The 67041-nt window shown below is 34.5% G+C and overlaps 3 protein-coding genes across 4 annotated transcripts; 2 read left to right on the forward strand and 1 right to left on the reverse strand.

Annotated features, from left to right (window-relative positions):
- The first annotated feature begins 5528 nt into the window (after positions 1 to 5528).
- Positions 5529 to 26260, forward strand: LOC126745003 (putative inorganic phosphate cotransporter). Its single transcript, XM_050452639.1, has 9 exons — positions 5529 to 5694; positions 5745 to 5887; positions 5943 to 6159; positions 10752 to 10850; positions 10909 to 11126; positions 11186 to 11335; positions 25573 to 25705; positions 25761 to 26005; positions 26060 to 26260. Exons 1-9 carry the CDS (start codon positions 5637 to 5639, stop codon positions 26198 to 26200), a joined length of 1404 nt encoding a protein of 467 aa, XP_050308596.1. The 5' UTR covers positions 5529 to 5636; the 3' UTR covers positions 26201 to 26260.
- An 11-nt stretch (positions 26261 to 26271) lies between these two features.
- LOC126745005 (putative inorganic phosphate cotransporter) lies at positions 26272 to 33764 on the forward strand. Of its 2 annotated transcripts, none has more exons than XM_050452642.1 (8): positions 26272 to 26581; positions 26645 to 26858; positions 26910 to 27008; positions 27066 to 27286; positions 27363 to 27512; positions 27570 to 27702; positions 27773 to 28014; positions 33606 to 33764. In XM_050452642.1, the coding sequence occupies exons 1-8, from the start codon at positions 26411 to 26413 to the stop codon at positions 33738 to 33740; spliced, it is 1365 nt and encodes a 454-aa protein (XP_050308599.1). In that variant the 5' UTR covers positions 26272 to 26410; the 3' UTR covers positions 33741 to 33764. The 2 variants fall into 2 exon arrangements, with proteins under 2 accessions (XP_050308599.1, XP_050308600.1); XM_050452643.1 differs by having other exon boundaries at positions 26366 to 26581; positions 26679 to 26858.
- Positions 33765 to 38396: 4632 nt separating this feature from the next.
- On the reverse strand, positions 38397 to 57751 carry LOC126745004 (putative inorganic phosphate cotransporter). Its single transcript, XM_050452640.1, has 9 exons — positions 57530 to 57751; positions 50444 to 50583; positions 40915 to 41053; positions 40682 to 40855; positions 40358 to 40578; positions 40141 to 40290; positions 38965 to 39097; positions 38667 to 38911; positions 38397 to 38612 (listed from the first exon to the last, which is right to left on the reverse strand). Exons 1-9 carry the CDS (start codon positions 57537 to 57539, stop codon positions 38430 to 38432), a joined length of 1395 nt encoding a protein of 464 aa, XP_050308597.1. The 5' UTR covers positions 57540 to 57751; the 3' UTR covers positions 38397 to 38429.
- Positions 57752 to 67041: the final 9290 nt, after the last annotated feature.

Consider the following 67041-nt stretch of genomic DNA (forward strand, 5'->3'; position numbering starts at 1 on the left):
CTTACTCCAGGCAACAACAAAAAGATAAAGTATAAAAATTTTAAAAATAAGAAAAACATATAAAAATCCAATGGAGGTAAATAATTCTCTATTGAACCTTCTATACACTAAATTAAAGCTTACCGGATTCATCTTTATACACAACCTATACCACAAAAAGAAAATTGCCCAAAAATTTTAAGAAATAGGTTAAAATTTATATTTTGCACGTGGCTGAAAAAGAAAGACGGTAGTAACCGACCGCACCTTGCTTCTTAAAGGCGATTTAGCCGTACTGATTTGCATGGCAACGGAACTCCGCGCCCTACTATTTTCGTAAAGATATATGACATGCGCACACTTTCCCACTGCGCACACTTACCCTTAATGACTCTACGTCTATTTACAAATTAAGATAAAATGGAGGATAAAATATTATAAACTGTGAAAACTCTTATTAATGTATCAAGTGTTTAAACTGATCCCCATTTACTTCTTGGCAGAAAGTAAGACGGTTTACAAACTCATGTAAAACACTATCACTATATCGGGTGATATACGTCTAATTTCATATCTAATTCTATTTTTCAAATCTTCTACGTTGTTTGGTTTCTCAATAAATAAACTTTACTTTTCAGGAACCCAGGAATAGAAAATAGTCGCAGGGATTTAGGTCTGGTGACCTGGCCGGCCACTCTATTGGCCCTCTTCGTCCTATCCATCTTCCTGGGAAAGAAATGTGGCGGACAGCCGGATCTTGTTCGTCTGGGTATAGGGCAGCCAAAGCAGGGATAAGATCTTCTTGAAGAAAATTGAAATTGCGTTGTCCTGTTAAGTTTTCTTTGAAAAAGTATGGCCCTATTACTTTATTTTCCACGATACCAGCCCAAACATTAATAGATTTACGGTACTGTGTATGAGCCTCAGTTATCCAGTGTGGATTTGACACTGACCAGTACCGACAATTTTTCCGATTTACGACACCGTTTAAACAAAAAGTTGCTTCATCCGAAAACAAAACTCGTAATACAAACTGACTTATGGTTATTATTGCAAATATTTATCATTTGCTCGTAAAATTGGTTTCTTCGATCAGGATCGTCCTCATTTAATTCGTGTATTAGTCTAATTTTATAAGGGTGATATTCATTTGCTTTTAAGATGCGTCTTACTGACGTTCCGGATATATTATTATCAACTGAAAACTTGTGAAGCTGCATTGTTTGGATTTTCTTCGACGGAGAGCAGAACGTTTAATTTTGTATCTTCAGACATTTTTGGACGACCTGATCTTGGCAAATCCCTAACATGACCTGAAGTTATGAATTTGTGCTCTATTCTACTAACTGTTAACTGAGAAATAGGATGGTTTGGGTATTTGGCATTAAACAGTTCACTTACTTCTTTTTGCGTACGCACTCCATCCCCGTACCCTAGCATCATCAAAATTTCAATTCGTTGGGTTTCCGTTAAATTAGCCATAATTTATTCTGATAAAAACTATTAATTTTCGAACTGACAGTGACATTCGAAAATGGAGATTCTTTACAAGTGCAACCATGAAAATAGAGACAATTGGCAGTGTTTATAACATTATTTTTATCCTCGATTTTACCTTAATTTATAAATAGACGTATTTATAAATTTTATTGTTATTTAAATGTAAATATTTCGGAAACAGAGTTTTAATAATAATAATAATAATAATAATAATAATTCGTTTATTAGGACCAACAATATTAACCAAAATTACAGAAATTTCAATGCAATATGTCCTAAAAGGCTCCTCAGACACCTTACAATAGAAGTGTTGTAAGGCACTGCTTAAGCCCAAACACAAATAAATTAAAACTTTTACATTTTTAAATATTTAGAATCTAAGGTAATCATTACAAAATAAGGTAGTAGGAGTAACAAAATTGAAATAAACATAATTAAAAATAAATGCAAAATACAAAAATACATAATGGCCAAAGCAAACACATAATTTAAAATCATAGAACCATAAAATACATAGAATAAATTTAAAATGTAAAACAGAAATACAGAGATATAAATAGAAACACAAAGCAAAAACAGCAAACAAAAACACAAGAAATCGAAAAAAAAAAAAAAAAAAACAATAACTCAACACGTAATTTAAAAACTGTTTTTCAAGAAATCACAGCTATCCCATAATTCAGAGCCTATTTGTTCAACAATCAGAATTTGTTTAAGTCGTTTTTTAAAGTTCAACAGCGAAGTGTTTGAAAATTACGGTGAAAATAGGTTTATAGTTTTAGCCGCACAATATGAAAATGATCTTTTAAATATTTCTTTTCGATGTCTAGGTATGGACACTTTATCATTAAAACGCAAAGGTCGATTACAAGCATCAACTCTAAATTCAAGTTTCTCAAAAAGATATCCTGGTTTTTTTGTTTTAAGAATTTTAAAGGAAAATGTATTTATGTGTAGTTTTCTACGATTGTACATGTTAAGCCATTTTGATTTACGTAAAAACGGTGAAAAGTGTTCGTGTCTACGGACGCCATAAATTAAACGTAAACATGAATTTTGTACTTTTTGAATCCTTCTAGATTCAAAACTATCAAGACAAGGCCCATAAATAACATCACAGTGATTGAAATGGCTTAGCACTAACGAATCACATAGCAATAATTTAATATCTTTTTGTAAAAAATGACGACTAGAATAAATAAGACGGAGAGTTGAATAAGCTTTTTTCAATTTTGAAGTTATATGTTCCCGAAACCGCAAATCACTATCTATTTCCAATCCCAAACTCTTGGCATGTTTTACACAAGGTATATTCACATTGTCAATTTTAAGACTTAGGCGCTCCTGGGCAACTTTTTTTGACACTTGACACCAAAAATAATAAAATTTGATTTGGCAGGATTAATTTTTAAATTATGATCAGCGGAGGTTTGCCAAACTCTCTGAAGGTCAAGGTTTATATTCTCGTTAGCAATGTCGACTTCACGTATATTAAAAGAATAGTAGAGCTAAGTATCATCAGCGTAAAGATGGTAATTGCAAAACTGAAGACTGTCAATAAAATTACAAGTATAAATTGTATAAAGGAGAGGACCCAATATGCTTCCTTGTGGTACCCCAGCAATAACTTGAAGACAGTCAGAAAGCTTGTCCCGATACATAACCTGCTGTGATCTATTTGCAAGGTATGATTTAATAAGCCGTGCAGGTGACATACTAAAACCAATGTAATGCAAAATTGCTATGAGAATATGATGATTTACCATATCAAAAGCTTTACTATAGTCCAATAGGATTAAAGCACTTGTTTTCCCGTCATCAACCGACTTAATCAGATCATCTGTAACAGCTGCCATTGCGGAGGAGCAGCCAAATCCTGGGCGAAAACCAGATTGCTTTGAAGGAATGATATCAAACTCACCAATAAATGCTCTCACTTGACCTGCAAGTACCTTTTCGAAGATCTTCGACAGGGCCGGAAGAATGCGTATAGAACGCAAATGATTAAATTCAGTTGGTTCATTAACTTTAGGTAAGGGAATTACATATGCATGCTTCCAACGCTGTGGAAAATAGCCAATTTCAATGCAGACATTAATAATATGCGTGATGTAAGGAATAATACGAGGGCAACAAAGTTGAATTAGGTGGGCATTTATTTGATCAGACCCAAAAGCTTTGCTTTTAATGTCATATATAATTTTAGTGACTTCTGCCTCTACTACCGGTTCAAAAGTTAATATATTTGTTATACCTTCCTTAATGTGAGTACTATAAAAGTGAATTAGATCATTATTTAACGGATGAGTAACCTGTGTTGGATTAGCAAAAAACGAATTTATATTGTTTAGGTTTTCAGTTAAATGTTTAGGAATTTTATTATTATTCTTTGATCCTGTTAAATTAAGTTTCTGCAGCTCTGCCCATTTTTCCTTCACAGTTGAAATTAAAAATTTATCCCTCAAATAAGCCCTCTTCTCAGCTCTTATAGCCCATGTTGTCTAATTTCTCAATTCTTTGTAATGAGAAAAATGTGCTGGTAATTTTGATTTTTATAACGTCTTAAGGCAGTGTTACGTAGGTTCTGTAGGAGTTTAATATTCTCAGTTATCCATGGCGCATAATTTTGTTTATTGCTAGTTTTAAAGGTTTTTATGGGAGCATGAATATCAAAAAGGTTTAAAATAAGAGAATTCAGACATTCTAACTTATCATCCACGTTTGGCATATATAAAATTTCATCCCAAGGACATATAGACAAATCATGACTAAAATCATTTAAATTAATATTCTTTAAAGGTCTATACTTAATAGTTCTTGACTCACATGCTACTTTTGGAGTATTAATTTCTAAATAGGTGGCAAAATGATCAGCAATCTGAACTGTACTAACGCCAGAAGATTTAACAATTTTTGAATTACAAAATATAAGATCAATTAGAGATGCAGAGCAGTTAGTAATTCTAGTAGGTTCGTTTATAACTTGCGTTAATTCAAACACTTCTGCAATATTTTCCAGCTTTTTTGTATTATTAGAAGCCTGAAGCAAATTAATATTAAAGAGATAAGGTGTGTTATACAAAACTTGCTTGGAATTTCACCTATATTTCATAAATGCAATAAAAAATATAGCATTCCATTTAAAAAAATATCCGATGACGTCATATCTTTTTTTTGATCCACCCTGTATACAAAAATTTATGTGAAATAATGCGCAACTTAAAATAAAAATCGATGGGTCCGAGCGTTTTTTCAAAAAATCATGTCTCTAATTTTTATCAAATTTATGCGGAGCTTTAGGCGGTCACTGTATAATTATTACGTATACGATCTAAAATCCAATTGCTTTTCATTGATGTTTCTTTTTCTGCATTGTCAAAGGTACACACATATATGTTGATTTTGGTAAAAATATTGAGTTTTCACAAGTGCAACCTGATGATACGCATTCAAAATACTAATTGGATTTTTTCTTATATACGTTACGTAATTAATTTAACATTTTGCAGTAGCTGATCTTTCAGCTCTTATTTTGAATCTTGGGAGTTCCAGATATTCTTCTCGCTGGTAAGATGTTGCTTCTAATAAGTCCGAAGTTGTACCTCAATCGGGTGTGGAGGTCGTATATCCAGGATACAACATATGCACTGTGGCTGTTTCCGAGTTCACTTTCATCTCTGTTAGACCTAAAAATTATCGGGGTATAAAATTTTAACAAAAAATACATACAAGAACAACATTTGTTCGTAAAAAAAATGACGTTATGATAAAAAACACGTATTTTATTTCGGTTAATTTGAACCAATGAAATTAAAGCTCATAACTTATTTTTTGCGATAAAACGTCAACAGCTTTAAGCGACTTTTCAAACACTCGTTAATTCTCTAATAACAAACTCATTTAGTTATTATTAAATTTAAGTATTACTTCTGGGACATACTATATAATGACATTTTTATCTAAGAAATGTGGGAACATTAGCCTGCTGACAGCCCATTATTCATAATAATTAAAAGAAACAATAAAATACAATAATAAAGAGTCTTGATAAAAAAAAACAAATGCCTTGGTACTTACACATTTATTTTACTATTTTTATGTGTCGATTAAAATAAAAGATGTGCTAAGCTAAACATATTGTGTGTGTGTGTATCGCAATGGTGAATTTCGATGTAAAACAGTTTGAACAAGAAGGAAAAAAGGACGAAAATAAAGGTAGGTTTATAATAAATTATTAAAGTAGTAGTTAACCGGTATTTATATAGGTCCTTGGTTTGGAGCAAGGCATGTCCAGATCATACTATTACTTTATTGCCTCGTGGTTGGAATGGCCACCAAGGCCAGTTTCGCAATTCAAATCGTTGCCATGACAAAAGAAAAATCCAATTCACCGAACCCAAATATACCAGTAAATTTATATGAATTATTTTTCCAAATAAAATATTAGCATTCTCTTTATTTAGACCTACCCTGAATGGACCAATACAGGAGTGATTCTCTCCTCCTTTTTTTGGACCTATGTGATATCAAATGTAGTGGCGGCACCCATAGAAAAAAAGTATGGCCCAAAATGGTTCCTTTTGGGGGCCATTTTTATAAACTGTGTAGCATTCTCTCTTATTCCATTGGTAGCTGAACTGTTTGGGGCCAATGGGGTACTTGTTTGTAGGATGCTTCAAGGTATGACTAAACAAATATTTTTAAATCCTCTAAAAGTAGTTAATGTTATTTCGTTAGAATATTTGACTTAATGTTGTTACATGTTATATTTAGCATTCATATCAGTAAAAGCTAACGCTGATTGTATTATAGATATAGTTTATAACTAATAAACTTCGATGTACGTCACGTTTGACGTAATTTAATTACTAACCTAACATATTTTTGGACCAACCGGTTATATATATTTAAATTTAATTGCCGCCCATTTTTTGGTAATATATGACATATTGCTTTGCTTTTGCCAAGTAAGATTCATCAAATTTTGTGTTTTTTTTTAGGTTTTAAACTCTTGTAATCGAAAAATGTTACACTACATTTCAGAAAAAATACAACAATGGATTCTTAATCTATACGTAGCTTGCTTGTACAAAATACAAAATTTTAAATAGAATTATTATGCTATCAACTAAATTTGAAATTAAAGAAAAGGAGCAAACACTACAGAAAAGAAAGTTCCGAAAATACAAACTGAAGATATACTAAATTAATTTAAAAGTAAAAAAAAATAATTTATAACTAATATCCAATATCAATTCCCTTCAATATCGCAACATTGGGCAACTTAAGAATATTTGCTGACTATGATCTTTTTATCCAGTTATATGTAAATAACTAAAACTTGGTCTAGGAAGCTTTCTAGTCTTAGAACATTGAAAGGGAATATTGAGTAAGAGGTTGTTAATTCTTGGCCCAATGAATATTTTATGTCTTTATGAGGCTATGAGCTATGCTAGTGGCACCACAAAATTACCCACATTAACCGATCTTGTCGAAACTGCATCTAAAATTAAGTGTTTATTTTTTTTTCTCTTTTTTATGTATTGCTAAACACTTTTTATACAGATCGTGTTATCGTGAGGTACGTATTACCCAAAATAATGGCAACACCGCTTGGTTGCGGCTTGCAGGCGGCGGAATTTTTTGTTTTTAATAAAAACAAAATAAAAACTTTTTATTTTTCGAACCGGGAGTCATCAGACCTCAGTTTGCTGTGTTACTGCACGTTGCATTAATAATTTTTGAGCGTTATTTTCGTGTTTTTTTCACTATGGCTGTTTATACCCCTTCCGAAAGAGTTCAACTAATTAAATGATTTTATGGAGGCAATTCGGCAGTACAATGTAGAGATTTGTTTTCAGTGACATTTGAGAATAGACCGATTCCTTGTGCAAAAACGATTTTAAATGTGGTTACAAATTTTGAGACTTTTTTTTTGTCTTCAAAATTGTAAAAAATGCCACACAAAACCACCTGTCACTCAAAAACCACCTGTTGAAGTGGTCCAGGATATAAAACGGCGGGAAGAAATGGTTTGCAGTACCCTAGAACTTGATTCGACACGGTCCACTAGAAGTGTTGGAGAGGAACTGGGAATGAGCAATAAAACTGTTGTCGTATCTGGAAAAAATACGGGTACAAATGTTTCAAGTATTCAAAAACTCAGGAAATATTTCCGAAAGACCAGTGGCGAAGAATGGAATTTTCTGAAACCATGATGGCAAATTAAAACGAATACTTTTTTAAAAATATTTTGTTTTCTGATGAATCTTCTTTTCCATTACATGGCAAACACAATCCTTCCATTGTTCGTTATTGGTCTCAGGAAAACGAGCACAGAAGTTTTCAGTTTCGTACCCAGTATCCTCAGAATGTTTGGGCAGGTATTTTGGGCGACAATGTTATAGGGCCATTTTTTATTGATGGCACTTTAAACGCCCAAAAGTACCTTGAGTTGCTGCAAAACCAAGTTCTTCCTGCCTGAATTTTTAACAAATACTTTTCCTAACTGCCTTATTAGTGGGATTGGCGATATTAAATGGCCTTCTAGATCTCCAGATTTGTCTCCAAATGACTTTTATCTGTGGGGTTACCTTAAGCAGACCATTTACAAGCATGAATTTAGTAGGCCAACAAATTTAGAGGAGTTGCGAAATAAAATTATCGAAGGTGCCAATTCCATTTTACCTGAAACTCTTTTAGATGTGCGAAATAGCTTTTACGATAGGTTAAGTTTTTGTTTAGCGAAAGAAGGCCTTTTATTTAAAAAATAATATGTTGTTAAGTTTGTTTATTAGAATTTTATTTCTGATTTTTTATTACATTTTTATCAGAGTTGATATTTTATTTTTTATTAGAATAACGCTTTAATTTTCATTATGCAAAACACAGCCTATTAAACATTTTAAGATTACAATTCTATGCGGGTTTTACACATTGTCAAGTCTGTAAAACCCGCATTAGAATAAATATTTTAAAAATGCCTGAATTTTCGCGTAATATTTTGGGACATTTTGTCGCCAAACGACGCAGCTCCCACGAAAGTCAGATGTTTACCAATCCCGTCCTCGGGCCGGCCACGATAGGTGCTCTGTCGCAGGCACTTGTAGACGCGCGACGTTGCAAAATTTCGCCTCTATGCGGTTTCCTATAAGTAACGAACGAAAACACGACCTGTATATAGTAGTTATCTTATTGTTATAAGGCTTGTTTGTTTATAAGGTAGGTCTGATGGAAATCTTTTTAGTAAAAAATTTAATTATATATTTATAATAATAATAATAATAATAATAAATCATTTTATTGTTCCATAACATTTACATAGTTTATAATATTTACATACATATAATACTGGAACAAAAGGCTTTTTATTCAGCATCCCTCCCAAGGAAGGGGCTGTTAAAGCCCATGCATTGCTATACACTTTTCATTATAGCACTCAAATAACCTTCACAATAATTCCTCAATTTTTGCCAGTAACCCAATTATATATAAAGTAGGCAAAAAGACTTACATTAAACCAAACTAACAATGTGGACGAATAATAATATTATTATCTACATCTACCTTAGATCTGCTAAACTCAATGATAAAAATCTAAATTTGCTAAAGGAGTTGCTGCCTGATTTTATTTTTTAAATACACAACAGAAAAATTAAATGTATTAATTTTGAATTTATTAAGGGTGGAGGCTATGTTATATGAAAATCCCTTTTTGAAAGACTCTTTATTGTGTCTTGGGATTGTAAAAATATGTTTTCTTCGTATATTAAGATTATGGATATCCGTACGGTATACTACTTTCTTATTAAGATAAATAGGACACTTATATTTAACAATGTTATAAAAAAAGCAAGCCGAGTGCAATATTCTTCTATTGTACATAGAAAGCCAATTAAGTTCTCTGAGCTTATGTGATACACGCTGCCTTCATCTAATGCCGCATATAAATCGTATACAAGAGTTTTGTACTTTCTGCACTCTTTTAGCCTGAGTTGTGTCCAAATAGGGCCCATAAACGCTATCAGCAAAATTAAAATGTGACAACACAAGTGCTTCACACAATTCTATTTTTGTTTTCCTTTCTAAAGAATGTCGGTGGGGAAAAAGGGATTTCAGGGCTGAGTAAGATTTTTTAATACATGAAGTTATATGTTCATCAAATTTAAGTTTATTATCAATTATTAAACCTAGGTTCCTTGAAGAGTTTTTAAAAGAGATATTACACTGCCCAATAGTGAGTCTTAATTTATTATAAATTATTTCTCGAAGTCTCTCACTGCAGAAAAGTAAAGCCACTGACTTTTGTGGATTTAATTTTAATAAATGATCTTTCGATAGTGCGTTAAGAGTTTTAAGATCTATGTTTAGTCTAAAATTTGCCTCTACAGCATCCTCCGGCTTAAACGAGTATATTAATTGTGTGTCATCGGCGTAAAAATGATATTTACAAAACTTTAAGGATGCTATAAAATTAGACGTATAAATGGTAAAAAGAAGAGGGCCCAAGACACTTCCCTGAGGAACACCAGCAAAAATAGACATAAGTTTGAAAAATGTACTATCAAGCGTTACTCTTTGCATCCTTTTACTTAAAAACGACTTAACCAAAGCTTGGGCATTAACACCAAAACCACAATAAGGTAATATGGCTAGTAAAATATCATAATTTAGCATATCAAAAGCACGAGAATAATCCAGGAGCACTAATACGCTTGCCTTACTCTCGTCTTGTGCACCAGTAAGTTGATCCGTAACATCCGCAAGTGCTGTCGTACAGCTGTGACCACGGCGAATTTGTGTGTGATTTTTAACAGTATTTAACAGTTTCAAAGATTCAACTTCAGTAAATATAAATAAATAAGCTTGCTGAAAGTTTAGGTGAATATTAAGATTTACCAAAGAATTTTGACAAAATGCAACTCATTATTTACTTGATCGAGGGTCTGTCTTCGGAATCTGGTTATTTCTTCACTCATAATAAGTCTTAAATCCATAAATAATATTTTTTAGAAGCACTTCATCTTATTGTATTAGTAGTTGGTAAATATTTATATAACTCTTTATTTCATCAGATACATTACGCGAAAATCACTAATATTCAAATAAAGAAATAATAACCAAGAAGAGAATGGACTTTTTTTCACTAGGACGAAAGCCCTTGAGTTTGACAAATATACGGGTTTCAAAATCTAATTCAGAAAATAACGCATGCTAAAATCATTCATAATCGTTAGTCTAAAAAGCACATGAAAGCATATTAAGTTTCTTAGGAATGGGCCAGGGATTTTTATTTCCGACTCAGCAAGTGATTTTGGGACTTTGGGCACCAACTGAAGAAAGATCTAGAGCTACAGTGGCTGTAAATGCTGGTAACCCATTTTTTAATTTAATACATAGTCATTTTAATAATAAGTCCCGGCTTCCTAGGTACAACAATAGGAGTGATGATATCAACTATAGTCCCAGGGTACCTTTCAGCTTCGTGGTGGGGCTGGCCCTTCTCATTTTACACTATTGGCTTGTTTGGATTTCTTTGGTGTTTATTATATCTGATTTTTGGCCATGGTAGCCCTGCTACTCACCCAACGATTACACCCGAGGAAAGGCGGTACATACAGAGGTCCTTAAATCAAGAGGAGGAAAAGGTAATTAGAGTCAAAAACAAACTATTTTTAATCATTATATTTTAATTATAATGTTTAAGGATGTTCCAGTCCCATTTAAAGATATGGCATTATCGTATAGCGTATGGGCAGTATTGGTGGCACAAATTGGTATTGCTTGGTCTAATAATATGGCGTACACAGAATATCCTTCTTATCTCGATAAAGTGATGGGGTTTGATATTCAATCGGTAAGAACGTGATTTTCGACTTTATAAACGTCATAAATTAAAAAAATAAGTATTGATAAGGTTTTTTCCAGTACTTGAAAGGTTTTTGACTGTTTTAAAAAGTATTATTGACCTTTTAATTAAAAAAACCGTTTTTTTTAGAAAGCATTATTTATTATAAGTATAATGTAAAAAAATCTACTTGTTGCTAATGAAGTTAATACTAATATGTTGCTTTGTTTATACAGTGCATCCCAAAAGTTATGTCTAAATTCATTTAAAATTCAGGGGTGTGTTCGAAAAAAAAACGCTCGGACCCGTCGATTGTTATTTCAAGTTGCGCATTTTTGTACGTAGTTTGTATATACAGGGTTGCTCAAAAATAAATTACGACCATCAACTTCATTTTTTCAAATGAAAGCACCTTTTTTTATTTCATCTTTGAATTTCGCGTGGAATTCTACGTATTTCATGTTTCATGCATCATGTCCTATACCTAAAGTCGACAGTTATCGAAAAAAAGACGATTCATGTAACAAATAAAAAAAGAACAAAAATTAAGTTAAATGTTCAAAATGGTTGCCATTCACAACTTGACAATATCCAAGGCGATCAATAAAGTCTCGTTGCACATTTTCAATCATTTCCGGAATTATGGCGCGCACTTCTCTGCGAATTCTCTCTTTAAGTCGTCTAGATTATTTGGCCTATTAACAAATACCTTTGACTTGAGGTATCCCCACAAAAAAAAGTCCATTGGTGTTAGGTCAGGTGACCTCGCAGGCCATTCGATGGGTCCTCTCCTTCCTATTCACCGATTGGAAAAGGTTTCATCCAAAAACTTAGGCACAGTGGCAGCATAGTGTGGAGGAGCGCCATCTTGCTGGAAAATTAGTTTTTCGTCAAGATAGTCTGGGTCCAATGGATTTGGAAATAAAGCTAGTAATGCAGGAACTAATTCAAATTGGAGAAAATCGAGATACACTTGTCCCGTTAAAGTCTGTTCAAAGAAAAAGGACCTATTACTCTTCCGCGCACTATTCCACACCACACATTTAGTTTTTGAGGGTACTGGGTGTTTACCTCCATCATCCAATGCGGATTTTCTGTTTCTGTGCCCAATATCGACAATTTTGTCTGTTCACACTACCATTTAAACAGAACGTGGCTTCATCGCAAAAAATAATATTTGTTACTAAATTATTATTTAGATTGCACATGTTTTGTTAGCGTTCACAAAACTCATTTCGCCTATCAAAATCGTCATCAAATAACTCTTGCACAGGAATAACTTTTTAGGGGTGATATTTGTGCTTTTTAACTATTCGGTAAACTATAGATTTCGCCATGTGTAAATTTGCCCCAATCTGCGATAGAGGAGTGCATGGATTTTCTTCCAAAGAAAGCAAAACGTCAAGTTATTCATTTTCATCTCGCGCAGGACGACCAGATTTCGGCAGATCTCTAACATGACCGAATTCTCTAAATTTATTCCTATTCTACTCACCACCTTTTGACATATCGGAGGACGATCAGGATGGATTTCATTGAATAATTGAGCAGCTTCTTTTTGAGTACGGTTCTATCACCAAACCCAACCATGCACAGAATTTCTATTTTTTCTCGTTCAGTTAACTTTACCATTGTGAAAACCGCAACTTTGCTCGTACACTTCACACTTGATAATATCTGTTTGTCATACAGTTTCTATGAAAATACACGGTCACCAGCCAACAATAAAAAAACACGAATGAATGGAATTTTGCTCTGTATAAAAATTCTCAGAGATAAGGTGACTCGTAAGGTGAAGTTCAATAATAATGTTTGGTCGTCTTTTTTTCGATAAATGTTGACTTTAGGTATAGGACATGATGCATGAAACATACGTGGAATTCCACGCGAAATTCAAAAATGAAATAAAAAAAGGTACTTTCATTTGAAAAAATTAAGTTGATGGTCGTAATTTATTTTTGAGCAACCCTGTATATACAAACTTCACGTAAAAAAATACGCAACTTGAAATAAAAATCGACGGGTCCGAGCGTTTTTTTTTCGAACACACCCCTGAATTTTAAATGAATTTAGACATAACTTTTGGGATGTACTGTATATTAATATAAATAGACTTTGAGTAAAAAATTTCTAAATACCTTAGTAATTCGAGAACAGGGAGCGTTCGCAAATGAAAAATTACCTTAACCCTGGAATGCTACTTGGAGTACATTTGTACCCCATCATTAATCATATCTCAAGTTAAATTTAAGTGGGCGGGGGAACGAACGCCGACGTCTTATTAGTTTCAAGACGCTGCAAGTCAGTTCGCGTGCGACAATTGACATTGGCACACGGTTTTTTCTTTTCGAGATTTGTGATATTTGGGGTTAGCGCGTACCCCAGTGTAGCAGTTTAGGTTAAGTATACTCTGTGATTATTTCGCTTCTCAGTAGATTTTGGTGATTATTATTGTATGAGTAAGTTTTTTGTTTTAATATTTCTAAAATATGTCTATAATACTTTGAAAATATTTTAGTTTTTTTTTAAGTTATTATATTTTTCTTTGATTTTTAAGTTATTATTGATTTTCTTTGTTAGGCTGCACGAATAATGGCTGGGCAGAAAAAGTTCTTCGACCTAACAAAGCCTAAAGATGTCGGAGAAATTCATCGCATTCTCTATGAATCTGATTCAGACAGTTTTTCGGATGACAGCGAGGAGGAAAATGCCGTTATACCTGATTTTAGAGAGGAGCCAAAAGAGGATGAAATACGCGGCAATCAAATCAATCTTAATTCTTTTATTGCACCAGAACAGACTCAGAATACCTTTCCATCTGATACAGATTCGGAAGATGACAATATACCATTGGCAGAAATACAGGCGATCAACAGAGATATGGTGGAAAATTTACCAGTGCCTACCAAATTAAGGGGTTAAAATGGGTTTATGTGGTCAGGTAAGAAAGGCGCAATTCATCGTACACCAAAACGAAATCTGATTTTGCATTTACCTGGAAACAAAAACGAAGCAAAACATATAACATCGGGAACTGAAGCTTGGAAATTATGTTTCACTCAAGAAAAAATTACCCAATATACTAATAACGAGATCCAAGTTCAACGATTGAGATATTCAAATAAGAACGATGACCCAGATACTGATGCACCTGTTATTACGCCAGTAGGTAAGAGACCCTCTTGGACTAAGGATAAAAACAGCATTGAACTCCAAGCACTTTTCGGGCTATTTTATTATGACGGTGTTATGAAAATGGCCGGAGTTTTGACCAAGGAACTATTTGATAAAGACACAGGAATTCCAATATTCCGATGCCAAAACAGCTTTTGCACTTGATGCTGAAATTTATATAGAAAAAGGTTCCACACCAACTGATGTTCCTGTAGCTCAGTATTACTGTAATAAGCTAACCAGTTCTGTCAAAGGAACAAATAGGAACTTGACCATGGATAACTGGTTTACTTCTATTGAGACCGCGAAACATCTTTTGGAGAGGAAATTTACCATTGTTGATACTGTGAGAAGAAATAAAAAAGAAATTCCTGAGTCGTTTTGGAAGTCAAAGAAAGGAATCAAAATTCTGCCATGTTTTGCTACAGTGGACATATGACACTGTTATCATACTGTCCACCCAAGAGTGCTAAAAAAGCAGTAATTATGCTTTCGACAATGCACGAAAAAGGTGAGCCATTTACGACAAAGTTACCAGAAATTATTCAATTTTATAATTCTACAAAAGGAGGAGTGGATACTTTAGACCAGTTATGCCACACTTATTCTACTGGTAGAAAAACATGTCGCTAGCCATTATGTCTGTTCTATAATTTGTTCGATATTCTGAGATATAATTCAATGATTCTTTTGTGTGGCTCTGGTGAAGTGAATAAAGAAATTGTAAAGCACAGGAGAGAATACCTCAAGAAGCTTGCCCTTGACCTGGTCATGTGCGGTCTCATGATGAGTCGTTTGGAAGCTCCAACTTTGAGGCGCGAACTCCGTGAAACTATATGTAGGGTCCTCAAGATAACCACTTCAGAAGAAGTACCTACTAGGCTTACAACAACAGTGGGTAGGTGTGTGCTTTGTCCCAGAAGAGAGGATCGAAAATCAAGAGTAAGCTGTGCTGTATGTAAAAAGTTCGTGTGTTTGCAACATCAAAAAAAAATATGCTCAGTGTGTGCCGCATGAACATTTTATTATGGATGTGCGTTAAAAGTGTTCCTAGAGACTCGGTTTAAGTTATTATTTTTCTATAAGTGAATAAATTTTTCGTTTTTCTAATATACGACGTGTTTTATTTGAGGTACGGTTGTACCCCTGTGTAGCAGATGCAGAGTCGGAAATAAGTGTAGCATTCCAGTGTTAAGTAAATCTACGTTTTCATAGAGTACTCAAATCGATTTGAGTCCAATACTGTTTTCTATAGGATCATAGGGAGAAGACACATACAAGTATTTTCGACACAAACAAATTAAGGAAATTGAATAAAACAAAATAAAGAAAAACCTCACAAAACAGTACCTCCTTAAAGGAAGATGAAAGTGAGATGATTCTACACTAAAAACACTATCAAAAGTCAAGCACAATCACTTGCAATGAGGTAGAGAAAGACTTCAAGTACCTTTCGTACCGTCACTCCTTCCTCGAAGTGTGTACCTGGTAGAAAAGAGATCTATGCCTTTCAACATTTACAGATACAGAAATGAAGAGATCTACAGCAACGAAGAGAAAAGTCGAGAATAAAGAGGACGAGAACAGTATAGAGTGTATAGGAGATACCCTTATGAACTCTCTTTGCATTGAACGGGTGGTGGAAGTAAGGAGAGCAGTTTCCTGGTGTAGAAGGCTTTGCAATAGCCATTCAAAACCACGTAATCAACACGAAGAACTGCCTAAAGCATATTTTAAAAGATCCCACGATAGGAGTGGAAAGAGCAAAGAAAAATCAGAAACAATTTAACATGTCACAGGTCCCTGCAGCTTATTTTCCTAAATCGACTATCTATACCTTCATATTCAGTGTCGCTGCGGTGATCCATCAAGATCTAAGCTACAGGAAGAGACTTATCTCGAAACAGTCAAAGGTACTCTAGTATAAGTACGTGTTTAAGACACAAGAACAAGATATAATCGCTGCATATGCGTTAACAATGTGATGACATTATTCTGAAGGACAGAGAAAAAAAAGAAGCTCCATATATCATTCCATACTGAAATTATGGAACCTGGACAAAGTAACCACGAACTCTATCCCTTATTGTTATTTCCAATACAATACTTTACTAATTGATTTTTTTCATTAACGTTAAAGTCTCTGATCCCTAAGTCATAACAGGCAGTTTGCATTGATCAAAAACCTTGCGTTTAAGGCACAACGGAATCTCTGACTTAAATATATATGTTTCAGTTTACCATACTCTACCCATGTTAGTACAACTTTCGGCTCGATTTGGCATGTTTGGTTATCTCTGCCGATTTTAATTTCATGTCCTAGATATTTACAAGATATCACTTAGAAGATCTCTTTTCCCTATGACAAAAGTTACAGTTATAACATTGTCGCAAAACAGTTTTAGCAAGAATCAAAACTCTTCATTTTATTCTTGACACGTGTTTCGCTAATGAAGTTACCGTATTCGGGAGAATATTAATCAGTAAAAAGAGTAAGGAAAAAAATTAAAAAAAAAAACGAAAAACGAAAGGAGAATTACAATACATGTTTAGTTTGAAAAAGCAATAGCTCAAGATTTTTTGAATCACGACGTAAAACTATTCTCGCCTTATCAGTAAAAAGAATGTATGTCCATTCACGGTCTTGCCAATTCTGATGTTTTTTCGCCAATCCTAATTCTGGGGTAAAACCTGTTTTCGTGTAACCTATTCCTTATTTTCTGAAAAGCAATACTAACGCTATAAATATTTTGAGGCTCATTTTTTAGGCGGTTGGATTGGGTTTTCTTGAAGGCAAATTAACCTAACACATAGGTCCTGTTGCTCTTGTTGGACCAGTACGTCTTTCTCTTACACCAGCAGTCTTCTTAAATCTGTGCTACTACCTACCTATAATGGTCTCGGTAAAATTAACAGCTTCTGCGACGTGCTATCATACCAATAGCTTGTAACTGTGTATCGCGTGATATGCATATATTATGCATATCACGAATAACATAATTGCAAGCACAATTTAAAAAAATTCTTACTCTACTCGCAAATAATAAACACAATTTATTTTTAAAGCAATTTTTTTTTCGTCTTAAAATAAAACAGCTTTTCTCCTTGTCCCTTAGACTATTTTGGTCTGTATGTTATGAAACTAGCAGTAGTAGTATAATCTAAAACAGAGTATATAGTATACATATAAGTAAATGCCCATATACAGGTTGGGGAATCGATCATTAAGCATAGAGAGTTGCTTAAAGGCAAAATATGGCAGCGCATATGCATGCATTTCGTCTGCTCTGCTAATCGCCTATTTCATAGTTGTTTTTCAGTAGGACGTTAGTAAGCGCCTGAGTTTGATGTGGATAACTGCATTACTTGCAAGAAAATGTAGCACAACCTTACTTAAAAGTTTAGACATTTCTAAACTATTGTTGTTGGTGCTTTAAATAAGAGGCTCGAATAGACCTCCATCTTGGCTAAACAATAAGTTTGCGGTAAAATGGTATTAGCACATTTTCTCAGCAAGAAAACACTTCAGTTAATACATAGAAGGATTAGACGAACTCAAGATCTTTAGAACTAGTCCAAGGCGTAAAACCAAGATGACTTAAAGCCATTTTCAAGTTTTTTAGCCTGTGATAACTCTAGGCGAGGGTCCAGAAATTCATCAGGATCATTATGTGAATTATATTTTTGCTTTTCAGCTTACTGAAGGATATGAGACAAGGACACTTTATTGGCTTTTTCTTAACTCTCTTTGACCTCTGATAACTTTCAGTGAAATTCCAGTCATCCATCATGAGTCCTGCGTCAGATATGTTACATTTTGGCTATGATTATGTATAAAAAAACATTTTTTTAACACCCTGTGCTTTAAAAACGTAGCGTTTCTCGATATATGTTTATAAAGGAAATTATAAGCTTATTCTAAACACAGAATTAAGTCTTAAAGTTTCCACTGCAAATTGGGTCATGCTGTATATTCAAATATCTCACATCCTACTATTTAAATAATCTATTTATACGTTTTAAATCGACGTCGTCCACATCTTTTCAAAAAACCTTTTTTTTAATCACAAATTTAGTGATTAAAAAAAAGGTTTTTTGAAAAGATGTGGACGACGTCGATTTAAAACGTATAAATAGATTATCGGTTCCTTCAGTATTATTTCAGGGATGTGTCTCTTTAGTGCTGGTTTTTGTATAATAAACTTTCAAATTCGTTTAAATATGCATGTCCAAGGCGTTTTATCACGTTACAAAAAATCTCCTTATATTTTAAAGTATTCTTTTTGTGTTTGCTGTTGCTTATTTTTCTATTAAAACACTTTTTATGTGTGGTCCTGTAGTCCACTTATTGCATGTATTCTTATTGCTGCCCTGACCATTCTATATTAACTACATAGGGACAGCCGATTTAGTACTGTAACATCTTGTATAAGTCGCTTTTTGTCGGTAATAAAATAATCGATCTCGTTTTTCGTATTTCCGTCAGGGATATTTCATGTACATTTTCAATGTTCGGCTTTTAAAGAAAGTATTCATAACCTTCAGTCTAATTTCCAGAATGAACTGCCGTAAAATATTTCCTCCTTCATTTCTGTCCCCTATTCCATCTTGTCCCAAGGATAACTCACTTTCATCTTGCTGCTTACCAACTTTCGCATTAAAGTCCCCCGTTATAAAAGAAAAATATGTTAAAACTTTAGATAAGGCCATTTTAACATCATCATAGAACGACTTAATTTCCTCGTCTATATGCGTTGAGGTTGGAGCATATAGGTCTGGATAAATTTAATCATTGATTCAGTTTCAGTATTACAAAACAGACTCTATGGCTTATACTCTCTAGATATTTGATATCTTTCACCCATTTTTTATGTATTATAAAACCCTGCTAAGTCATGACTCCAAAAATCAAATAGATGTATTTGATTTTCAGTTAAAGCAAAAGAAGTTCTCTTTGGAATAGTCATTTTATCTAGAGGCATATACTCTATATAAAATCTTAGTTCGTAATTTTTTTAATACAAAGTTTGAACATTGTTCTGCCCTAAACATATTACGCCACGAGTATTGGATTTACTTATCCCACTTCTGATGTAAAATAAAATGTACTATACTGCCGTCCACAATTAAAAAGCGGTATCTGCGTTAAGAGTGAAACTGAGAAAACGAGCTTTAAAGTCTTTTGTGCAAGTTTTTTAGAATATTTTTTTTTAATTAATTAACTAAACCTAAATTTATTAGAAAAGCAAATTTGGCAATATTTATTCTTTTAGAGCTGAAATTTTACTTACCGCCTTTTGATTAGGTAATATTGTGTATTATGTAATACCCAGTATTATTGCCGTATCTGCATGATAATGATTTATAAATAATAATACCTATTATATTATAAGCAGATTCTAAAAATTTAAGGAAACAAAACTTTTGTAATTAATTTATTTATTACATATTAAATAACAAACATCATACAAAACAAAAAAACTTCTAAAAAAATAAAAATTATTGCAGTAAGTGCAATAAGTCTACACATATTTTAAAGTTCGTCAGTATCCGAATACTCTTCACTTACTCCTGGTAAATTAGTCCAGAACAGTTTTCTGTTTTCTGGCATTAAATTTAACATCCCAATTTTTTACATCCCTTTTCTCCACAGGGAAGCCGTGAGGTCTAGAGTTTTTGGTAACACTTCCTAAGAGTTGCTTTTTTTTCATTGCCTTTGGCATAAGAAAATCTAAAGTTTTTATAAGGGGCTCATTAAAACTATTTCGATACCCCAGGACAAATTTTCCTCGCTCAGCAACAACCTGTACTATGTCTGACAAATAAGGCTGTTTCTTTATTTCTGTTGCGACGTGAAATTATCCCAATGAAAAAAATCCGTATGGTTCATTTCTTTCACTTTGACGTTGCCCTTACATGCAGATGCCACTGAACCAACAAAATCATTAAAATCGTAAATTTTGGATCTTCGTTTCATAGACAGCTCCACTTGGTGGTGGAAGCTGTCTGCAGAAATAAATGTATGTCCCAGCTCAAAATAATTAAAAGTTTTGCTTTTAGCTGAAATTTCGTTTGAGTTTACCATTCTGATTAAAAAAGTAAACAGCGACCAATTTTTGTTTTGGCTAGCACAATTACACAATAATAATATTTTCAGTGTCTCTATGAAACTTAAAAAATTAATAAAACGTACTTATTAAATCTTCTTTAGATCGCTTACTTACGGCTTCATGCCATACAACAGCAAATGGTATATTGGTTTTAGTTATTTTTCCTAAGGGAACAAATGTTTCATTATAGGCTATTAGACGTTTCAAGAAAATCGCAGTCTTGAACGTATCCATTTTTGGTAGCATAACAATTTTTTGTAAATCTGCAGAGACACTCTGTATAATTTTCGTGATTCACTAGCGCGATTTATATGCTTTTTCCAAAGTTGACAAGATTCGCACAAGTCTTCCAAGTTATCTTTATCATGCCCATGTAGCTTAAAATGTTCACATAAATCGCATTCTTCGTGCCCTAGTTTGGTGAAAGAAATGTGTTTTGCTTTTATTTTTTTCGGTATGTTTCATATGAAATTCTAGTTCCAGGAAATTTTTCTTTAAAATCATTGTACATTAGTGTCACTGTTAAGTCGCTGCTTAAGTATCGAACCTTTGGAGCGTGCTCTCTACGATAATGTGATACCTCTGGATGAAAAGACTCAATATGTTCGTTAATAGCACTATCATCAATTTTTCTTTGAGAAGCCTTGCCTGAATTTCCATGTGGCAAAGGTGTCATTCGACATTTTGGTGTTTTTGATAATACATTATGCAAGACCCATGCAATGATCATTGCCTTTCTTGTAACCAAGTGTAGTCAAAAAAATATTTTGCATACAGGCTTTGCCTATGTCATTTTTTAAGAAATACATAAACGTATTTTGCTTGAAAAATTTATTACTTGTAACAGTTCTTCGTTTTACTCCTAATATGGAACATGTGTTGAGTATAATTGCCTTTTGCTCATTTTTAGACAATTGCCAAAATTGACTATTTATTGATTTTCTTACTTCATTTGAAATAAGCGACGAACATTTTTTCTAGCAGTTTTTGCAGCCAGGTAAGACTGTATGATTTTCAGCACGTTTTTTTGCTGCTAACAATTTTCGAGTCTTGAGATCGGTATCAAATTTCCTTCTTTTACAAAAGGTAACGGTTTCTAAAAATAAATATTAATAATCAGTTTTAAAATGTACTTAAAAATAAAATGTTTAACAAGGTACCTAGTTTGATTTGAATATTTAACCTGAACCCTACAAGATAGACGATTTAGAGGAATATCTTCACTATTCGTATCATTCGTAATATTTAAATATGTAATAAAAGGGTAAAGCAAAGAAGAGAAATAATTTTACACACCTTCATCAATGCAGCAAACCTCTTGATTTTTATTAGGCGATTGGGTCACAGAATTTGTGGATTCTGTTACTTCCTGGGAAGATGCTTTAATATTCTCTATTCAAAACATTCTAAAAAAGAAACAAAAAAATTAGTATTTTAGAAATAATATAAAACATGGCAGTTATACCTTCAATGCATGTAATGTTTTTTAGAAGTGGGCATTTGAAACTCTAGCTTCATACTAACATCATTATTCTCAGAAATTACCCAATTGGTTACTGCATTGTTGCTAATTATACAAGGTCTATCCAGTTTTACAAAGCCTGGCTTTAAATTTATCGGTAATGAAGACTTGTTAGGTTCCAAATTTTCAATGATTGGTAATTGTATAGGTGACGTATGGTGCCGTATATTGCCTGAATTGCTATTTATCTCTTCGATATTATCTAATAATTTAAAAAAAATACAAGAACAGATTATATGTAGTAATATAATATAAAGTTAAAATTTTTACCTTGATTTCTAAAATTTTCTTTATTACTCAGTTGATTTGGTTTTGGTTTTTTTTTTATGGTAAACAAGCACAAGAGGAAAGTCCTATGTCACTCTTGGAGTGGTGCTTGCGCGAAGATATTTGTGGGCATTTATCTTGAATCGCTGTAGGTTGTATGCGTCGGGAAATATGTGAGGTGGAAGCCCGCCCCCCACAAAGAAGATGTTCTCCAGATGAATGAGTCCCGATACAGCGACGTACTTGGGGTAGGCAGGTGGACTCGATGTTGATGAGCCGCAACTGCTAGACGCGTCCTTCTTGCTGGAACAGCCCTGGGGGAATCAGGCCTGCCAGCTCAGAGGAGCACTTACCGTGATAATAACGGTAGAATAAACAGAGATCAGCCACCTTTCTCCTATGCTTCAGACTATCCCGACTCTTTGTCAGTTCTAATTTGTCGATAAGATGAATAGCTCTCTTCTGTATAGAATCCAGCAGGTTTAAACTATGCTTGGGTGCAGAGCTCCAGACATGCGAGCAATACTCGAGGGAAGGGCGTATTTGAGCCTTATAAAGAGTCAGCAGCTGTTCTGGCGTACACAGTTTTTTCGTTTTGAAAAGCACTCCAAGTTTTTTGGAAGCCGCCCTGGCGACCTCGGCAACGTGGTCATGCCAGGACACACTGTTGGTGACCTCGACTCCTAGAAGATGTAAAGATGATTTTATTGGCAATGTTTTCCCTGTCATAACCAGCTCCGGGCCACCAAGGTTAGTCTTCATCGTAAATACTGCAGTCTGCGTTTTTTTAGCGTTAAAATTGACCAAATTGTTACCGCCCCACTCCAAGATTGCTTTAATATCGTTGTTGGTTGAAGCTACTTGTTGCTGCCTAAGATTCTGAGAACTTGCGGCTGTCGTTGGTTTGGCGGACTTAAATGTGGAAATAAAAAGAGTGCTATCGTCCGCAAAGCTGTAGATTGGATTGACAGTGGTTCCTAGCAAATCGTTGATATATATCAAGAAAAGGGTGGGGGATATAATGCATCCCTGAGGGACTCCAGCGTTAATGTTAAATTTGTCGGAGAGGTATCCATCGACGGTTACTTGGATTGTTCGTTGTTCAAGAAAACTTTTGATCCAATTCAATAATGAGTTTTGTATGTCGATTGAGGAGAGCTTGGTTAGTAGTCCCTCATGCCACACTCTGTCAAATGCCTTGGAAATGTCAAGAGCGACTGAACGGGACTCGCCGTGCTTCTCCATGGCCTCCGTCCACAAGTGTGTGACGTAGGGAGGCGTGTATTGATACAGTGTACGAGTCAGGGTCTGAAGCCAAGACCAGATCTAGGAGACTCGCGAACTCGCCGTCTCGATCGGGGATTCTGGTAGGTTCCTCCACAAGCTGCGTAAGCCCGCATATGGTGGCAAATAGCTCAGCTTCTCGTCCTTCATCGTCGTTCTTGTTGCAGAAGCGCAGCCAGTTGATATTGTGAACGTTAAAATCACCCATGACGATGATTTCGGCGCTTGGCTAGTCAATTTGCAGATGGTTAATGCAATCAACCAGGTTCAAAAAGAGCCGTCTATATTGGGTGTCGCTTGGTGGTCTGTAGATACAGCAGATAAATTTCGTGGCACCACTGGCTATTATTTTGAACCCTATGACGTCGAAGTCTGCAGGTTCAAGCGTTTCCTCCCGCTGGCAACTCAAGTCGTTCTTGACAAATACTGCCAATCCAAAGTTTAGTCGAAATCGGGTGTGTAGATCGTATCCAGGATAAATGAAGTGAACATTTGTTGTTGAAGGTTGTTTCTGCCAATGCCAGAATGTGAGGCTTATTTGATTGCAGGTGTTGGTGTACTGCATTAATATTGGTGTTTAGGCCTCTGATGTTGCAGAAATTGATTTTTAGGCTTTTTGATCCGCCTGATGGACCTCCCCGACCAGCCTCCGCCCGGAGATCCGAATGGGAGGCGAGTTTACCTCCGGAAAGTTTTGGTCGTGCGGGCGCCATCATGCATTTACTTTTCTTCTCCATTTCCCCTTGAAACCGGACACATCGACATGGCGGCGAAACGTGAGTTCCATGGAACCACTTCACGCCGCCTAAGTCCTATGTGGTAGTATTGAACCGGGCGATGCAAGTGGACAACATCTACCACCAAAAAATTGGTGATATCCTCAGTGAAAGGTTCTATGTTACCATCATAGAAAAACTCATTATCAGAATTAGGAAGATGATTTAACCAATTTGATACTTTATCGTTGCTAATTATACAAGATTCATCTCGTTTTGTGTTTGTCGGTAAGAAAGACATAGGCTGCATTTCATGTAATACATAACCTGAACTGGTTTTTCTATTTTCATCAGGAAATATATTCGTTTCGATATCATTATTTCTGCAACAAAAGATACTTTTACCCTTTTATTGGCCATTATTAACTAATTTATATACACAATTTTCTAAAAAGCACCTGTTGAGCATGTTACGCGAGCAAGTTTAGTGATGTTTTAAAACTGATTTTGAAGACAATATTGACCGGAGAATTCTTAGTAAAACCGCGGGAAGTACAGCGTGCCTAATAAAAACGCGGCAACTGCGTACTTAACGTCAGCACTTGCCGCCTAATTATTAAGCATGTTGCAGATACTGCGTTATCGTTAAGAAGCGTAGTAAATTATGCAGATACGGCTAAACAATTTTAGTGATTAATTCAGATTTTATTTTAGATACGGCCTTATAACTTTGTAAGGAGGTGAATTAAGTAACAAGAAAAATTTTGATACCAAAAACTCGATTTTCGAATTTTCTGTAGATACCGCCTTTTTTTTGTGGACGGCAGTATATTCCACGTAAAATTAACAAAATTATATTACTACCGCAATTTATAACTAAAAAAATAAATATTAATTGATTAAAACATAGCACTATTAAAATCAACCAAGTTTTAAATTGACGCTTAGATAAATGAAAAATATATTTAATTTCTCTTGTTTTGTTTAGACGCCTAGAGTTTTTAGTTTTTCAAACTTTCATTTCAGATATAAACTTAATTTTGTAAACAACAAGATATATTTGAAAAACTTATCTGTTTTGTTTAGCGTCTAAAAAGAGCCAAGATAGAAATATTAATTTTATTTAAGCATGAGCAGTTAAGGACAGATATAAAAAATATTTTTCCCTTTTAGAATGGACTTTATAGCGCACTACCACCAGCTACTGCCATGATTACAGGCTTCATATTTGGTCCATTATCTGATTATCTAATAAACAACCATTTAGTTACAACTGTCAATACAAGACGAATTTTCCACTTAATAGGTAAAATGAAATCGTAGGTAAACCACAATAAAATTTATCAAAACAAATTTCTTAGGCGGTCTAGGTATATCTGCAAGCATTATTTATCTCTCATATCTCCAACCTGACCAAAAGCTTATGTCTATTGTGCTGATGACAGCGATCTACGTTTCGCAATCCGCTATGGTTTACGGAAATATCATAAATATGATCGATATTTCACCCAGATTTGCCGGAATCATTTTTGGAATCTCAAATGCTTTGGGTCAGTGTATCGCTTTGTTTGCACCCTTGCTAGTGCAGTTTGTTGTGGTACATCAGGTAAGAAAATTAGTTAAAAAATGCATACACAATCGTGAAAAAATTGTTTTTAAGAACGAGTCTTCAGAATGGCGAATCGTATTTGAAACCACGTCGGTGATCATAACAGGAACATCAATTATCTTTGTTCTATTTGCATGTGGTTCCAGGCAGCCTTGGGACGATCCAAAACAGCAATCAAGTGATCAGTCATAGTAAAATAAATTAGTAAAAAACATGTATTTATAATGTAACATAATAGTTTGACTGACTAGACATATGAATTTTTATTTACTAACATACTTGGTTTACTTTAAACAGTATCATATCTGATTATGTCAATGGCTCTTGGTTGACAAATATTAGTAATATTCTGTTTACAGAATGATGAATATACTCGTTTTAATAATATTTTTTTTTAATTAAATGAATAACGAAAGCGATGCAGTGATTCCAGATAAGCGCTGTGGTACACGCCATATTCAAGTAGCACTACTTTTTTTCGCTTTTTGTATAAGTATGTCTCAAAGGACTAATTTGACTGTCTCCATTGTCGCTATGTTGGATAACTCTACCAGCTCTAATCCAAATGTAGCAGTAAGTATAATAAAAACGGACATAACTAATTTTTTTTTACGAGCACTTGACTGATTATGGTAGACATATAATTGGACAAACCCCAGCATCGTTCTAGGAGCATTGTTTTACACTTATCCTGTTTTTCAAATTCCTGCTGGGTTTTTATCTAAATTTTATGGAGGGAAACATTTGCTTCTATGGAGTTTTTTTGCTAATACCGTGGCTTGCATTATGGTGCCCTTAGTTTCTAGTCCATGGGGATCTAATGGAGTTATTGCCATGAGAGTAATTCAAGGTAGAGTTAATTTCTTTATTGCAAGCATCTTAGAATCGAGAAATTTTTTAGGACTAGCTCAGGGGTCTATTTTTCCTACTACCCAGACGCTTTTAGGAAGGTGGGCTCCTGTAGAAGAAAGAAGTACATTTGGTGGCATAATTTATTCAGGTAAATTTATGTATTTTTTTTATAATTTAATTAAACTAACTAATTGCAATATCGTAGGTATAAGTACGGGGTCTGTTATAGCATTTGTCACCTCAGGTTACATCTGTTCGTCCACACTTGGTTGGCCATTTACATTTTACCTATGGGGGGCAGTAGGGCTACTTTGGTGTGTCTTATATTTTTTCCTTGGTTTTAATTGTCCTGCTGCTCATCCACGTATAAGACCTGGAGAACGTGCTTTTATTGAACAATCATTGCATCAAACGGAGACAGACCTGGTAGGAGCTGCAATTTTGCATAATAAGTCTACAAACAATAATAAATAATACTTACATTCATAAATTTTATTTGAAGCACCCAAAATTGCCTTTAAAATCGATCTTGACATGCACACATTTCTGGGCAATAGTTTCCGCGAATATCGGCAATGCCTGGATTTACACCATTTTAATGACCGAAGTGTCGTCGTACTTTGCAAAAGTGATGAAATTTAACATAAATTCGGCAAGTGTATATTCTACTTTTACGACTATTGGGTTTTAAGTATTGCTGTACTTTTAGAATGGATTAGTAAGTGCTATTCCGTATACTGCGGCAGCTATATCAGGATTTATATTTGCCCCTATTGCTGATTGTCTTATTGAGAAGCATCTTTTAAGCAGAGTAAACACAAGGCGAGCTATGCAATGTATTGGTATGCATTATGCAAATCATTAGTAAGAGTGACACTTTTTAATAAAATTTAATTTTTTACATTATTTTAGGTTCCTATGGCATGTCTATATGTTTAATCTTAGTCGGTTATGTAGCATATACTCAATTAGCAGCAGTGACACTTCTTACCACAGCAAATATTTTTTATGCAGCAACACTGCTGGGTTATCCCTTGGGACCTGTAGACCTATCTCCCAAGTTTTGCGGCATTATGTATGGAATTAGCAATACTATTAGTTTTGGTATTGCGGCATTTTGTCCTGTTTTAGTGCATTTTGTTGTTAAAAATAAGGTAAACAAACAAAACAAACGATATTTTGAATTTTCTATGTAGTTATACCGGGTGGTGCGTCACCGAGCGGAACATAGGAAAACCCATGTAAATTTTAAGGGGGTCAATTATTGGCTTCCCTGTACATTTTACAGAAAAAATGTAAGATAACTTTTTGAAGAGACCAATCGGGAAAACCCTCGTGCAAAGTTTCAAAAAATTTTAATAAGCGAATTTTGAATTATTCAATTAAATGTAATTGCAAAATTACAAAATTTTCGGTTCCGGTAAAACCAGACACCAGCCACCAGCAAACAATTTCTTATAAGGCTTTATCAAATCTGACGTACAGCCGAATACATGAAATGTTTTTTTTTTTTTGTTTTATCAATCTCACAACTATACATTCAAAGTAAGACACGTTAACATTACTTTTTTATCATACTTAGAATTTGATTAAACCAATAGCAGTATCTGAAATATTTTCAATTTATTTTCCCATCAAGCTTATCTGGTCCATTTCAACCATTAAACCTATTGTTAGTAAATTCGAGTCCAAAGACATTGCAACAAATAATTGTAAATGTTTAACTCAGAAGATCGAAAATAGATCCGAAAAAAGAGAGAACAGAACTCTTAATACTTTACTAAGTGTGGAAAAATAAAATAAAATAAAATAAAATACAATAACTTTTTAAAAAATAATAGAGCATTACATAAAAACATCAATTAATCAAATGTTCAAGCAACCCCTCATTAACTAAGTTAGGATATTGCTAAACAATATCCTAACCGATCATAAAATTCATTTTTAACGTTACTAAGTTGATATTGGGAAATGTTATTACATTCTAACGAAATAGCGTTTTGTAACTGGTTTAGATTCTCAAATTTTACACTTTTATAAATGACACTTTTTAAATGATCCCACAAAAAGAAGTCATTCGATGAAAGATCAGGTGACCTGACTGGCCAAGTATCCGGTACCGTGGACCAATAATATTGCCGTTAAAAGCATTTTCCAAGCACTCTCTAACCATACTAGGGATGCCGCGAGACACGAGACACGAGATGTCTCGTCTCGTCTCGTCTCGTCTCGAAAGTATTTTGTCTCGAATTTCGAGACGAGACGAGACGAGACGAGATAAAAATGTTCGAGACGAGACGAGACGAGACGAGACGAGACGTCTCGATATATGTAAAATGCTTCTAGTAATAATTCGTAAAATTGTCATTAAAATCACGGAATAGGTTTTAATTATTTTTTTATTTCCCCATTATTATACTAATGGGCTTACGATTTGTGTGACAGGTGGTGTGTAGATTGGAAAAAATATCCTTAGAATTTAGGGGTATGTTTATTTAAATCTCTTGGACCAGTCACGTCTGTTTTTATTTTAGCTGCGCATTTTTTTTTCAACTTAACGTTTTTATACAAGGTGTGTCATAAAACTGTGGGCTTTCTTATTTTAAACAAACACCATATTTTATTATATTTTTTGAATTTACCAAAAATTTAAGAATATTACCTGCATTCACCGGACGGAACAGTTGCGTCACTGTTACAAAACTATATCGAAACCCTCCGAAAAATGGTATTAACTGCTTGCATAACGTGTCGATTTGTCCCTAGAGTTTTGGTTTTGCATAATTTTGCAATTTGCTTTATAATTATTATTTAAAGAGGCTCCTATTTAATAATATATTCATATACATATTATGTTTTTTAATACCTATCTTTCGTCTCGAACAAACAAAATCGAATGATACTTTGTCATCTGTTAAAAAAGTCTATGAAAAATGTCGACGTCTACAGGTAATATGTTCAATACGATTATTGGCATTTTTGTCGTAAAATAAGTATTCCTATATAACCTTCTAAGCCATGCTTCAAAGACTGTGTATACCCTTTATAATAAATTACTTACTTAATTATGGAATAAAATAAATATAATAAATTATAAATTTTAGAATAAAAAAATATAGAGCCAGACAAATACACAAATTTATGTTTAATATTTTAATAGGTACATTATAGTTATTACATTGCACTCTTCATTAAGAAATAATATAAATTCTGAAACTTAAATATTAAAAATACGAGAACAAATTAATTTTACGTTAAATAAATATATTTTATAAACAGCAACAACAAATAAATACATTTAAAAAACAACATAATATGACAAGTAAGATATAAGAATAAACTTGAATGCGGTGCTCATATAAATATTTTATTATTAAATCTTAAAAAAATCTTTCCCAACATGCCTACCTACCCAATTAATTTAAAAATTGAATATGTTTTTTGTTAACTTTCATACTTAACTACCTATAATATGTTTATTGTTTATTGGGGTCTATTAAATTTTTAAGTTTTATCCTGGACTTTTACATAGGTATCAGAACTTTTCGAGACAAAACGAGACGAGACGAGACGAGACGAGATAAGGTCTTGTCTCGACGAGACATAAGCTTGTCTCGTCTCGTCTCGAAAAATATTTGTCTCGAACTTTCGAGACGAGACGAGACAATTCTTAATCTCGTCTCGTCTCGTCTCGTGGCAACCCTAAACCATACGGGCAATATGGGCCGAGCAACCATCCATTTGGTACCAGATCATTTGATCTTCCTGAACAACTTCTTCCAAGGCGGGTCCAATTTGAATTTGAAATAAGTTCAGTATCATATCAGCTGTTAGGTTATAGTCCATAAAAAAGGGTCTAATGATATGGTGTCCGGTAATTCCCACGAATACATTTGTTTTTTGGGGATTTTGTGTCCGAGTATGAATAAAGCGATGTTTATTTTCTTGGCTCCAATACCGGAAATTCTGAACATTTGGTTCATTGTTGAGGGTAAATGTACATTCATCGGTAAAACAAATATTTCTTAAAAAATTCCTATGATTATTTGCTCTTTCCATCATTTCAAAACAAAATGCCATTCTTCGCTCTTCATCTCCTTCCTGCAGCTCTTGATGTTTTTCGAATTTATACGAATAATATTTATGTTTTTTAAAGTGCGCAATACCGTTGTATAATGTTTATTTACCTCTTTTTTTCTTTTCTCCCTCGTACTAACCATCTTGTTTTCCTTCACACTCAGTAGAGTATTAAGATCTCTGTTCTCTCTTTCGTCGGCTCTATTTTCGATATCCTGAGTTGAACATTTACAATTATTTATTACGGTACCTTTGGATTCGAACTTATTGACAATATGTTTAATAGTTGAAATGGACGGAATGGGCTTAGTGGGGAAATAAACTGAAAACATTTCAGATACTGCTCTAAAACTGTTTCCCGCTAAACTGTTTATACTGTCAGATACTGCTCTAAAACTGTTTTTAATGCTACTTAATTATGGCTATTTTTTCGTCGACTGAATAATTCATACTTGTTTTCAAATATCGACTGTCACTGATTTATTGACGCTTTTCCTCACGTCAGTGACAATATTCATTTTACTGGTGCCCCTTTGGTTTTACCTAACCCGAAAATTTGCTAATTTTGCAATTAGATTTAATTGAATAATTGAAGATTCGCTTATTAAAATTTGTTGGAACTTTCCACAAGTTTTTGCCAGATTGGTCTCTTCAAAAAGTTATCTTACATTTTTTCTATAGAATGTACAGGGAAGCCAATAATTGACGCCCTTAAAATTTACATGGGTTTTCCTATGTTCCGCTCGGCGACGCACCACCCGGTATAGTAATTCATTTAAATTTTATTTAAGACAACATAAACCACAACAAATTAAAAGGCTATATGTGGAACGCCCTGTGTACTTTACTACGCTATGTCTAAATTGAGTTGCTTAACTTATTTCTTTCTTGAATTAGTCTTTTGCTGTGGCGTGAAGGTCTATTGCGATATCTATTCTGCTATAGATTCAACATCTAAAGAATTTTGCAGATGCGAAAAGTAATTTTTTAGTTTCAAGGATAGCCTGCCTAATTCTTTTTAACGATGTACATTCATATAAGATCTGTGTCATTGTTTTATCCTTCTGCCTTCTCTGACGTATCCAGACAAATCTGGGCTAGCCAATGTACCTAACCATTAAGTCTTTTAAGTGATTCGCACTTAGTTCTTTAATAACCCTAATGACGTGGATTACTTTCTAAATACGATTCGTTAATGAACACGTGGGCATGGCTCATAATCTCTTCTTTAATTAATTGGATTTCTCCTTGCTCTAATAGAGATTGTGAAGTTTGACGCAATTTGAGGATTTCACTTTGTAATTTTGTCTTCCACCTTTAAGACCAGGGTCGATGGTTATAGAAACCCGCTATTTTAATAAGTAAAGTTTCAAAGGAAACTAAAATTCCTATGGGTTATAATAATTAAATATTCACAAAAAACATAAAAATAAGATCTTCTTCTCCTCAACGCTTATCCCTTTTAGGGATGTGGTGACACCATCAAATTTTTATAACTCTTTTATGATTTCCTTCTATCCTTCTCTGTCCTGGTCTAGTTGTTCGGCTTCATGTAACTTTCAATTAATCAATATTTTTGTTTGATCCACTCAACGGCTTGGAGATCTTCCCCTAGTCTTTTTCCTTCGACTTTGTCCTTGATTATTAGTTTTTCCATCGTACCTATTCTTTTAACAATGTATCCAAAATACTGTAAATATCGCTAAAGTATTTGTGTAAGCAGTCTATCTTTCATTTTGAGTTGTTGTAGTACTGATGGTGTTAATGTGCACTAAAAAAAAAGGCCTACCCAAAATCCATGCTGAAGTACTAACACTAAAGCACTATGCAGACTTTTTAATAACATATATAAGAATGGCGAGATCCCAAGCGACTAGCTAACCTCCGCCTTTGTTTCTATCCTCAAACAATCAAATGCGAAAACATGCAATGGCCACCGACTCATTAGCCTTAAGAATCGCGTATTAAAGGCAATTCTAAAACTAATTCACAAGAGTATATACCAAAAGTGCGAAGAAAGATCTGGTGAGACAGAGTTTGGTTTTAAAAACGATTTAGGCATGCGAGAGGTTCTGTACTGCTTACAGCTGCTTACATAGAAATGCCATGACCAACGATGAGACTAAAAACGTCTCTATGCTTCATCGACTACCAAAAGTGACAACGGGAAACACGATCTTTTAATCTATATTTTACGAAAACTGTCGTGAATAAGATATTCAAATAATACACAAACTATACTGGAATCAGACAGTAAAACTGCGAAATCATGATTCACATTACACGCATAATATATCCTTAGCTAAGGGATACGTATTTTCGCTGTTTTTATTCAACTAGTGTTAGACGATAATCCAATGGGAATAAAGGAATACGGTATTCTTATCATTAACTTATGATATACTGATGAACTGGCCATCTTAGCAGACAATATTGAAGATCTACAGGCCATGGTAAATGCCATAAACGCAAAAGGAAACGAGTTTGGCCCTATTTATAAAGAATATCCTTTTATGAAAATAAATTTTACTGGAAACTTTGCGGTTACTTTCACTAGAAAATAAACCAAATAGTTTTAAAAATGAAACACGAAAAGTTCTATTTTAGAAATTAAAAAAAAATTAAATTTATTGAAGTATTTTTTTATTTAATCCCAAACTGTTTTCAGGAAAACGCAAAAGAATGGCAAATGGCATTTTTAATAACAGGAGTGTTATTTATAATTTGCGCCACCCTGTACGCTATTTTCATTTCTGCTGAGAGGCAACCGTGGGATAGTGTGCCAGAGCAAGCTAATATTTAAAAAATAAAATATCTGTTGTTAAATTTTGTAAGTTTATTATTTTTAAAGACTTTAAAATTAAAGTACCTACTTTATTTTACAAAAAGTTTTTTTTTTCTTCTTTGAATATATCGAGGGTCAAAACGCAGGACCACGTAACTAACATTTTTGGCTAAATCAGTTTTAATATACCATTATGCGTAGAATAGATGGTGGCATCTGTTGACCAAGTTAGATATTTATCAGTTTTTAATTTTAGCGGCAAATCGCAAAAATCATAACCTCATTTTTCTCATAACCTCGTAATTTACATTCGCGTCAGTTTTGAAAGCATTACCTCGTATTTGTCAGTTAACCCTTGTTAGCGACCGTTACTGTTGTTGTTCGTGGAAGTGCTTTGTGTTTTTGGCCGGTAAGATGTTTATATTTTAAACAAATTTAGCTACAATTTTATATCACTTTGAAAATAGTTCTTTTAAAGTTGTTGTTAGTAGTTTGTGTTTAATTTATTTTATAATAAGTATATTTTTTTTTTACCTAAACCATACATTTTTTTTCCAGGTAACACTTACGAGGTCCTGCATTTTTTAAAATTTAAATTGTATTACCGCTTACGAGTTGCTGTTTAAGACTACTAATACAATTATAATGTCTAGCCGAACCAGAAAAATGGTGGCAATAGCTAAAAATCTAAACTCAAATAAATTAAATACAGTAACTAAATGCCTAGGATAGGAAAATGACCTGAACTTTTCAAATATAAGTGATTTTAACAATGAGTCTTTACTCGAGCTTGAGTTCGACCAAATTCTAAGCCCTGAGGATATTTCTGAACTAATCAATAATGCGGAGGTCGTATTCGAAAGCTATTCAGAGCCAGAAATTCTTAGCACCTCTCCCGATCAAATGGCAAATATGGAAATCAAAGAAGCTACGATATCAGATCCCATCCTTAAAACAAATTCTATGGAAGCCAGTTTGGGTGAAAGCGTTACAAATTCATTTACGAATGACGTACCCAAAGAAAACACATTGTCTGATCCTGATTACGACGCCACTATGGAGCCCGACGACCCCGACTCATCTGAAGAAAGTATGGTCAAAGACAATTCAAATGAAGGACCGCAAGGGCAACTTTCAGAAGAGGATAGCGACTTAGAAGAACAACCTGTAGGTGAACATGAAAATAGAAAGCGAAAAGGATACAATAAAAGGGCTATTAATAAAAAACTAAGGCTGATAGGCAAAAGCTACATGGGATTCACAAAGCCCAAAAATAAAAAAAATACGTTTCAAAACAAAAATCGCCAGGAAAGGAAGATAAAAGAAAGGTGTAAGTGTTTAAACAAAGAAAAAGTGAAGGATGCTACAAAAAAATGTTTTCTTATTTCAAACGAGGATCGAGAAAAGTTATTCAAGAAGTTCTGGGAAGATATGACTTGGGAGCAGCGAAAAGTATTTGTTAAAAATACTGTCAAAGTATGCGACAAAAAGAGGCCTTTGAAACAAATCGATTCATCTCGTAGATCCCAAACACTAAATTATTCTTTTATTATCGATAATCAATCCATTACTGTTTGTAAGAAAATGTACTTGAATACTCTTAATCTCGGAGAATGGTCCATACGATTCTGAAAATGGCATGGCTAGTAGCCATCAAACCGATATAAGCAGGAGAGAAAAACGACAAGATATTTTTAAAAATGACAGAAACTTTCTTACCGAGTGTCTTCAAAATTTAAACAAGCTTCCTTCACATAACTGTCGAAAAGATACCAACAGTACTTGGAACAGTCTTTTCAGTCATGGTCCGATTTATACCGTGTCTACATGGGGCAATACCAAGAAAAGGGGCAAATTCCAATGTCAATTATTACAATGACTAAACTTGCCGACGAAATGAAAATCTCAATATTCCGACCTAGAAAGGACCAATGTGATGTCTGTTTTAAGTATAAGAACGAAAATGTAGAAGCGGAAGAATATAAAGAACACATTGAGAAAAAAATTCAGCAAGACGTGAAAAGGAAATAGATAAGGAGAAGGCGATAAATGGTGAGTTTCACATGATTACCATGGATGTGAAGCTATCTCCGCAAATACCAGCTAGCACGTTCTACTATAAACAGAAATTGTGTTGCCATAACTTTACGATTTATAATTTAGTCAACAACCAAGCCGTTTGTTATTGGTTTAACGAAACTATTGCCGATGGGCAAGCATCTGTTTATGCTTCCTTTTATTAGACTACTTACAAGAGCAACTTTTAACCCAAGAGGCCAAAAGACCTCATCATTATTTATTCTGATGGCTGTACGGCGCAAAATAGGAATAGTGTGCTCGCTAATGCTCTTCTTTATTTATCAGAGAAGCATGATGTTTCAATTACGCAAAAGTTTTTGGAAAAGAGTCACACTTAGATGGATAGTGCTATTAAAACCTGCTTAAGAAACAAAGAAATCTATTTACCAAGTGATTATTTAAAAAGCACTAAGCAAGCACGTATTAAAAATCCCTATTTGGTAAAGAATATGGGCTCCAATTTTGTCAAAAGCTACGGCCATAAAGATTTTTTAAAGTATGCCTCGATTCGGCTTTCAAGAATGAATAATGATAGGGCTATTGTGACCAATATTAGAGCGTTACAATATTGTAATGGGCAAATTTCATTCAAATTAAAATTTTCTGACGAAGACTTTCACCCCCTTCCCATAAGACCAAAAAATGTTGACTTTAACAATTTCCGTCTCTTTACCAATAGTCTCTTCCAATTACGAAAAAAAAACATAATAATTTACAGAGCATTAAGGCTACAATTCCTAAAGATTGTTGGAATTTTTATGAACAGTTGCCTTACAAGTAAAAATATTTTGCCAAGAAAAGTTTTGTCAGCTTTTATTTTTCATTTTTTTAATTTAATTTTATTTTTATTAGGTTGCTACATAAAAAATACTTTTATAAAAAGATGTTGTTTTTAAATTTAGAAAAAGACCAGATCACAAACTTTTTGAAGTACCTGATAATGTGATGGTATTATTAGAATGGTTATAGGTATTTAATTATGTTAGGAAATAGGTTTAGGGTATTAGTACACAATTTTTTATAATATTTAATACTCCTTTGCAGAAAATATTGAATATTCTCTTATTTTATTTTCTGTAATAAATACATAAAATTTATTTGTGTTTTTTTCGTAGTTTTTTAAGAATGCAATTTCTCGTATCTGTATTATTTAGACACAGTACCTCGTAAATGTAGTTTATTTTATAAAAAAAAGAAAATTATTATTTTTTTCTAGACTGATGTCATTATGTTCCTGCCAAATAAATAAATGTATGAAAAAAATCATTACTTGTCGTTAATTACAAAAATTAAACAGTTTTATTGCTCTCCTGAAAAATTTCCAAAATGTGACTTACAAGGTCCTGCTTTTTGGCCCTCGATATGGCTTTTTGACACATTACAGATTGGGATAAAAGTATATATATAATATAAAAAAATAATAAAAATTTATTTACCTTATCAATTTTGTTTATAAACTAACGAGTAAATAAGTCCGAGTGCTATATGTACCCTTTGATTGGATACGAACATGTATGGCTTTCGATTTCGAAATTGGGATCTCTAAGACTACAGATACAAAAATAGTTCAATATTTAAATAATTCTTGTAAAGACTTCTTCTAATTGTAATAGAATGATCTCTTTTGGGTTACATACCCAAAAGTTCGATCACATTAATTAAAATCTTGAAAACTTGAGGCGCAATTTAGTTTATAAATGTCTTAAAACATTGAAAGACTAAAATTAGCATTACTGTGAAATTATGGGAAGTTTGTTTGCTTGCCACATCTTTGATGCAATGGTGCCAAATGCTTATGTTGAAATAGCAAAAAAACACACTTTATAATATCATAAAAAAATTTACAGTAATACTTAATTTTACAGCCGCAAAACAATATTATTCCTCTTTAATAAAATATGAAGCATTTCTTTTTCACAAAATATGATAAGATACTCTATTAAGAAGTCAATATTCAAAGTTAAATGAATGTAGATAACGTATATTAGAGAAAAAGGAAATAATATCGCAACGCCGCTCAATCGCATTGTTGATTCCACCGACACAAGTAATCTTTACCAGTGACGTCGTCAAAAAATATTTATATGATAAATATTTATTATTAGTAGATTATGCTTAAAATTATAAATATTATTACCATTTATAAATTCTTTATACTTTTTTAACGTACTTGTGTACTTTTGTGAAAAGATCGACTTAAATCGCCTTTTCTCATGGTGCAGCACAAACGCTACAAGTTTTTACTATCGCAACAGTTCACAAAAACACACTCCTATTGCCCTTGTGCACATATTAAACTCAAACAAAGTTATTGTTTACTACTTCTAGCATTTCAATGATTCAAGATAAATGTATTTTGGACATCAGGATTATAGCTTCCATTAATGGATAATACCTATAATAAATAGATGTGGAATGGGAGTATCACTGGCCACCTTATAATGTCAAAACAAGCCCCCTTTTTTACGCTATTTAGCATCTATGGAGTTATATTCAAAATCTAACACCCAAATAGCTTCAACTAATTTTAACTAGACTGAGCTAATAAAAAGTCGCCAGTGATATTTTATATTGCTGTGTTTAAAATAATATACATTATAAAAAGAAATAAATTATATTGCAAAAAAACTAAGATTTTTTTTCCTCATCTCTCGTAGTAGGCAAATAATTGTGTCCCTCTTCGACCTGATGCTTTTCCGGAGAGTCCCACCATTGCAGTTCTGCCTGTGCAAAAATAAGGTAAAAAATATTCGACGCCGTATAGGCTGCCGCAGCTATTATGAAAACAACACGCCATTGTTTTTGATCACTCTAAAATATTCAATATGATTAATCCACTCAATTTCCTTACAAGTTCTTACTTACAAGGTCTGATATGACAAAGTCAACCATTGAGGGCGAAATAATCGAAAAAATATTGGATGAACCGTTACTGACCCCCATCAAAATTCCAGAATACCTTGGCGATAAATCGACTGGATTCACCTGAAATCCGCACCAAATGGCTGCGTTTATACCAACAGTGATAATTAAAAGAGCCTCGATAAGATATACGTTTTCAGCTGGAACGAATCCGAGTACAGTTAGCACTATTGCTGGACATAAGGCCCCTACAAATGATCTTGTTAATAAGAGAAAATAAAATTGATAAAGTTAAGCTTACCGATGGAATTCATTAATTTTCGGGTATTGGTTGGTGATAAAATTTTCTTGGCGATTAAGGTATCAGCTATTGGTCCAAACATGAATCCCAAAATGAAGAGGGCTAGATAGGGTGCAGCTGACATTATGGAGTTCTATAAAATATACCTTGGGTCAGCATTATCTCTATATATTTTATAGAATTCTATTTATAAATAAGCTTTGCACACGTAAACTTAAATAGGATAATTAAGCAGATACAATTTATGAATAAGATGTATAACAAAAAAGAGGTGTGTTCAGAAAATAACGGAAATTTTTAAATTTCGCGGACAGTTTGGAGAGTCCAACTGTCAATTTTTGTTTGTAATTTTGGTACATATCTCCCTTAAGTATAATAAAATTTTCAGATTCTGGATTCATTGTTAATTTATCAGTGGCAGTTGCGCAGGTTGGTGTTTTTATGAGATCGGCAATTTTCGTCATGTTTTTTAACTAGTGGTGCATATATAAGCGTTTCCAAGATGGCCGTAAAGGCGTTACAGATGATGAAATTCCCAGTAAATTAGCAACCGATGAAAAAAATTGAAAGAAATGGTTATGAACGATCGCCGAATTAAAATTCAATAAGTCGATGATGTTGGAATATCGATTGGATCATTCCATAACATTTTGTTTGAATGTTTTGGTTATAAAATGCATGGCACCAAAGTTCATTTAGTTAAATTTCGAGGGATAAACAGCGGCGAATCGAAGTTTCTCAGGAGTCACATAATGAAGTCATCGACTATGCAGAATTACTAAAATGTATTTTAACAGGTGAAAAAACATGGATGTGATATCAAAACTAAGGCTCACTCGTCCCAGTGGAGGATTTTGGATCCTTCAGATTGAAAAAAGATCGACAAGTTATATATAAGTACTATTGTGAGTAGTATAGTTGTATATCTGCTTTATTCAAACACCTCGAGTTCACCTCGCCTATATCAGTTAATAAAAATCAAAAACTCCAAAAATCTAAAGAGTTAAAAAAATCATTATATCGAATAAAATATAACATTTTTCATTAGGAGCCATACCTAGTCTACTTCCAAAATAGCTTTAAAACCATAAATAATGCATATATTTATTTCATTTTAAAAGAATTAATATTTCAAAGTTTTTAATTAAATGTCAAGATAATATAGGGTTTGCCTACTTTGGAAATGTCCTGATGCGCCACGTGGTTCAGATAATTTGGTATATGAGTTAACAGAGTGGCATATCCCCAATTTTGCCCAGAATTCGCTATCACGATGGCCCACACTGGTAATGATTTAAAAATCGCCTTCCAGGGAGTCGGCGGAACCTAAAAATGTGTCATCAATTCAAGTCATAATTTTAAAATCTGGTAAAAATTGGGTATGCATTCTTACCACTGTTCCCTCGATGTGGCCGATCGAAGTCTGTATGTATTGTTTTTCAGCTGAAGTAATATACTTATGTTCTTCGGGATTATTAGATCCCAAAATGAGCCATACTAGACACCATACCAGTCCCGATGCGCCAAAAACGTAGAAAGCCACCGGCCAACCCGCCCAAGAGGCAGATATTAACCCTGTGATTGGCATGGCGATAATTGTACCAAACGCCACACCTGAAGTCGAAAATATAATTAAATTAATAGTTTTCTCCACATTTTATGAAGTTTTATTATTAATCTACTTAAATGACTGAACTTATTATCATCATCTTATTACCAGTAAATATAAAATTTCCTAAAGTAGATCTTTCCTCTTTGGGCGCCCATTTACCCAGTATATTATGAACTGAAGGAAAAAAGAATCCCTGAAATATTCCCTGCAATATCCTTATGGCCATAACACCGTATACACCAAACCACGCTGCCATTGCTGGAGTCAATATGCAACCAACTGTGAAAAAAATGCTTATATCGATCAAATGGTTCAACAGAAACTTAATTTTAACGCACTTGAGTTTACTGCCATTGCGATCACCAAAAACCATTTGACTCCGTAACGCTTTCCCAATTCTCCTGCTAGTACTTGAAGGGTAATATATCCCATGAAAAAGGAGGATAGCACCAAACCTGTATTGTTCCAATTATAAGTCTGAAAGTATAATAAAACATATGAGAATGTTTTAATTTAAAAAATAGCAATCATTTTTTAAATAAAAATTCGGTATACTTTACTCCGGATGACGGATAGGAGAATCTGGCTTACCAGTGTGTAAGAAGAAAATAAAATACCTCTTGCGGAGCAATAGGCACTTGCCAAACAGTCTGGCCAACGTGGCAAGTTATGGCCAGAAGCTCCTTTGAAATATCGAGTCCGGAAAAAAAAACTACTTCAGGCGAGTAGAGGTAGTGTTAACTGGAATTCCTTTCAATGCCAAAACCACGAATTTGCAAATTTTTAATTTTTCGTTCATATGCCAAAACAAGGAATATGCTCTCTTAAAGAAAATAAATAAAAAAATTAAAAATCAATATAAATTTAATTTGCAACTCGAATAGTGACCAATCCTAATTAAACATCAGCACTCTAAATAAAAGTAGCTCAAAATTACACATTTGCACATTCGCGGTTTTGGCATTGGAGATATGTTACGATATGTAAAAACTGAAATCGCATAAAGACAAAAACTCTGCACATAGCCACTTTCAACGTAAGAACTTTATCCGCTGATGCCATGTTAATAGAACTGGATGAAGCGCTCAAAGATATTAACTGGCATATAGTCAGATTGTCGGAAATTACAAGGAATTGAGAGGCTTGCATTACATAACAAAATGACCATACGCTATACTCTAAAGGAAACTATAAGAGGAGAACAACGTCATATAATATGAAAGCATTTTCCAGATCTCAATAGATCTAAGGCATGGTTGCACAGACTTATTAAGACTAGGAGGCCCCTCGAGCAAAACAGATGGCGGGCCGGCCGCTAGAAGTACAGGTAAACAAAGACAATAAAGAATTGACAATAATTTATTAAAATTAAAAAAGAATTTCTTAATTTGAAGCGTGCCACTGCATAGTGCTTACAATCTTTTTTACATTTGGCTCAAATTTACTTGTTCGATTTTTTGTTTTATTATTATTTAGTATTGAATAAATTTTGTTCACATATACAGGTAGCACCAAATAAGCTGACACATTTCAGAGCGTTTATGCGCAACTCTTTGTACATATTTTTATCAATGCAGCGGTAAAAGTTCAACAAGTCTCCTTCGTTGAATTTGTTGCTTAAATCGTGGTCGTTTTGAACGTCGATAATTTCTAACTGCATTGACTATGGCGCATTTTCAACTGAAATCGTGAAAGGATTGCTGAATATGTCCAACAGAGGTTTCACTTTTCTAAACTTCGAAAATCTGTTTTCAAAATATTCAAAATATCTAGCTTCTCTACATAACTGAAATTAATCGCAGTTTTGTTAAATTTTTCAGCCATTTTTTTATAATTTAGAAAATGGTTGTAATTTTCAGAATTCAATTAATATCTGAAAAGTGTCAACTTGCAAGGATAATAATACATGAGCGTAGAGCTGGGATAACAGTTGATATTTGCCTTAAAGCCGTATATTGATTCAAACATTCAAATGATTTGTAATGTCAACTAAAAAAGCCAAATCACACAACCTATCAGGATTTTCAAGTTCCGAAACATAAAACCGAAACATTTGCTTTTCCGCTAGAAATATTTCAATTTCTTCTATAAAATTTAGAAATCGTTTCAATGTCAATCCACGACTTAGCCACCTTACTTCTGTATAATACAATAAGTCTCCGTATTCCCTTTCGATGTCATCAATGAATTGTTTGAAATGTCTGTGATTGAGTCCTCGTGATTTTATAAAATTTACAGTTAAAACTACCACTTTCATGACATTTTAAAATTTAATTTATTTAGAACAGAGAGCTTCTTGGTATATAATGCAGTGAAACTGCATGAGCCCTTTTTTTCTTGCAGATGCTTTTTCAGCAAACTAACTAGCCCGGAATTGATACCAATCATCGAAGGAGCAACACCCGATAATTTTGATAAGACCAAATCAGTTTTTGACTAGTCATACAAAAGTACATTGAGTATATCAATTCCTTTGGTTTGACCTTTCAATGAACAGATTCCTTTAACTCTTCTAAAACTTCAACATCTTGAGTATCACCTCGTATGAATATGAGAAGTTGAGCTGACCTAATATCAATAACCTTATCAATGATCTTAGTATTTTTAAATTAATTGTTTGGCAATATTACCTGACAAAGGTATAATTCGTCTTTTGATAGTAATACGATTCAGTTGAATTTTCTCAAACTTTTTTGCTGCTTCTGGACACATTTTCTTAGCGGCAATTTCTAAGCATTCTTTGACAAAATCGCCATCATTGAAGGGGCGACTTTACTTTGCGTTCGAGTTCAAATTTCATAACTAACTTCTGTAGCTGTTTTTGAATCTTGAATGGGTTTTGTAAACATAGCTTGCTGACCAATAAGCTTTCATTTTAAAGACAACATTTTTTGCTTTCTTAACTCGTAGTTACCCCAAGTTTACTACTGTAAACTTGGTAAAAGAAGGATGCTGCGTTTCATAGTGCCCTTATACATTATATTCCTTTGCAATCGCAACAGAATTCTTGCAAATTAAACAAGCGACTTTGTTACTCGTCCATACAAAAAAGTATTTCTCAGTACAATTTCTTAAAACTGCCGATTTTCATCTTTAACCTTACGTTTTTTACAAGGTCGTGGCTTCTCCATGTTACCTTCTAATTTTGGGGGATTAACACAGCAGCTAAAAACAATTATAGTAGCTACTTAAATTACCCATCTTTTTTAATTTATCAAAAATAATTGTGTTAAATACTATTCCTCAGAAGTGTTAATATTTTAATACAGATTATATGTTGTATTTATATGTTGTATTTAAATATTTGGCCAACATTAAAGCTAAATTTGACTAAACTGTCGCGTCGGTCGCTGCGGATGTGGCTTTTATACTGCGCATACGACTCTTGAAGCTTCGTGTATCTACCTACGTGAGCAATCGGGAATTCGGGACTATTGCCATCTCGCTTGCTCACATCGCGCTAGAAAATTCTTGATTTTTCTACTATTTTGAACTTTATATAAAGGCGGCAAGCGATGTTACTTCACTTAGCATTTTTAGGCGCTAGATTCAAATAGCGCGCGCGAGATTCAAATTACTTTTTCAGTTTCAATTTTCTTTTTCATTGAATTCAATATTTTTTGAATGTACAAGAGTAATATTTTTGCTGTCGGCGGGCCACCAGTATTTGACTGGCATGCCGTGGTCTGTGCATCCAAGATCTAAGGCTTAAGAACAGATACGTTTTCAAAATAATACAGGTATAAGCCCCAACAACAGACGACGAGGATCAGGAAGTTAATAAATTTTATGAGAAAATTAATAAAGCTCTAAATTGTGGCAGGGCACATTATGTCTTTTTAATGCGAAATTCGGAAAGAGGCTATTCTGGAAGAAAAAGTAGGTGCATTGGGTTTAGCAACAAGAAAGAAGAGAAGTGATATGCGGCTAAACTACATTAAGAAAAAAATCTATATTTTGGATACCTGCTTCAAGAAAATAGAAGGGTAGCACCGGATTTGAAAACTTCCAAAGGAATAAGCAAAAATAAGATAGACCTAAACATTATTCTTGTGAATTGGTGATCAAATGCTGAAGAAAACTATTTATTTCGAACCAACGTTTTCAATTATGTTTAATTCATCTTGAGCGCTCGAAGTCTTTGCGTTAAATTCGAATAGTACATATTAGAGAGATAAAACATAGATATTACAATTTAGGGCCTGTTACGTATATGACGTAATACAATTAAAATGCAATAATATACAGGGTGTTCATTTGAAAACTTCCCACCACGGATTTATCGAAAACCGCTGTTTAAAAAAAAAGGCCGAAATACGTCAAAAGGTTTGTCCAGGGAACAACTTTCTAACCTAAAATTACTTCACCCCTTTTCACCCTCTACCCCCCAGGGTCATCCCCTTAAAAATTTTAAATGGCAAGGGGTATCGAGTAATAGCTTGTTTAAAAGGTCTTTCGAAGTCTTTGTTTTTCATGTTTGATTTTTTAAATCGGTCGATTCGTTTTCGAGAAAATTAGAAAAATCTTTGTTTATCTTAAGTTGTTCAGATAGAAAATAAAAACATGAAAATATCAGTTTTTAGGGAATAAACCGGTAGATTAAAGAACTCACTAAATTCTCCTCAAGAAATATACTTCACAATAGTGGCTAGAAAGAAGTAGGTTTGCGCAGCATTTGACGAATTTACCCACAAAACACCTCTTCTAATAAGAACATTGTCTTAGATACAAGAGCCATTAACTTTGTCAAAATGGGGAGCAACCACCAATGATGTATTTCAATCCACAAATAAAACAAAAAGTGATCACAACAATCCCTAGCGATATTAGCAATACCAGCACCAACTGAAAAACTGCATTATCAGAAGTACGTAAGACAGACTTAACCTTGATATCTTGCATAGAGAGATCACACAGCACAAATCATCATCTTTAAAATAAACTATAGATCTTATCCAGAAACACAAGACAGCAGATTTAGACACGATAAGTCTCATAGCGATTACTGAAATAAATAAGAATATAAGAAGTAAAATAAGATTTGATACAAGAAAATATAAAAATTAACAAACTAAAGAACATTACAAGATGGAAAGAGTTTGAAAATGCTAGAAAGAGAATTTGGCAGCCGAGCACAAATTACCAAATAAATAAAAAGAATGAGAGAAGACTTTTATATAAAAAAAAGTCACTCCACCGCGAGGTGAATGAAAGGAAAAGCGAAAAAAGATATTAAATGTGAGTTCAGAAGAAGGCTCAGATATAACCAGTGAAGAGATTAACACAGCTAAATAAAAAATTACAAAAGAAGGGGCAGCTGGGGATGATGGGTTCATATTTAAAATATTGATGTACGGAGGGGAGACATTAATCAATGTCTCAAGTGCCTGCAAAAAGGTGGCGTACCTGAAGACTGGAACGGTACATTATTAGTATTACTTTTCAAAAAAGGCGAGGAAACAAAACTCAGGAATTACGGACCAATTAGTTTGCCTGTCATGTATAAATAATTGATAAAAATAATAACCAAAAAAATTGACAGGTAATAAATCAAGGAGCAAGTCGGTTTGGATAGAAATGGATTTGGCGACCCCCTTGTGTCATAGAAAGCCAAAGATATAAATTAATTAAAAGACTACATACGTTAGGTAATGATTTTTTCTTATTTTGGTACATTTATCTGTTATTCACGCGGGTCAAACTACGTCGGCGACGGCGACGTTGCCACACCGTATTGTCGTTGCGACTACAGTAAGTGCCCTACGCGCGCCACCCGTAATTTTCTTTCGTTTCAAATCTCACCGATGAATATAGAGGTAATTTTTTTGTTTTTTCGCTTGCTCCGCTCGTTTGTAAAATGGATAAATATCTCAAAAGATCGCAGCCTTCAACATCTGGTACGAGTGTCAATAACGATAGTGGTGAATCAAACCCAAAAAAAAACGGGTTCACAGTCATAAATATTAAACCTCAATGTGTAATTTGCGGCTATGTTTTATCACGTGAGAGTATGAAACCGTCAAAGCTTATGCGGCATCTCACAACTAAGCATCAGAAAGAAGCTGATAAGCCGTTGGATTTGTTTGAACGAAAGTTCAAAGTTCTTACTCAGCAGCAAAATACTATAATTCAGGTAAGTAAAATATAATGTTTTCCTAGTCTCCCAGAAGTGTTGTTAAGACCCTTAATGCACTTAAGCGACAAGCTTAAGGCGACTCTATTCTAATTGTTGCTATGTTTAACACGTTTTTTATTATCTTCATCTGTATATGGGTTTGTGAGTTTGTAGCTCTCCTTTTTTGCAATAAATCGAACTAAAAAGTGGATAATAAATATATAAAAAAAAACTTAAAAACACACATTTAAAGCACATCGAACTAAAAAATTAAAAATAATTTTTGAAATACGATTTTTTGTAAAAAAGCGTGAGCGTTTTGTGCCAACGTATATCGAGCGTCCGACGCTTTTTCACAATAAAGCTTATTTTAAAAATTATTTTTAACTTTTTAGTTTGATGTGCTTTAAAAGCGTGTTTTTTGTTTTTTTTTAATATATTTATTACTGTTTATGTTTTATGATGTTCATTTCTTTGTTGTTTGCATACAACTTTTGATTATACTTAATTTCGGTGTGCAAAGGTTCCGCCTCCTTAAATTTTATTGACTATGCACTTTTATATTGTTTGGTTTATTTCTCAGGTATCCAGTGTCAACGAGTCAGCATTATTAGCTAGCTATAAAGTCGCATATCGAGTTGCTAAAGCAGGGAAACCACATACAATTGCCGAAAATCTTATTTTGCCCGCAGCACTTGATATGGTTGAAATTATGGTCAGTAAGCAGGTGGCAACCAAATTAAAAAACATACCACTTTCTGACAATACTATTTCACGCAGAATAAACGATATGGCCAAGGATATTCAAGACCAAGTAGTCGAGAAATTAAAGAACGGCCAACATTTTGCTTTGCAGTTTGATGAATTTGGTTTTCGACTGTGCACAGTTTGTAGTATGTGTGCGCTTTGAAGCAGATGACAGTATCATGGAAGAAATCTCATTTTGCAAAGCACTTCCTGCAAACATTATTGACCAGTGTTTGTACGATATGTTTTAAGAAAGCACTTGTGACTACAATTTTTTTTGGAAAAAATGTATTGCTATTTGTAGCGATGGCGCCAAAGCTATGACTGGCAAAAACAGCGGACAGGCTCTAGCTGCTAAGGTAGTATCTTCTGATTTAAATGATGTGCTCAATGAGGTAAGAAAAATTGTGAATTATATCAAACGTAAAGCTTTGTAAACCCGGCTATTCAGAATCGTTTGTGAAGATATGGGCTCGCTTCATCAAAATCTCCTTTATCACACAGAGGTCAGGTGGCTATCCAAAGGAAAGGTATTGATAAGAGTTCTGGAACTGAGAGCTGAATTGTTAATGTTTTTACAAGATGCAAAATATGAATATGCTTATCGTTTTTTCTGACCCTATTTGGCTCTTGAAATTAGCATTTTTGGCAGATCTTTTTAGTCACCTTAACAATTTGAACAAGAAGCTTCAAGGAAGAGATAAAAATATTTTAAGAGCTAAAGATAAAGTAGAAGCATTTCACGCAAAACTCCGTTTGGGGTCAACTTCTCTGCAAAACAAAATGTTTCAGTCTTTTACAAGTGTTCAAAAGATTGCTGAAGATAATCCAACAGACCAAAGTTTTGCAGTATCGGCTCACATTCCTTGCATGATACAGAGCTTGCATAATTTACAAGATAAACTTTTGACGTACTTTACACTTACAGACTTGCACTCTGATTCTGACAATGGGCGTAGATGGATTTTAAACCCCTTTTTGGCAAATGAATAGATCTGGCTGATGTCACCACAAAAATGAAAAAATGTCTTCTAGATTTAGCTGCTGATGGCATGCTTAAAATGGAATTTTATTCGCAAAGTGTCGATATATTTTGGATAAAAAGAAAACACGAATATCCAGAGCTGGCAAGGGAAACTCTTAAATTATTAGTGCAATTCGCCACTTTATACTTGTGTGAACTGACATTTTCTTCAATGGTAGATATTAAAACTAAAAAGAGAAATAGACTGAAATTAGAAAATGATTTAATTATTAACGTTTCAAGAATCGCACCACAATTTGATAAACTTTTGAAAAATAAACAAGCACATGCTTCCCACAAAATTTTTTTTTTTGTAAATACCTCATCTTTTTCTTTCAGCCGGCGACCCCCCGAGTAATGCCTTGCGCCCCCCTAGGGGTCCTCGCGACCCACAGATTGAAAAACACTGTAATAAGAGAACTTTTCGAGTTCCATTGAAGGAATTTACAAACAAAATTAAATTTGACGGGGAAATCAGACAGCAAATTCATCCCATCAGAACTACATATATATATTTAGTTTAAGAACATTGATTGAAACACATTGGAGAACATTTGAGCCACCTTCGTTTGGTGAATAATATCGTTCTATTCGCACAACGTCAGCAGGATCTTTCGGAAATAATAACAGAGCTAAATCGATATTCAAAAAACATAGATGTTAAAATAAACATCGAAAAAACTAAACGGACAGAACAGACGGCAGAATCAGAATATATTTAGATCAAAGAATGGAATTAACCAAAGGTATTTTAAAAGTAGAATTATCTCGAAATATATCGTTAGCATAGTCAACTTTTGGAAATCTTAAAGATGTTTTTTATTCAGAACCCCAAACACTCTCAAAGCATGAATCTTTGATCAGTATGTTCTCTTAACTTTAACATATGGCACAGAGACATGAGCAATAAACAAAGAGATTATTTATAGATTGCAATCTATAACACTAGTAATAGAAAGGAGAATATTAGGTGTAACTCTCCTAGATTGAAAAAAAAATTAAAAAATTCGACGCAGATCCAAAGTGCCGTAAGTCGCGGAACGCTTATGTTGGGTAGACCATATAGTTAAGATACAGAACTCTCGTTTGATACGTAGAGTAATAGAGCGGAGATCGTGGACTAGTAAAAAAGGCAGAGGATGACAACAAATGGGCAGACGAAGAGACGGATTGGAAATATCTGAATGAGTCGAGCACAAGACCTAAAAGAGTAGCAACGATTAAGGTAGGTGTATGTCCGACGATAGACGACAATGATGATGATGATGATACTTCGCTTTATAATAATTATAGGCAAAAATTTGAAGGTTAATTATTTTCTGGAGCTCTAGCCCTATTTTTAAGCTATGTTAGCTTATGATCCTTTTAACATTTTAATATACAACGAAGGAAATTGCGATACCTTTCGCGAAAAATATGACGAATATGTTCATTAAGATTCAATTATATTATAAAATAATATCCACTTCAGATAAAATAAATATTAGAAAAATCAATTCATTAATATTCTAAATAATCCTTATTGTCGCAATTTAGATAAATCTTTAAGTACAATTATTTATTTACTCAAGGTCGCCTCAATTTGATTTATTATATTAAAATGAAAAATGGTTATAACCTGTATATAATATTGCTTAACAATCTTTCATAGTTTTAATTAGGAATATGTCCTTTGGTGACAGTTTTTTTGAAGCATTTGGATACATTATTTATATTTTTATTTTAAATACCCAACATTTAATTAAAAAACTATACTACGCATCAAAAGAGATTAGATATATTATCAAATCTAATCTCTTTCTATGCGTTGCAAACAAATTTTTTTATAAAAAGGTCTTCAACTAATGGCTAAGTAATTTTCTCAAGACAATTCATTCAAACTCATTTAAAATATAAGTTATATTATAAGTAATAATTAATCATTTTAGTATTCTTAACTTGTTTTACAACATTTACTTAAAATATTTAATAACAAACTTACTGGCACATCTGGGTTAGGACTGGTATCGTTTGTTGTCATGGCTACAATTCCAACTGACAAATTTACCCTCATTGAGTACCCTATTGACAGGAGCAGAAACATGAGAAGGGTCTGCACATGTCTTATACCAATAATCGGACCTACAAAATATAAAACAAATATTCGTTTTTGTTTAAAAAGGAATTATTGCAGTATGAGTATTAGTAAAATTTATAGTATTGTACACAAAACAAATATTGGCATCTAATTTTATGGCGTAAAGTTTATACTGTTATTAAATAGTTATAATACTTGCATCGAGCTACTTGGAATATAGGATTCCAAAATTTAGGTTATCGTTATATACGTAAGCACTGTCTCATACAGGGGGTCCATCGAAAACAAGATATTACTGATGTTAAGGTAAAACATGAACAAGGTAAAACAAAGACAAGACGATTAATTAACGGGCTAAAAAAAAGAATCACCTGGAGCATCAAATACGGAAATTAAACAAAAATAAAGATATGAATCAAGTACGAAAATTTTTTTAAGGTAGTAAATCTAGAAAGAAAAGGTGGAGATCTTGGGGAAACATGAGCCAAGAGAAAAGAGACAAGTTAGATTATTAATATATGGCGAAAATCGAAACTGTCGAAAAATGGAAGGAGTACTTTCACGAGTTACTAAATAAAGAGGAAGCAGACATTACTTTCCTTTCATCAGATATAAATACCATCACCAACACTTTAAGAAGTTGAGAATGCATCAACATATTAAAAAATACAAAGCGGCATACAACGATGGTATAAATGGAGAACTGGTAGAAAACTCCTTGAAAACAACTTTGATGCAAAATGTCAATGATGGATCAAATATTTTCGATCAGACAAATATTAGAAAAGAACCTGAAGTCTAACCGGGGTTTCCACCAAATCTTCGTCGATTTTCAGTGATAGATTTCAAGCTGCTCGGCAAGCATATGATATCATAAAAAATAAGCGGGTTATGGCTAGCATGTTAAAGATGGTTACACCAAGGAAATTAGTAGAGCTAACATAAATCTGCGTAACAAACTCATATGCACAAGTAACGTTAGAGAACAGGACATGAACGCTATTCAGTGTGACATCAGAATCACGGTTTACTTTTTTTAAGAGCCGTAATCAAGGATCACAATTGAGTACAAAAAGATATATCTCAGCCTAAATAATGGTGGGAAATAGGGTGTTATCTTCTCAAAGTCCCAAAGAGACAATCCAAACTAACTTTGTACAGGGCAATAATTCGCCCAGTAGTCTTATAGCAACCTTGAACCTCAAACAACGGAAAATAAATAAGCTTTGTATGTTCAAAATAAAACTTAGAAAGATGTTTGGTCTTCTTAGAAAGATGATGAGACAGATAAATTTCAATGATGACATACCTAAGTGTTTTCTAATAATGTTAAGGTGCATTTTGGATGTATTATCATTTTCCAGGGTATAGTTATAGATTCAATCCTATTTTGGACATAGCTATGTGACTATTCTCAATTTAACGTTTTTTTTTTAAATTCAGTTTATTTCTTGGACTTTCACTGGGAAAATGTCTAGTATTTCCTTTTTATTGTCTTTATCTAGATTAAAATATTCGTGCAAATATCCTTTATGCAGTAGTTTGTATATTAGTAATTGCCCAGGCAGTCACAGAAATCATAGATTTCCTAAGTTTCCATTGAATTCATCCTTACAAAAATCTTGGAGGGAGATCCGTCCTGAAAGTCCAACTAAAAGTGTCACCAATTATCGAGTTTGCTCCAATTACTTTTCTGGTTCTGATTTTAATAACCCTGATAATCTTGTGCGACTTTTTCGTGCTCAAATTGACAGAGAACATTTTTACTCAGTTAGTAAAGAAGATCTAAGTTAATTTTAAGAACAAAAATCCTTAAAAATCACGGTTCCAAATCTTACAGGTTCTAATTCACCAAACATCTCTTCAGACACTGTGAACCTGGATAGTATTCCAATATCGTCCAGCTCTGATTTCTCCAGTTTGAAAACTAAGAGAGACCATAGTGTATAAGAGTATTTGTCTTTTTTCTTCTTGAGAATAAGAAGCGCATTCTTGCCAAGGCAGGACTATCTAAAGATAATCTTACAAATCAGCAACAAATTATGTAGGTACAATGTGCAAGAGTCTGTGATGTGTAAATTATCTCAGCTTAAGTTTCATCTAAAGAATGAAAGAGCTCACGTTGCATCCCTAAAAGCACTATATAATGATGGTTGGTTCCAGTTTATTAAGGAAAATCATAATGAGTTATACAAATTTTTGGATAACCATGGTTCTTTAGTCAATTTAGAGAAAAAGTCTTGGTTGGTTTATAAACATTTTTTAATGACTTTTTTTGTGACCAGCATGACATTGTTAAACAAATTGTTCAAAGTAACACTTGCTTAATAATTTTTAAATATTTAAAGGATAAAAATCAAAAGCCAACTTCAAAACCACAACCACAATCTAAGTGTTGGTCATTTTAAAAAACAGAAAAAGTTTCGACAATCTAAAATGCCTTCAAAAAAAAAACAAAAATCTTAAATATTCTCATGATACACAATCGGAAACGAAACTATCAGAAATATTTATTCAGAATCGTAAATGCTTTGCTTTTCATAGTCCTATTTTATTTTCTGACCGATATAATTAAAATCATAATATTTACTTAAAGTTAGATTATAGACTAATATTAGACCCTTTAAAGTATCATTTAGAACCTTAATTGTGATCATGACTACTGTGGGATAATCAATACTTACTAATAATAAAGACTTTCGTATTTTCGATCATTAGGATGAAATACTAATTAGGATAATTAATTACCCCGATTGTATACAGAACATACTGCCTTAATGTGTTTTAATATAATTATTTTATGTTCAATACTTACTGGAAACGACCCCACTAACTTTTCACATCTTTACCCGATTGTGACTAACCAAAACCAATCTTTAGGAATTTGGCATTAATGAAAACCTTTGAAGTTATTGAAGTAATAGAAATTTTGATTTTATTTATTTATTTTTGTTAGAATTTATATTTTGTTTTTATTTGCTTATACTCAAAAAATAAAAAAAACATGCATGTTAACTTGTACATATAAATATTGTGTTATATCTAGTCATTATTAATTAATTTATTCACAATAAGAAGCCAGATTTATTTCAAGAAATAGGTACATTTTTTGTTGTTATAAGAGTTTATATTCTATTTTCCATAATATGTGGATATATATTATTTTATTACAATTGTATAGATGGTTAAAAAATATATATATGTTTAATTTTTTATTAAGGTATGTTTGGTATATTGATCTTTTTTTTGAAAATCTAAAAATTATTAGGATATTCAGTTAAAATATGCTTTATACCTGCAACAATTCCATTTTTTACATAAAAGGTCTTATTAGTCCCGTATTTACAGTTTACTGTATTTAGTTTATAATTTATTGTAACTATTTTTAGCATTTTAAAACCCTTTGTTAAATTTATTTTAATTCATCTTAAAATAAAATATTTAAAAAACAATAAATTTTTTTTTAAATTTGAAATTTGCTCCCATACCTATGATTCCAATTTATAATTCTTGCTAAATATCTACAGGGTGATTTTTATAAGAAGGTCATGCTTTTGGGGGATGATAGGGGACGTTCAAATATAACTTTTGATATAAGACACTATGGGTCGGAAATGCCTCAGAAGCAAAATACAGGGGGTTAAAGTTTTTTAAAAAATTAAAAAATTAATTTTTAGTTTTTTGACTGTTTAAGATATCGGTGTCAATTTTAATCAGGAAGATGACGTTATAACAAAGTTTTGATTCGTATGTCGAAAATATCCTAGCAACCGTCAAAGCTATTAGTTATTTTGTTATCATGTCCCTCTTTGCAATTTGCGTGGCATTGAGTTAGCGGATATGCACAGTTATTATAAATTGTCATTGGTGATATCAAATACAATCATGTCAGAGCCGCTGCTTTTGATAGCAACCTAGACTCAGTTAGTGGATTACTAATTCTTTTAAGTGATTATAATAAATCTAGCCCGGGTAATTTTTCTGATAAAAGAGGCCAAAAAAGAAATTTGCCTTTTCATTTTAAAAATCAATTTGACAGTAATTCAAAGAAATGTTACAACTGTAACCAAACTAACGAAAAATAATAAAAAATTTATTTGGGGTGATGATCAAAAAATAGCAAAAAACTATGTTTGCGCGTTTTTTTTTTGGGAAATTTGCACAAGCAGAGGAACTACGTCTTAGGACACATGCAGAGTATACAGCTATTATCTCGCCGCTTGGTATTAAATCGACTAAAAACCCGCACCCATATTTTTTCAAAAAAAATGATGAACAGATACTTGTGTGCTTCAAATTTTTTAGAAACACATTAGGTATTTTTAAAAGGTTTGTAAGAATTGTAAAGTCTAAAAATGACAACGGATTTCTAGAGGGGGAAAAACGTGGCCTAAAACCAAGTAATATGCTTTCACAGGAACTAAAGAATACCATAAGAGAGCATCTGGGTTCCATTCCAGCAGTCGAAAGTCATTACTTTAGGGCAAATACACAGAGAAAATTCATCGATGGGGGAAAAATCTTTCAGATTTGTATAGGGATTATGTTGAGATATGTAAAGCAAATAACACGTCTTATGGAAAATATTCCATGTACCGCCATATTTTTCTCTTCGAATTTAACATGTCTTTTCACTCGTAACGTAACGTCACACGTAACCGAAAAAGGACCAGTGAAAACTTGTGAAACATTTAAAAACTCAAATCCTGAAGAGATCATAGCTTTAAATGTCAGTTACAATGCGAATATAAAAGAAAAAGAACTTTCCAGAGGAAAAAATAGATCAGACACTGATCAACGATAATTATAAAGTCGCTTGCTTCGACTTGCAGGCCGCTTAACCCACTCCAAAAGGGGACATCAATTCTTTCTGCTACAAATCACGTTTAAGTTCATATAACTTTACCGTTTGCCAACTGGAACAAAAAGGATTGGGACCAGTTCAATGCTATTTCTGGCACGAAGGGGAAGCAAAACGTGGTTCCAACGAAATTGGCTCGTGCCTTTTAGATTACTTTAAAAAAACCTCTGAGGCTGCTAGTGATTTTGAAAAACTGGATATAGTATTATATTCTGATAATTGTGGGGGCCAAGGAAAAAATAAATTTATTATATCGGCTTTTTTATATGCTATTGCCAATTTTAATAATATAAACAGCATTACTCACAAATTTCTTGTTGTCGGGCATGGGCAAAATGAAGGGGATGCAAGTCATTCCGTGATAGAAAAAGCAATTAAGAAAGCTCTTAAAAATGGTCCCATTTACGTACCCGCACAATATGCAACCATTATTAACAACGCAAAGAAAAAGGGTGCAAGATTTGATGTTAATGAACTGGGACATGGGGATTTTTATGATCTTAAAAAGTTAGAGGAGGGCATTGCAAATAAAGAATTTAACCGAGATTCAAATGGTGAAAAGTTTAACTTTAATGATATTTCTATTATCCGCTTTGAAAAGGACCACGTAGATCGTTTCTTTTTTAAAACATCTTATAGCGACATCAACTTTCGCTATGTGATTATTAACAATGCTACAAAAACTAGAAAATCGATTCAAAAAGACATAAAGGGATTTAGTTTATTGCCCGCATATACCCAAAGTATTCCTATTGGAAGAAAGAAATTTGACGATCTCCAGTCTCTTATTAAAAATAAATCCATTCCTCGAGTGCATGCACCCTTTTTCGAAAACCTTCACCACGAAAATTAAAATCTGTACTGAAACAGAAGTCTACTTTTTTTGTTAAACAAAACAAAATGTGTTATTGATCTCTGCAACTATAAGACTGCTTATTAAATTTAGTTGTTAAGTTGTTAGTCAATAAGCGTTTATTTTAGGTTTTTTAAAGTTTAAATGGGTTTACTTGCTTTTGTTTACCACTTAAGCTACTACTGTTGTACCTACTATTAATAAGAAAAAAATGTTGAAAGTGACAAAAAAAGTGATGTTTTTTGAAAATAAAGTTTTTTTATTTTTATTTATAAACTATCATTGTTGTATAAAAGTTTTATTCAATTTTCTCATTTAACAATTATAATAGTTTCTTTTTTCTTTTGATAAGTCATTATTAAACTAAAATTTAAAATAAAAAAATATATTTTTTTTGCCATAGTGGCGAAAAAACAAAATCAAAATTTGACCTATACACTTAAATTTTTTCAATTTAATATCCATAATCAGACCACAACAAAACAAGGTAAGAGTAAATTTTAGTTTTCAAAAATTCCCATTTTATGAGCTTAATATTTTCTTTTAAATAATAATCAATACTTTGCAGCCCATTATCTCAAAATGTGCATTTTTTTACTTTCGCCACTGTGGTTCTCAGCAAGCGATATAATTGCAACAGCAGCCTTAAATTTAAATAAAAGTAAATCCACAGTACATCGGATACTAGAAAAATAAAAGTACCCATAAGGTTTGTTTACGACAAGAGTTAAATGAAAGACACTTTCATAGATAAATTAGATCTTGAGAACAAATACAAAACTTAACCGATATAGGTCCTAATATACTAAAAAAGAGTATTTTACTAATTACTGACGAGGTTTTAAGTAGTTATCTACCCAATGATTGTTAAGCATTTAATAGGTAGAGAGAGGTAATAGAGTGGCCTACGAGGTCCCGAGATTTGACACCGCTAGACTTTTTTGTAACCACTTAATAAGTTTACATGCATAGATCCAAAATATTTTAGAATTTTAAAGAAAAACGATTATAGATGATGACAAACGTTTTGTTAAAAGCCAGTAAAAATACTATAATATAGTACATTATTTATTATGAAATATCTCGACAATTTTTTGTAACATCCAAATATTATGTCATAAAGAATAAGGCTTGTAATTAACAAAAATTAATGGTGGCATGTGTAAGAATACTAAACAGCCAGGTTTTTCTTTTTTTAACCATAAGCGAATAAAAAATTAAAATATGTTGCTTATAGTTACTAGATTCAAGTTTCGAAAAAAAATTCTGGACTTACCTTTATGCATGATTTTCTGCGTCAATCTGGAAATAATTATTTTTAATTCTGGTTTTGTTTGCAAATTGTATATGCTATATTTTTATCTGCCTAATTTTTTGTGTTATCATTTCTTTATTATGAGTAATTAACAACGGTTGATTACTTTTTTGTATTATACGAGAATTTGAGCACATAACTAAGTCCCAGAAGGGCGAAAAAATGAAAAAGCTAGTGAATAAAGCGAATATTGACGCGGATATTATTTATCAGACTATTGTGATTACCAGATTTATAAAAACTCCTCTTCAGATTGTATTGTTTTAGGAAAATAAGTGTTTTTTTATGATAATGTAGATAAGGGAAAAGGACATACAAAAAAGCTATTAATTTTTTGTTTTCCTTTTTAAGTTGTATTGTATGAAAACGTCATTAATATTATAAAAAGACGTCATTAGATTAACTTTTTTAAACTTTTATTTGCAAGCATAAGCATTTTATAATAAAAATGTCAAATTAAATAAACAACAAAGTTTTTGAAAAGTACGTTAAAATACATGGAATGCTTTGCTCTCATTAACAAATAGAATTACTATGTATTTTTCTTAATATTTAGTTTTATAGTTTAAATCGGTTTTTTGCTTACAACTTTACTGCTCTGCACTTAAAAATCTAAAACACTCAGGATATATATTTATTTCATAGGATTTTTTACTTGGTTTTATCCAATGAACATTCCCCTGAATTTTGACCCAATAATAAAAGAACCCTTTGTATATAATTTTTATTAAATTTCCTTATTTTAACGACTGAAAGGTAGGCATTTTAAGATAGAAGCAATCAATCTCTGTCATAATATTTTATAGCTCGAGAAGCAGTTAATCTGACATCCAATAGGGTTTAAATGTAAATTTCCCCAAAAAAAGGATGACTTGAGCAAAAACAATCCTTCGAAGTCATTATGGGGTAGCCAGAAAAACGGTTTTAGGAAAATTGGGAATGCTGAAGAAAAAGGGTTTAAAACAAAAGGGAATTTAAATAAAGGGCGCCATTAAGTTCAATTGATTAAAGTTTTGATTTCACGCAAAATTTGAATTGCCTTATTAAGGTAGTGGTGGGGATAAAGATCGATTTTTGCAATTTATTATAACCTATTTTTTAATTACAGTTTTAAAAGAAAGCCAAAAAAAAGAAGTCTGATCACTTTACAGGTACAGTGAAGTTAAATCGTAATTATACTTCCTGGGCATTAGGCGATAGGTATCAAGTGACAAGTGGCAAGTTGCAGGTGTTAAGTGAGTTACAAACTGAAAAGAAATGCAGTTTTAATTAGATTTTGGAGGATATCGTTCAAAACGCGTCGTGCGCTTTTCCTGCTTAAAGACGAAGAAGAAGATATTCCTAGAAAAAGACGTAGAGAGTATACTGTTCACCCGGTAAATGAATTTCGATATTAATACGGCGAATTCCATCACCTATATCGAGACCTGAATCTAGAAATCATCCTGAAAGGAATTCATGTGGATGTCTGTAGGGACATTTGATCCTCTGTTAACGCAAGTATCAGTAAAATAAGTGCCTATCTAAGAAATAACAATCTAAAGTTGATATTATAAAATGGGATTTTACTAACCATTAAAATAATCATTACTCTGTAAAGAAGAAAATGGCTGACCACTAACTGTGAAGTCACTGGTGCTACCAGAATTTTACATGGCATTTGTACCTGTTAGTTGCGAGTTCGACAATGAATTCTTTGTCTGAGCAGGAAATAAAACATAATTGCTGGATTTACAATTGTGTTCTTCATGTTTTATATCTATTTACTCATACACAGATTTTTATTATTTATTAAATTTTATGAAGGTGGTTGGTTACTGCTATCCGCAGGGCATTTAGTTATACTAATCTCTTTACCAATTATAGGAAATATTTTGTAATTTTGTTTACGAAATTTACGAATTTAGAACAAAGTTTTGTTTTGTTTACTGTTTCATTACAGATTTTCCTTTTGTAATTTCTTGTTGGCGAACTTAAGAATTCTTAAGAATTTTATAAATGTTGAAGGTTGGACTCATAAATGTTAGATCCTTGCTGAGCTCATACGATGATTAAAATTATGATATTTTTATTATTACTGAAACTTGGCTGTCTGATAATGTAGTAGTTGTAGTAAGGGTGAGGGGAGCTAGAGCTTGGCAAGTAGGCCTGAGCAGTCCCTTTTCGCCAACCCCAGAATTACCCACCCCTACGTCTCCACTCCCAATGCGAGGTCTCCACTGAGTTGATCCGTCCTTTTAATAAAGGCTTGCACGTTGTCCCAGTCCAGATCTTTAAGATCTTCCCGCTGGAGTGTCGTTGCTCCGAAAATTTTTCTTCTCAGGCGACTCTACCTATCATAGATACATAGTATGTGGTATGAAGTTTCCTCCCCTGTACCGCAATTCGGACAGAGTGGGCTTTCTCTTATACCAAGAAGGTGTAGATGCCTGTTTAGACTGTTGTGCCCGGTCAGGATTCCCACCAAGTCTTTGTTAGCAGTCGCCTTGCTTTAGAGCCGTCATGGTCGGGTATCATTTTCTTAGCCTGTCTACATCCTTCTGTAGTTCTCCAATTCTTCCTTGTTTTTTCCCAGGCCCAATTATTAAGGGCCTGGGAGAGTTGTCTTTTGCTAAGACCCAGACAAGGTTCGGGGCCTACGAAGGGGTTAACGGAACCTTGTCTTGCCTGTTCGTCGGCCCGCTCATTGCCCTCAACACCTTGGTGTCCTGGGATCCACCTCAGTCTCACTTCCTTGTGTACTGCAAGCCTTTCCAATGCGTCTTTGCATTCCTGGCCCTAGGTTTCTGAATCGCCTTGAGGGCAGCTTGACTATCAGAGTAGATGCAAATCCCCTCGTTACCTTCCAATACCTCTCGTTTGTATGCTACTTCGAGTATAGCAAACACCTCCGCTTGGAAAACTGTGGTGTGTTTCCCTAGCGGGAAGGATTTCCCTGTATTCGTTTCCATCCTGTACACTCCAGCTCCGGCTGAATTGGTACTTTTCAGCCATGATCCATCTGTGTACCAGGCCTGGAAACCACTTGGCTCTTTAATTTGGTCGCCGACCATTCTTCCCTTGTCGGGATTTTGACTTGAAACCCCTTTTTTAACCTTAGTTTGCCACTTTCTGTAGTGCATCTGGATGTCAGAATTGGTATGTTTTTACACATCCTGAGAGCAATCGTCATATGGCCTTGTCCTAAGTGAACATTGCGCCACCCTCCGCTATCTCTCATCCTCTTATACGCCGCCATGGCCTCCCTCTGAATCCAGACTAAGAGGTCCGGTAGCCCAAGAAGAATATTTAGTGGTGCCGCAGGTGTTGTTCTCATAACTCCCCTCCCCAATAATTCCCAAGCAGACCAGTCTTTGCATTCTGGTCAGCTTTTGGGCCTTGGTGACCTTCAATACAGCTGGCCACCATACCACGGATCCGTACGAGATCCTCGGTCGTATGCCTGCGGTATAAAGCCACTGGAGAAAGTGGGGTTAAAGACCCCATCTTGTACCTATTGTTCGCCGTAATTGCCATATTAGGGCCGTTGCCTTATTTACTGCTTGCTCTACGTGAGTTTTAAAGGTGAGCTTGCTGTCTAAAATGACTTCCTGCTGCCTCAAAATTATGCTAGTCTGATACATAATGAGAGGTTTAAAGCCTGTCAAATTCCGCCTCTTAGTAAAGAGAATGAGCTCGGTCTTTTCGGGGTTGACCGACAGCCCTGTCTTCCGACACCACTGTTCCACTATCATGGACGCGACTTGCATTCGCTCAAGACTGTGTTCACGAATTTACCCGTGACTATCACTAATCCGTCGTCCGCGTATGCCTGTGCATAGAGTGCTTCAAGTTCTAGCTTCCTGAGGGGACTGTCCATCACCAGGCACCAAGAGTGTGGCGAAAGGCAACTGTCTTGCGAACCCAGCCGCCTTTCACCCTGGCATCGACACGACAGTCTCCCAGTGTAGCACTGATCTTCCGGTCTTCCAGCGCTGTTTTGACTCACCTGATAAGATGAGCCGAAGTGTTCCTGGTCAGGAGGGCTTGGCAAATAGTGTCTGTTTTTGCCTTATCAAATGCTCCTTCCACGTCAAAGAAAAGAGCAAGTGCTATTTCCTTGTTCTCTATGGCTTTTTGAGCTTTGCTCACTACAGAGTGAAGTGCCGTTTCCGTTGACTTCCCTTTCATGTAGGCATGCTGATTCCTATGTAGTGGCGATTCTATTAGAATCTCCTCTGTTATATTTATACCTGTCTATGAGCCTTTCGCTGTCTGATAATACTACTGATAACAATTTTCTATAAACTGATATGACGTTTCCTCCGCCAGGTTACACCTAGGGCATAGTCTGGGTCTGGTCTTTGATCAAGCCAAGATATGCAGATGTCAGTTGAGTCTGTAGTGACCTGTTAGGAATCCTAGTCCTGTCGACATCCGCTGTTCCTATTCCAGTTTTTCCTGGTCTTTTCTCATGCTTCATTGTCTAGGATATGGGAAATATGTCTTTTACATAGTCCAAGATAGGTTTTGGGGCTAATCGGTAAGAGAGCTGATCCGAGCCTCCTGAACTCTTCCGCCCACTCATTGACCTCTACTCCGCTGTATCCGGGAACCCAACACACTCGAACCGTCTTCCTTCTACCCAACATGTCCAGTGCATCCCTGCACTCTTAAATCAGTTTGGAGCTGGTCCTGGACGCACCCTGGCTGTCGGAGTAAATAATTAATTCTGAGCCCTCTTTGACTTCTTCCCAGTTTGCCACCTGGATGATGGCGAACACTTCGGTTTGAAAGACTGATGAATGTCTTTGAGCACCTTTTTATTTTTACTATTTTTAAGTGACTTTGAACTATATTGACAGTATTTCTGACAACCTTGCTTTACTGTACTGCGATGATGCAGTTATTCTGTTCTACTCTGAAGTCGATATGAAGCGAAAATTGCTGGCTCTTGACGATTACACACATCAAAGCGGACTTACTGTCAATTTAAATAAAACCAGAATTATGATCTTTGCTAGGGGAGGTGGCCGTCGAGCTAATTTTTTAAATATGAGGGGTACAAGTGGAGATAACAAAGAAGTATGTTCACCTGGGGACATCTTTTACCTCTTCATCATTATTTAACGTTATGGCGGAGGACACCGCACTTAAAGGTAAACAAGCTATTGGGGTTGTTCGCGGTATTATGGCCAAGTCCATCCATACCAGTAGGTCGGTAAAGATGACACTCTATATTTCACTTGTTCTGAGTGTCTTGTTTAATAATGCTGGAATTTGGTGTTTGCGCTACATTGAGGTTTTGGAATGTGTACAGGTCAGTTTTTTCAAAAAGTTGTTTTATCTGCCGCCTAGAATTTGGTATTTAACCATTTTTAAATTAGCTATTAATTGGCTAATCAACCTTTTATCTATGAAATCCTTCAGATACCTATAGATCTACTATAAGAGCCAGCTGGAACTTAAATATTATCATCAGAATTAGCATTTCCTTCTCTACCTGTTTGGTTTTAGATGTATGTCCTGCCACCCCAGGCAATGTTCCCTGTGGCGCTATCCTTCATCCTTACATAGGTTGCTTGCGCCTCCCTCTGAATCCACAGCGGAAGTTCCGATAAGCTCAGGAGAATGTTAAGCGTTGTACCTGGTGTGGTTTTTGCCAGCCTTTGCAGTCTAGCTAGTTTTTGAACATTTAAAGACCTGCTTGTTGCCGTTTTTCAGACCACTGAGCCGTACAGCAGTATATAGCCAGTGCAGGATGTTGGGCTTTATACCCCAGTTCCTGCCAGCTACTCTTTGAAATTGCGACAAGATCACTATTTCTTTGTTAACTGCCTCGGTATCATGTTTACTGTACATTAGCTTGCTGTCCAGATATACGCCTAGGTACTGGAGCTCTTGCCTGATGTGCAGAGGTTTCTAGCACTTTATTGGCGGCCTTAGTCCTGCAAGATTTCTTCTTTTCGTGAAAAGTATCAGCTCTGTTTTGTCAGAATTGACAGAGAGGCCCGTTTTCACGCACCACCTTTGGATGATCTTGCATGCGCTTTACATGCGATCACACACTATCTCAATGAATTTTTCTGTGAATATAACCAGTCCGTTATCAGCATCGGCCTGCGCACAGAACCCTTTCTGCTTAAGCTGCCTTAAGAGACCGTCCATGACTAGATACCTGTGCTCCTGGTCTGTAGCCTTACAGATTAGATTGGTTGTCACCTTTCGAAAACTCCGTCAACATCAAAGAAGAGTGCTAGTGCAACCTCTTCATTGTTGATGACTCTCTCTGCTTTTTCAACTACGACGTGTAGAGCAGCATCCTTAAACCTTAAATCTTTTGTGTACGGGCGTTGATTTTTATGCAGTGTACTTGTCTTTACAATCGTCTCAGTTAAATGTTTATTGATCATCCTTTCTAAGGTTTTCATTAGGAAGTCAAACTGTTAAGGACATTAAACTGATGAGCCTATACGACTTGGCTAGGCTGTAGTCCATTTTGCTCGCTTTGGGGATAAAGATCACATTCGCCTCATTTGAGGAATGAGTCTAGGCGCGACTGCAGCATCTTTGGGATTATTTTATCTGATTTGATAATGGACACAATATCCATTGGTCAGAAGCCAAGATTCTGCACAAGGAACAGCACTGGCGGAAGAGGAAGTTCGTAGGGGCAGCTTTCATTTCACAGAATCAGAGGATCTTCAGCCAGCCAAGCGTCGATATACCCAACATCTGGAAGCCTCTACTCTCAGGACAGTGTAGGATCTAGAGAGACGCGTGTCCTTCCCCCCCTCCAAATCTTTTTCACGGATGACTTTCCCTCCCTTCCCTCCCCTTCCACATCGCTGCACACATCTAGTATATAAGCCTATAGAATAGTAGTTTGCTGTCAGTTTACACTTGATAACGGTTGGAGATACTTACCAACCGAAACGTCGTGTTACAATAAATAAATAAGACAATGCAAGTCCGACAAGATGTTTGCACTGTACCATTGTCTACCACCTTCAAAAACAGATTGGATAACCGGTACGGACCCGGAACCAGCAACCTATTTAGAGGCTTTGAGAAAACCAAGATAAAGATGACCAAGGAGGAGGAACACATCAGCTTCCTATGAGAGACAAGAGACGCCAATGTCATTCCTACTGGTCTACGTCTCAAAACCGCTATACCAGGTAGAAGATCAGAACGTATTCTTGAACGTGCTAGTATGGAGCTGCTGCGATCTCAACTTAGCTACCACCGTTGGAAGAAAGCAAAAATAGAAATCGAATGCATTCAGCGATTCGAAGAAATCAAAGAAGTTACATTGGAGGAAGACTATCAACCAATCTTTGACAAAATAGACTTCACTTGCCAAAAACTAAGAGAAAAGCTAAGAGCAGGCCACCTTTCAAAACTCCAAAACCTTAAATCCAGACGAACCAACAGGACTCAACCAGCACCAACCTCTAACCTCCCCGCCACCATCATTAATGTGTCAAAAAGAACCCTTACCGATGCTGAACAGAAGGTGTTAAACAGAGGACTAAACTTCGCTATATCCTCAAAACCATCCTTTATAGACATAGTGTCCTCAGTAGAATCAATCCACCTACCACGTCCTGAGGCCGATGAATTTCGACACGAGGTAAGGGTTGCTCTAGACTCACTTAAAAAACAGAAACCTTTGCAGAACATCAGCAAAGAAGAGGAAACAGCTCTCAGGAACCTCAGAAGTGAAAAGAACATCAAAATTCTTCCTGCAGATAAGGGCAATGCAACTGTGATTATGGACCTGGAAACCTATGAAAACAAGGTTGAGGAAGTTTTGAACAAAGGCGAATACAGGATACTATCTAAGGATCCGACGACAACCATAGAAGGTCGAATTTACAGAGCGCTTAAAAAGTACTCCTCAACATTGTCGGATGCGGTACGCTTTAGGCTGACACCACATTATAGCAAACCTCCACACCTATACGGACTACCCAAGATTCATAAGGAGCAAATGCCTCTGCGGCCCATCACGAGCTCTAGAAATTCGCCGACATCAGAACTCTCGAAATTCCTTTTGGAGATCATTAGACCGATACAGAGAAATGCAGCGTCTTTCGTGCGAAACTCTGCCCACTTTGTAGACCTTCTTGGAGGGATCGAAGTCGAGACCAATGACGGATTGGTGAGTTTTGATGTTGAAAGTCTCTACACCAATGTACCCATAGGAGAGTCTCTTAACATCATCCGAGACAAACTAAGCAAGGATGCAGCTTTCTCAACTCGGACCACACTGCCTCTGGACGGGGTGATGGAACTTTTGGAGATCTGTCTTCGTAATTCTTACTTTCAGGTCAAGGATAGATTCTACGCCCAAGACGAAGGACTTCCGATGGGTTCATCTCTTTCCCCAGTAATAGCAAACATCTTCATGGAATGGTTTGAGGAACATGCAATAGATGCCTCCCGTTGCAAACCGAAGCTCTGGCTTTGATATGTGGACGACACCTTCATCATCTGGGACAAAGAGGAAAAAGCACTTCAGGAGTTTCTGCTTCACCTCAACAGTTTCAGACCAACAATCAAGTTCACGATGGAGACAGAAAAGGACTCAGCTCTACCTTTTCTAGATGTTCTCGTTAAAAAGGTCGGCGGAAATCTACGAACTTCAGTTTATAGAAAACCAACACACACGGGCCAGTATCTGCACTATGAGTCCAACCATCCTGCAACCACCAAAGTAGGCATCATAAGATCCCTCTACAATAGAGCTCGAACCATCTGTAGAAACGACGAGGATCTCAAGACTGAAGTGGATACCATCTAGAAAGACCTACAACAGAATGGATATCCAAAGAAGCTAATAAGTAGGACCATCCAAAGGACGCGTCCAAATCAAATCAGAGACGAGGCCACCACGACAACCAGACTTCTACCCATACCTTACTTTAGGGGTACATCGGAACAAATCCGACGCATTGCCAGCAAGTACAATATTAGAACTGCCTTTAGATCTAGCACCACTATCAGAAGCGTGGTTTCAAAGACCAAACCAGATGGCATGGTGGATACCAAAAATTGCGTCTACCGGATCCCATGTGAGTGCGGTGACTCATACATAGGTGAAACGAAGCGCCTCCTAGAAATCAGAGCCAAGGAACATCGCAGCTGGACCCAAAGAGGAGAGGTTTCCAAATCCGGGATAGCAGAGCACGCGTGGCATAATGGACACAATATCCATTGGTCAGAAGCCAAGATTCTGCACAAGGAACAGCACTGGCGGAAGAGGAAGTTCGTAGAGGCAGCTTTCATTTCACAGAATCAGAGGATCTTCAGCCAGCCAAGCGTCGATATACCCAACATCTGGAAGCCTCTACTCTCAGGACAGTGTAGGATCTAGAGAGACTCGTGTCCTTCCCCCCCTCCAACTCTTTTTCACGGATGACTTTCCCTCCCTTCCCTCCCCTTCCACATCGCTGCACACATCTAGTATATAAGCCTATAGAATAGTA

The sequence above is a fragment of the Anthonomus grandis genome, chromosome 15, assembly GCF_022605725.1.
Source record: "Anthonomus grandis grandis chromosome 15, icAntGran1.3, whole genome shotgun sequence".
Classification (NCBI taxonomy): Eukaryota; Metazoa; Arthropoda; class Insecta; order Coleoptera; family Curculionidae; genus Anthonomus; species Anthonomus grandis.

What these genes read in the sequence shown, in the direction of transcription:
- LOC126745004 (XM_050452640.1), bottom strand. An exon ending in GTCCTAACCCAGATGTGCCA is followed by an intron (nt 41,054 to 50,443) that starts GTAAGTTTGTTA and finishes TTATACTTTCAG; the next exon opens with ACTTATAATTGGAACAATAC. An exon ending in AGGAAATTTTATATTTACTG is followed by an intron (nt 40,579 to 40,681) that starts GTAATAAGATGA and finishes TTTCGACTTCAG; the next exon opens with GTGTGGCGTTTGGTACAATT.
- LOC126745005 (XM_050452642.1), top strand. Translation starts at nt 26,411, where the DNA reads ATGAATAACGAAAGCGATGCAGTGATTCCAGATAAGCGCTGTGGTACA. An exon ending in GCGAGCTATGCAATGTATTG is followed by an intron (nt 27,703 to 27,772) that starts GTATGCATTATG and finishes ACATTATTTTAG; the next exon opens with GTTCCTATGGCATGTCTATA. An exon ending in ATTTTGTTGTTAAAAATAAG is followed by an intron (nt 28,015 to 33,605) that starts GTAAACAAACAA and finishes AACTGTTTTCAG; the next exon opens with GAAAACGCAAAAGAATGGCA.
- LOC126745003 (XM_050452639.1), top strand. Translation starts at nt 5,637, where the DNA reads ATGGTGAATTTCGATGTAAAACAGTTTGAACAAGAAGGAAAAAAGGAC. An exon ending in TAAATCAAGAGGAGGAAAAG is followed by an intron (nt 11,127 to 11,185) that starts GTAATTAGAGTC and finishes ATAATGTTTAAG; the next exon opens with GATGTTCCAGTCCCATTTAA. An exon ending in TGGGGTTTGATATTCAATCG is followed by an intron (nt 11,336 to 25,572) that starts GTAAGAACGTGA and finishes TTTCCCTTTTAG; the next exon opens with AATGGACTTTATAGCGCACT.